At 41.0% G+C, this 72089-nt stretch overlaps 1 protein-coding gene across 2 annotated transcripts; it reads right to left on the reverse strand.

Moving 5' to 3' along the window:
• Window positions 1–33757: 33757 nt before the first annotated feature.
• Window positions 33758–60046, reverse strand: DCLK3 (doublecortin like kinase 3). 2 transcript variants are annotated; one of them, XM_068935804.1, is made up of 5 exons: window positions 59952–60046; window positions 43796–45681; window positions 37804–37936; window positions 36682–36849; window positions 33758–35796 (listed from the first exon to the last, which is right to left on the reverse strand). In XM_068935804.1, the coding sequence occupies exons 1-5, from the start codon at window positions 60004–60006 to the stop codon at window positions 35603–35605; spliced, it is 2436 nt and encodes an 811-aa protein (XP_068791905.1). In that variant the 5' UTR covers window positions 60007–60046; the 3' UTR covers window positions 33758–35602. The 2 variants fall into 2 exon arrangements, with proteins under 2 accessions (XP_068791905.1, XP_068791903.1); XM_068935802.1 differs by having other exon boundaries at window positions 33758–35799.
• Window positions 60047–72089: the final 12043 nt, after the last annotated feature.

The raw sequence follows: 72089 nt of genomic DNA on the forward strand, positions 1-72089 counted from the left end.
TCATTAAGATTAGCAGATACCTGTTTTTTGAACTGAGATTCATCTCATCAGCCATAAAAAAATTAAACACAAAGCTATAGCTCAAGGATGCTGGTGATCGATAGAATCAAACATCTTAGTCTAGCTAATCATAATCTGACAATCAGTCAGGAGCTGAATCAAATTAAAAACTAACACTGTCCTCATACCTGGGATAATGTGGCTTTTCACAGGTCAACCAATGTTACATCCTCCCTGTAGACAGACCGGAAGGCAAGAGCAGCATCATGTCACGTTTTACACGTTTACATCTTTTGCATGTTACTAGTCTTCATGGTCCATAGTTTAATGAGTCCTGGAACAGGCTGAGGCATATGCAATGGGGCATCAGACATACCTTTTATTGAAAGAGTATTCATCCTCCATTTCACATTATTACTAAAACACAACTGCTGCATGTTTCACTTTAGTCATTCATGAGTTAGAGCAGGAGATATATAAGCTATCATTTCTGTAATCTCTATGGAGAGCACTGGGTAAGCTTTGCTCCTAGTTGCCGGCATTAGCACACCCAGCACTGAAAGAGCCAGGAAATAGAACTGAACTGCTGCTGTTAACAGCAGCTACATGACAACTACTTAGACCAAGACACGGAGAGGAAATTGGATACAGATGAAGCTCCAGGGGATGTTAAATATGGATGGGGTATCATAGAAAAGAAAGGACAAGATGTGTCACAGTCTTAAAAAATGCACTAGGTTGAAAGATTCACTGCTACAAAAGAGGGCATAGTGCAGTACAATTAGAGACCTGCTCTATTACCTTGTGAAACATAGTTTGACAGTCCTTTGATAGATTTCAGGCAAGATCTATTCATTCTAAAAGAGTGAGACCAAAAAAGGGAGGAAAAAAAAAAGAATCTGAGTGCTTTTTTTAGTGCCTGCCGCTTCAGAATAATGACAGCTAATTATAGCAACTACTGCAGTTAGGGGTGACCTCTGCTCGCAGTGAATGGTACCTTGTTCCTTGAGCAATCCAGGGAAATGAATCAAATCATTCAGCATGGGTCCCCCCTCCCTCATAGCACAGCAGACCCACTCCTATAACTGGAAACACTGCAGCAGTACATCTCTGAGGCATTATAGATGACCTAGCTGAGCCTACGAAGCTAGAAAAAAACTTAAGAAAAGAAAAGAGATTGCCAACGTACCCATGATCTTACCGCATATATCCGTTACTTTAGGGATATATTCATGGTTGCTTTCCCTCTGATGGTTAAAGGAACATATGTATTCCTGATATGTTTTCCTCTCCATGAATAAATTCATGTCACAGACTGCCTGATTAGCTGGCTACTCACAGATATCAAAGGAGAAATGAAACTTGAAGTGGGGGAGAAGGAAAACAAGACGTCATTAGGAAAGGTAGGCAAAAAATATTTCTCTTGCATTGTTGCTAATTGGTCATGGGAAAAAGATTAAAGATTTTCTCCCTTCTCTGGACAGAGGAGGAGAATTGTTCATATCTTTCAGTGAACTAAGGAATTCTCCACAATACTCTTTTGGTATTCAGATAGTTCATAAGAACAAAATCCTTTCAGGCCTCAAAATAACATTTTGCTTGGACAAAAATACTAAAAGGAGTATTTAGACTATTTTTTCAATTCTTTCAAGTGCAATCTCAATTCTTTCAATTTCTTTCTTTCGGTTTGTGGGGTTTTTTTTTTTCCCAAATAGAAATTTTTCATCTATGTTGTAACTATCCTGCAGTCAGTTCTGGCCTCCGTTTTTTTTTTTTTTTCATAACAATCACCATTGAGCTCCAGGCTTTACTTTCTTCAAAGTAATTGAATCATATTGCAGACCTGTAGCTCATCTTGAATATAGCAACAGAACTGTGATAAAGCTAGAGCAATTTCAGTTCCATGATACTGTATGCCAAATTACTTTGCTTGCAGAGAAAATTCAAAGGCTACACAAATACAGACACTTTTTTACAGTATGCGAATTTTTTAAGTAGCTTTGTGCAATATTCTAGAACTATATTCTGTAATAAAACACTAAAAAATAATGATGCTCACATGCACTTCAAAAAGTAGTTTCAAAGCTTTGATGAAGCACTTCTCAGTCAAAAGACTGTACATGTAAGCAATGTAGAGAGTTAAAAACTCCACCAGTTCGACCAAAAACAGGAGCAAGAACACTTTTGCATTTTATTGTGCTGTACAACAAAGTAACATGTGCTCTTCTCTGAGAAGGCGAGAAAGTAATATGTTTAGAAAATATTAGTATTGCTATCACCCTGAAAGGTTAAGAGAAGGATTTACTTATCTGTAATGATTTATGGAACTGACTAGACACTGTACAAATTTGGCTAGGAAATGCATAGACAGAAAATCTTAGAAGGAAATCACTGTGTCAGGACATAGAGCAGATAGATCTTTTCTATGATGAAGCAAGTGTTCTAATTCATAAATCAAGTCTGTCAGAAATAAATAGGAACAGACTCAAAGTTGGTACCTTCTGTCTTTACCACGCACAAAGGTTCTCTCCCTTGAGCATAACAGAGAAGGGAGCATTATTTGTTGATCTACTCCAGCAAGGCATGTCGGAGTGATGCTTTCCATCTTTCATGCGGCGTTTGTGCCGTATATTATCAATATTGGCTGCTGATGCCAAGGTCTCGGTTGCCAGCTAGGTGCTCTTCTGTGACTTGGATTTTAAGCAGGAAATTGTCAATGTTCCTCCAGGCGATGGACACAGCAGTAAAACCTGTCATCTACTTTAATGGCCCAGATGTCAGAGAGCTGTTTTGTCACGGCAGACGAAGCTGTCTGTTAATCCTTCCCCCTGCACTGGGAGCAATGGGATTGCCATGCTTACCTGTCTAGCAAAGCTTCCCATATAAATTAGCCCAAGCAATTTCCCAAAGTGTAATAAATAAACATCAGCCTCCCACTGACATTCACTGGAGGGCATTGCAGATGAGATGCACCCACAGACATATTATTTTGATCCAGCGCTTCCCACCCTTGGGGGAATAGCAATACTTGAGATCATGCAAAAACTGACCAAAAAAAGTTCTCATGGTTATCTCATGGGATAACCATGGTTTGCGTGTCCTACTCTATACTTGTTGTAAGCTATGACATTGATACAGCTTAAATCTTGAACCAGTGCTAGTTCTTACCAAACCATTAAAAGAGAGCAACTGGTACCTGATACTGCAAGAAGGCCTCATCTCTCCTAGCTTTAATTACCTAAAATTTATTCAACTATTTTAAGTTAGTTGTTCAGAACCCCTTCCTTAACTGACAGGGTCACCTCCAGATATCAGTTCGTCTTACCTATTTTAGATATTTGTCCTAGAATGGTCTTCAAAAGTGCCTCCCTTTTACTTGGACACGTTTAAGGGGGAAAATGTTCACCCACAGCGTTCGAGGTGATTGCACATAAAAATGCAACTGGGGTTTTGATAAACAGGCACTTTTCATTTGCCTGAGACTGCTCACACTCTGCAAGTCTTCTTCAAACAAGAAGTGCAAACAGCTATGCTGAAGCTGTTGAAAGCAGAACAGGCACTCTGTTGGGTCAGATCGAAAGTCTAGCTAACATAATACCTGGTATCTAACAGCGGTCCCTAGAAAGTGCTCAGGGAGACATATAAAAAATAGCACATAGTTCAATATTTCCCTGATGCATCTAGCCAGAATCTAGCATATAAGCTTTATTCTCAGCACAACCTTATCTCTCCAAATATCTTTTTTGTCATCACTTTGATGGAGTCAAATCAGTGAAGCTCTAATCAAAGCCTAGGCAGATTTTTTGCATATCCATTTCAGCAGTAGTATAACTTCTTGTCTATACAGGCAGCCTTCACCAGATACGCAGTGCAGCTAAGCACTCAGGTAGGGATTAAATTGTGTGCAGGTGTTTCTAACCGTCTTTGGTTGTGGAATAGAATTTTATCCATCTCCACATGCTGACACTAAGCAGCAATTAAACACATTATCCGTACACCAAATTATGGGACAACATCATGACCTCTACGTATTCAGCATAATCAGCATTGTGAAAATGGGAAAGCAGCCCCGATGGAAAACATTCAAAAGTATGGCTATCCTGCAGAGGACCTTGATTTTGGGCAAATGTAGGCACAAAGGTGAAGATATTAACCGTGTTTGCTGCCAGTGTCTGAGATGGGCTCACCTCTTAGAGGGAATGAGAAAAAGAAATGAACCTAAATGAATCTCAGCTTCCAGTTGGGAAAATAACTGCAAATTATGAGAGCCAGGAGCAACAACAGAGAGGCAGGTTTGTGCCATCAAGGATGACCTGTAACCTTGTTTGAAAACCCTGTGCCTTCAGTGGGACTGTCACTCCTAGTAGAGTATGCCTTTAAAACCGTAACTTTGCAGGTTTAGGCAACTAGTTCCTGTTCTTCTGTATAAGATAAGACTCAGAAAATTGATAAGGCATGTTTTCCCTTGGTTCCTGTTAGCTTTGGAACAGGTCTTTCTGAGGAGTCAGGCAATCAGAAAATACTGAGACCATGTACAGATGTAGACACAGTTTTCCCTGAGGGTCACAGCGAACGTCGTCTTTGCTCAGCACACGAATGTGAAGGAAAACGGCAGACGGTTTGCTGGTCCTAGGGACAGCAACAAGCATCTGGAGCTGAACAAACAGAGCTATCAAGGACTGGCAATTTTACAGGCAAGAGACAGCTGACAGAAGAGAAACTAACTCCCCATAGAGATAGGGGTGCCCTTGGCCAAGGTGAAGGAAAGGTTTAACGGGCCTTGGTAAATCAGGGCATTGCCTGCATGCCGGAGTCACAAGCTTCCTCCAGTAGGGGTGACCCAGTCCACAGCCCTCTGACGATGCTCCCACGGAGGATCTACCAAGCTGTTGGCAGAAGCTGTCATCACACACACCGTACCCTTGTCAGTGCAGAGCTGTTACGGAAAGCAAGATTCATCATCCTTGCGCAAGGCACAAAGCCTGCATTCAGCGTTCGCAGTGAGCGAATGGGGGAGCGGGGCTTTTATGCCTCTTCCTCTCTTCTTGAGGAACTTTCAGTAAATATGCATTTAGCAGAGTCTATGAAAATGGACAAGCGCTCATGCTAGGAAGCAGAAGTGCTTTTGGTTGACAGCGTGCTGGGACGCTCTGCATTAGTCCTGTCACTAGTGTGTCACTTCCTTTTTTTCCAGCTAGCAGATAATGAGCCAATAGGCTTTTCAACTATTCTAGCAAACTTTCCTTTTCCCAGGCTCACCAACCACATTTTAGTCAACACTATACATCATTGCATCTCACTGGTCACTCTTTTATTCTAAAGAACACAGGCTAGTTGTGAGGGTGACTTAGCCCAGCTGAAAACCCGGCTCAGGCTTAAAACTGCTGTTAGAACACTATACATTTAATTGGCATTTCAGACCAAACTAAGTTGATTGATAGGGGAAAAGAAAGATTTGTCTGAACTATGATAGTGACTCTTTTCCACACTTCTAACGCTTCCCACAATACTTGTATCTAGAGACCTGGCTCAAACCGGCTCTTAAATTAACTTTCTTCATCCTAAATAATGTATCTTTCCCCATTTTGTAGAGACATGAAAAAGTCAAATGAGATTGGCTGATTTCCACTTCTGAAAGAGCTAAGAACAAAACTGTGGCTATTCCATTTCTCAGTCTCATGCTTGGGCCACGTGGTAATATGTCTGAATCAGAGTACAACATTTGGTTAACCATTTACACCAGGTTAAAAGAAATCCTTCCTTGAATGTAAGGAGCAAGCCGAAAGATTCCTTTGTTCCTCCCTATCTCACGTGAAAAGGTGAAGGAAAGACAGTAATTACCTTCTTTATTATCAGGAAAATAGTGCCAGTTCCCCAGGTTCTAACTGCAGTAGGGATAAGAAACTTCCTCAGTCTAAGATGTTCGCCTTTTGCTGTATTTCCATAACTTTACTCCTATCCATGCGTGTTACATATGCAAGGAGTAAAAAAAAAGAAAAGACTGTTAAAGATGAAAGAAACAATGAGACGAAAAGAAACAACTTCTTTTAATATAAATTATTTAAAGCTTTAAATTCAGTTCAAAATTTTCAGCTTAAATTGTTTCCCAGGTAAGTTGGTTCATCCATTTTTGACACTACCTCGTGCAGTAGCAGTGGCAGAACTTGCTAGCTTTCCGTCAGCTGAAGAAATTGGGAATCAAAATAACAGCTAGCAGTTTACATGTTATATGTAACCTCCTCCTATTGTGAAATGGAATAATGGTAAATATCATTTTCATGTATAGTTTGTAGGATAAAAATAGTCTTTTCCTTTTTCTACCTGCTCCCAAACTAATTAAACAATTATTTTTCCAATATGAAATTCCGTTCTGCTAGATTCAAACAAACATGCTACTGTGAAAGCACTCAGGTACCATCAAATTTCACTTTTTGGCAAGTAGATAGGGACCTTCTCCCTTCATTAGAGCTTTCACAAGAGGAAAATGCTATTGAATCAGGCTAGAAGATACTCAGAGTTCATTTTGCCCTGGTACCTTTATCAGCCCAGTGGCACACACAAAGTTCTACCTGCATGTTCTAATGTCCCAGTCAAGCCTATTAAACAGGTCCCTCAGCTTAGACACCAGTAGTTCTCCATTAGCACCTCCCCAGAAAGCAAGCACTCACAGTTGTGAAATAAGATAACAAACCCACTAACTACAAAAAAAAAATGCAATGAGCAAAATACACCCTGTTGTCTGCATCCATCTGTGGACAGCTCTAAGAGATGTTACCTCACCCATCTCAGAGCTCGCCCAGTTCTGGTGCTAAATAGTCAGGAAATCAGCATGTCTATCAGAAATTCAGTTACCTCACTCACAGCCAGATACCCCTCTGTCTTTATATTTGATTTCACTTTCTGCCATGCTGGGGCCAGCCACTAATTGTCTCCGTTTATTGTTGAACTTAAAAGTCAACAGTATGACTTTGCCTGCTTTAATAGGATAAATGCTGAAAGGATACAGATCCTTGAAATAATTCACATCAGTAAGTAACCTGAGAGTTGGTTTTAAAGATAAATTATGGGTGATCTTTTCCTTAGAGATAAATGCTTTAAAAGTGCCTATATTAAAATACATTGCATTCATACCCCAGCTCAGAACTTGCTCGCTCCCTTTGCTATTCTTCACAAAAAAATTAGACTAAAAGGAAAGAAAGTACAGCAATAGTTTAAATTAAACCTTTGAAACACATTGTTCTACTGATAAGTGATGCACATTTGTTGACAAAAATATGGCGGAACTTGAGCAGGAGGATGAAAAATCTCATTGAGGATGGCAAGCGTGTGGAAATAAAGCGGAAGGCAGCTACCTTGGACAGCTGCCCGGGAGCAGGAAAGCAGCACCCACGGCTTGAATGTTCCTGTCTTCTTACAGGAAATAAAAGCACCATGCACAACAACCTCCCTCCACATGGATGGCTGACCTGTGGTGCCCAGTCTCAAGGAGACGTGACCACAAGCCATGTGCATAAGCACTGACAGTCAACGTGCCAATGCTGAGTGAAACTACAGGGGGTGGTCAACCACGGTATCCGGCTGTTGCTTGTAGATCCTTAATTTCCTGAGATCTTCATGTGCCCCAGCTCCTAAGGATCCACAGTTCTCTAGCAAGTGTGGCCTTTCTTCATGTTATGCTAATAACAGGTATAGGGAATTCTGGGATTTAACCATTTATGTCAGTTGTTGCAAGTCAAGTCACTGACTTCTCACATCTGACCTCAAACCATCCTTTGCTTAAGAATATGACAGTGACTTTTACCTGCTTCCCACATAGGGAATCCCGGACCAGAGGTTTGGGAAGTGTTAGACCAGGGGGAGAAGAGGAGTTTCCACTATAAGAAAATGTAAAAAATTATTAACATTAAGGTTTTTCTTTAAAAAAAACACCTCCAAGTGAAATGCCCCACAATGCCTAGGAGAAGCTGTTCTTTGGAGGTCTCACAACTTCATTTTCTCCTTGAGCCTGGGCTGTCTGGATCAAGCTGCAATTCCCATCATTCACCACAGTCCCTCTTGTTAGTCTAGAGGGATTGGAGATCACAACAATTGCACAGCAGCTTTGAGAGACAGAGAAAAACTGTGGTGCCATAGAGGAGTTTGGAGTAATGACAGCTCTAAAATAGCAGAAGAATGACATTCCAAAAATGTTTTGAGTTTAGGCTGAAGCATTTCAGTTTTCAAACAAAAAATTCCTGTTTTTTAACTTTCGGTTGTTCCATTTTCTGATAAAATAAAAGGCCCTGCATAGCAAATGTGGAACATTTCACACTGGCAGAGAGAAATACATCCCAGAAATCAATTGGTCATGTTCTTCCAATAACTGCTGTTCTAGGAAAAAAAAAAAAAAAAGCAAAAACCTTGAGATGGCAGGGCAGGGCTATCTTGCAGAAGCTGATCCTATTGCATCAGGAAACTACAATTGCTGTTGGAGGTAGAGTATTATAAATTTCATGCTTAAGAAGGAGCAAGATTTTTGCTGAGCCTGATCCCTTTCAAGCTATACAACCCAGGAGAAAAGGGAGAAGTTGGGTTTAAATGAGTTTGTAGAAATATTTTGTTTCTCACAATACCGGGCACACAATGCACAGTGATAGCAATGCTATGCACAGCATCTATCTGAGAACCATACCCTGAATTGTAAGCACTTTCCGTCTCTACAGACATTCAGCTTCGTATGGTGAAGCTTTCTAACTGAATTTCTCCCTTGGTGGAGGTAATTTTTATTCTATAGTTCTGCGATTCTCCTGACATCATTGCAAAGCACTGTCGTGTTTGAGTAATCTCCTGGTGCTCCCACAGCTAATCCTAGGGAACACTAATCCCATCTATGAAGCATTTCCAAGGGGGTTTATAAGACGGTGCTGGTGCCCTTTCGTTGGAGCTTTATTGATAGTGCTGTTGTGCTCTGCCATTCAAGTGGCTTTGTACCTCATTGCACTGGAACCAGCGGGTTTACTTCAGGAGTACCACACGTGCGATTTAAGAAAGAGCTGCAAGCTGTGAACCTTAATTCTCACTGATACACTGAGTACAACCACCTCGCTCAATGTTTACATGACAGATCAGTCATAAATCTGGCATTAAAACGCAGGAGTCCTAATACCTGGCCCCCAGTCACCTGTGGCACTGCTGTTCATTCTTAGTGCAGAAAACATCCATTAAAAAGAGATGATACTGTTCTCTATAGCTTTAATAAAGCAGAAATACTAAGGTTAAATTTACTATTACATTTCCATTTATAAATTGTTAAAAATACTTACAGATCTTCTGAAGAGATGCTACATCAGTAACATATCTGTTATGCTGAACAGTTATAAGGCCAGTTTACAAGGAACCTATTGAGTTATTAAATTTTGTGACAATTGACAAACTCCTATTAAATCATCATTTATTGACAATCTATAAACAGGACTTTCTATGAAATGTTGACAGCAATCCATTGGACACATGGTTTGTCTGGGAGAGCTCTGGAAAATTAGATTGTGCAAAATAAGGAATAATAGTTTAAAATTTTTGATAAAAATTTTCTATTTTCAGCAAAAATAATGTTTCTGTCTGAGACTTGAATACATAAAAGTGAATTTTTTTCAAGGAATATTTCACTGAAATTGTAGCTAGGTTAAATGATTTAAAGGCCCTTCTGGCCTTCTCATCTGTGAATCAGAACTGATAATAAATAAGAAACTCATTGGAAAGCAAGAGAAAAATTTTCAAATGAATGAAATTGTGCAGCAGATTAGAAAACACTATTCTCAATTAAGGTTTTGAACAGTGATGCCGTCATCTCAGATTTTTCCAAGTGGCTAGGATGCTAACATTTCAAAACATTTCTAACTGTTAATGCACACAGTAAAATTAAAAATGAACTGTCAGGAAATATACAGGACAGAGGACACCGGAGGGAGCGTTCTGTTTGAACCGAGTGGTTGCACTGCCCCTCTGCTCAGATTCCTGTGAAGACACAGAAGCCAGCAGATAAAACAAGGACTAAAAAGGACTCAGATTTAACAGAGTAGAGATGATTTTCTTGTTGTGCTCAGATATTCCCAGCAGAGCATACGATCCTCCTTTGAAGTACCACACAGGTTTTAAGCCACAGGTAGCATTATTAGGTACACCTTGCACCTCAAGAGTTTTGGAAGCAGCATGTTACACAGTGAGATTTAGCCAATAAAGATAAAAGTGGAAGAGGATTGCAGCACACTCGGTAGCCAGAGTAAGAAAGAGGAAAGTTAGGGTAAACCAGGGCTCCCGGGGAAAGCACCTTGCTCCCTGGTGCCTCTAAGGTGGGCTGTTTGTATCATCTTTGCAAGAGGAACGACAGCCTGAATCAACATCAAAAGTGCACCTATAATTCTTATTTCAGGCCTTCCTATGGCCCCTTCTCCATTTTCTCCTGTCACACCAGTGTCCTTCTCTGATCTCCATTACTTTCCTCTTCTTGTTCAACTTGTTTTTCTCTCCTTCTCTCCTCCTTTGTGCCTGATCAGTCCCCTTTTACTTCCCCAGACAGGCTGTAGGCTCATGGGAGGACTGCCAGCCCCTTCCCTCTCACTGCTTTCAGGGTGGTGCTGCCACCGTCGCTGCCTTCCACTGGCCAAACTTTCACTCCTAGGACTGGAGAGCACGCTAGGGAGAAACCACAGCAGCTAACCACACTCTCTAATGGTCACATCTTGGAATAGCCCTTTGATATGACCCTGTCTTTATATTACTTTAGTCCGTTCAGACTAGTGCCTAGCAGCACCAGTAGTGGTCAAGGCAAAACCAGAGCTGGACAAGCACTCATAAGGAAGCAACGACCGGAGATATTTTCTAAACAAACAGCCACAAAAGCACATCAGCTTCTTAAGCAAACATTTAGGAAGACTTTGCTGCTCTGCAGCCCATGTGGTAAATATAACTACCGCTTAATGCATGCACAGACAGCTCGCTGAGAACAGCACCTCTTTTGTTGGGCATGAACTAGGTCCATCCAGAGTTTTCCTTTGTAATGTTTTGTGTTCACTCAAATAATGAAAAAGGTTATGGCTTTCATAACAATTATCTCAAACAGAGACATTAATGAATCATTCATCAAATGAAAGGGAACAAGTGTTATATAAAATGCTTTAGAAAACTTGCCTTTGTTCCAGTAACTTAGCAGCTGGCAGCTGCCTCATCTTCATACACACACAGGGTTTAAAATAAGAGAAAAATTGGGCTTAAAGCTACCGTGGCCAAAGGCTAGAGAGTAGAATTTTTGAAAGAGTCTATGTGATTTATGCACTCACATCCTACTAAAGAGCGCAGGTTTTTGACTTTCAGGGATTATTTTCCTTTTGCAAAACCATTACGTAGAAACCCAGTTCCCCTGTTGGTGCCACAGCCCAAAGCAAAGCACTATCAGCTCCACAAAGCCAACAGTTATTATCAAATTTCACCGGTCCTGGGAGCTCCTGCACCTAGACTGGCATCCCACAAGGGTGGATCTTCTCAGAGACAAACCAGTGTGACCGGAACAAGTGCACCGCTCCACCCCACGCCCAGTGCTGCTTCTCTGCGATGAGCGTGGGGGGGGTTTCTTCTGCGTGCTCCTATCAAACAGTGAGCTGAAGTGCTCCTGCTGCCAGACGGTCAAACCTGTCCACTTGAACAGTCATATCCACTTGCCTAATACATGTACTTTATTATCCTTAGCTGCTTAAACTGAAGACAGATGACTCTGCCGCTAGGCAGGTTTGGGGTTTTTTCCATTTCTCTCCTTAGTGAGATGACTAGTACGTTATTGAACAAACAGACAAGCCAGACCCTGGGAAAGGCCACAATTCGTTATGAGTAAGAGGAAACAACTTATACCCTACATGCGCATAATTGTGCCTGACTTCCATTAACACAAGGCAAACAGGCAGCTTCCAGCTGGGTACCTCAAGGGAGCATGACAAAAATAGCTCCAGGCTAAACCAAGTCTAACTAGCCCGGAATGAGGATCAGCACAACAATAAACAGGAAAACGCAAAGGATATTAGAAAGAAACACAAAAGACTGCCGGTGAGTGCTTGGCCCCCCAGACAAATAGGATATTTTGCTCCATTCCTTGTGAGGTCACCCACAAATTAGTCTGGAAAAACAAGGCAGGAAATGTTTCCAAGCACCTTCATTGCATCTTTTGTGAAGGTCTGATGCTAAAGCAATACAGCTGCTTCTGGCTGACACTCACATGTTTTTTACATCATTCCTTTCCCGCTGTTAGTTGTCAGCCTTACTGAGACTAACCCAGTAGTCATTATCTCAGGAAGATCAGCTGCTCAGATGCCTATTAACTTTAGGAAGGCAAGAGAGTCAGCGCAGGTGACGCTACAGCCAAACTTCCACTCCGATCAGATGAAAGCAATTGTAACCTGCATTTGCAGAGAAGAATTGTTTTGTGACGATCCTGGAGAAGATAAGCAAGAGCAGTGATTCACCAGCACATTTCTACTTTGAACTGAGAGGACCATCTCAAAACACAAAGAAACTCGGACACGATCCATCACAGAGAACCAAGAGCCCAAATTCAAGCTAAATACTCTGTTGCAGCTCCCAGGATAAACAGTTGCACCTACTTAAGCCAGTTTAATTTAAGTTTGCTCAACAGATATTTCAAACAAATGTAAGCACTCAGTGTACATCTTCACATCACAATCTAGGTTTGTACCAATATACTAAAACCATCTTCAAATACAAAGGGCACCTACAGCACATGGGCAATATGACCTGCTTGCCTTACTTACAGCTGCTGCTTCAGTGGCATCTATATGGGAGGAAAGTGGGGAACCGAAGACATAGTGGCATGTGCTTAAAACAGGACACTGAACACCTCCTGCTGCAAGTGAATGCGGCCACCTGCAACAGGCAGGGTCCCTTCACCTCCATGCAGCCTCGGAGAGGGTGAGATTCAGCTATGCATCTGCAACATCTCCATTGCTGTAGGACCGCGCCATCTTGCATTAAATTGTCCTGAGGTACAGCCATCTTCAGTTTGTACCACGATACTTTTAAGGAGTAGATCACATGTTCTGGCAGAGGCCTGCCCCTGGATATCCTCACGTCTTTTGTAGTTGTATGCCTCTGTGCAAGATGATGGAGGCCCAACCACAGTAGCTAGAGATAGACTTCTTGGAAGAAACGTTAGAAGATATAAGAATCTCCCGTCCTGCAAGGTTAATGGCAGGATGTTGAATTATAATGATGAACCTATGAAAACCATGAATCCAAATACAGGTTTCTCAGAATATAGATATATGGTAATGCATAATCTGAAATGAGGCAACTACACAGTTAAAACCTAGAAGATGCACCTACTCAGTTTCTTCTTTCCTCATTTCATCCCCTGACAGAGTTTAATATTTTAGTACTTGATCTGATGTGTCTGCAAATAACTGTCGCAAATCTTAGCAATTCACATCTAATTGGAGGAATAGCAATGCAAAGCAATATTATTGCTGTAAGCCTTCCGTGTGGGACAGTAAAGAATCTGCCCAGAAAAGCGAGAAATTGCATTAGTCCCTCCCTTTGCTGACAGCAAGAATTTTTTGAAATGAAAAATGTTTCCTTTCGCTATACCATACCCCTGAAATTATCGCAGTCTATTAATATAAGATAGCAGAAAATGGCACCATTCAGGAATGCATACTTGTTAAAGAAAGCATCGTAAACATGCAATTAAAGTTAGAATGTGCTTAAGTTGCATTGATTTCAGAATAGATTTTGGTGCTTTTCTGAATGGAGGCCTAAATACGCTATAAGCATCGCAGTGCACTTCCGGTCCTGGGGGAGATCTGAGTGGCCTGCAGTAGCGCAGTCCATCCACAGGGCAGCAGTTGGTTTCTCGCTAACCCTATGCACGCTCTTTGGACACTGCAGCGATGATTTGACGGGTTAGCTTCCTCGGCATGAGTTGTCATGCTCTGTTTCACGTTAAACCACAGGCTTTTGAGCAAGCCTAGTTTGCACAGCCGTGACATCGGGAAAGAGTATAGCAGGCCAAATAGCACCGTGGTTAATGAGCATGGTGCTTCAATGCTCTCCACCACGGGAAAGGGCTCCAAGTGGCAGTGACGCATGACAAGAAAAGTTAGGATTCGCCTTTGATACACATTCATTAACTAGCTTCTCCATGCAAGGTGCTAATATCTCACAGGAGCCTGCTTCCTCCCAGGCACGCTACATCCAACCAGGCACGTCACAAGGACGTTAAGGCAGAAAATGCTACTGGTGTTTTGTGCTCCCAGGCACTGCTGTCATTTATGGGAGGTCAAGGGAACTCAGCATCAAAGGCCTGGGCTTTTGTTGGCATTATTCAAAGCTCATCTGCCTTTTCCTTGGTTTCGTTCAGATAAGGCCAACGTGAAATATAGGCTCTGCTTCTGCAATGGTCAGAGCAACCTCGTTACTGCTGAGCTCCCGGGGTACCATGGGTCCCCCCAGCCTACTGGCTCCCGGGCCACAGGGTAGTACTGAGCAATATCTGAGACGCCACATTAATTGGTGAGACTGGTTTAAAGACTAGAGGTCAATAAAATAAGGGATTCAGACCGTCATTAGCAGTACTCATACTTGTAACTGAAGTGAGCAAGGCCCTTCCAAATAACAACAGATAAGATAGGTCTGACTTAGACAGCGGGAAAACATCATTTGCTCCTGAGGATTTAGCAGAGAAAGGGACTGAAAAAACTTTTCATATCTTTTCTGTACTTCCTTGTGAACAATGTTGCTTTCAAATGCGTAGGAGCATCCCTGAAATACAATAAAAGCTCTGAGCGTCAGTTTAGCCACTACAGAGAAAATTCTTAACATCGGGAAACCCAGCTAAGAGATTACTGCATGTCTCTCACTGACAACAAAAGCAGTAGAGGGGAAAAAAGCTGTCTTGCAAGGATATCTTAAGAAATGCAAAATGGTATTTTGCCAATGACAATTGATTAGAGACATTGCTCTGCCCTCCAAACCACTTTGGCAACCTCCCCAAAAGAGATGTGATATTTTTTCTACTTTATTGATTCTCAAGTCACATAACAGGCCATTCACATAATTCACTAAGCTACATCTCTGCACTCCTTGCCAGAAGCAAGCAGGAAAACAGGGACTTGCCCTTGCACCATTTTTGTGCCTATTGATTTTATCATTAGGTAAGCAAATTGGTTACCTCACTTCAGATCCAGTGCTAAATTACAGTCACTAAGGTTTGTCATCACCTTAATAGGGTATTGACTGCAATGAAAAGAATATGTTGAAAATCCCTGTATCTCTGAACAAGTAATCGTGAAAGAGCATTCCCAGATGGCTCAGGCAGCTCAAATATATTCTATAGCAAGCAACACATTGCAATAAATTGTAATTTATAGCAAGGTCAGAGTTCAAGCCGTTGTACATGCCGCAAGCACCCATTTTAAGAAATTAAGTAGGCTACCCATCAAATAGAGATTTTCCTCATAGTTTAGTTTCTCTGACACACAGCTGTCAGAGGACACCACCGTGACCTTCCTGCAGACAGAAGCACTCACAATGCAATCACGATGGATGGACTCCCTAGGAGGCAGAGATCTGGCAGATTTAAGAGAGCTTCCCACAGCACGGACGTGGATCTGGTCCAGCAGGTCAGACTCCCGGGTCTTAGCTCTGGCTCTGCCGCTGACTTTACCAAGGACTTTGGCCTCTGTTCACCTGTGCCCCTGTGAGGAAAGGAGATCATATTGCTCTCACTTACCTGCGTAATACCAGCCCTGATACTGGGAAAAATTGTTTGAAGAACTGACTGGATCCCACCAGACACAGGAGTATCCTGACCCTTCGTCTGCTCACAGGGTGCATGCTTTGAATCTGAACTACAGCCAACAAATAGTCTGCTGCAGCCACAGATCCACTTTTCACCTTAGGGCACGGATATAATGGCAGTGTTTCCTTTCCAGGTAGGTCAGCTTAAAATCCTCTAAGGGCCTCAGAGGGATATATTGAGTCAGCCTACGGCATATCCTGACTTCAAGCCCAACGAGAGTGCATTATCACCTCAAAATGCCCCAGCGCATGTTAAAGGGACAAAGGCACAAGGCAAGTTTGTTTAGATTATGAAAGTAGGAAGATGGAGGGAGACGAGGTCACTGTTGTTGTCGAGGAAGATAACAGACACCTGAAGACAAGGACTCTATTTAGCAGCAGCCCGTGCAAATACATACCCTACTTCATCTAGGCCAGTAAACAGAGAAAAAGTAGATATAGTTCTCCTCTATGGCCTTATCCGAGTCCACAGAAGTCACAGAAAACGTTCATTGATTTCCATTGGCTTTTAGATTAGGCCCTTAATTGCTATTAACTGAGCCTGGGGGTTGAAAAGCGACTTAGCGACGAAAAGGATTCATTTTCTCCAGGCAAATACCTAAACTGCTCAGTCAATCTGCATAGTGCTGTTCTTGGGTTTGGCTAGGGTTTGGGGCGGAAGTGCAGGTCCTCTCTCAGTTAATCTAGACAAACCACTTTGTCTGCTTTTTAGTTCTATGCCATATCTCACACATACTAGTATTCCTTCAGCATTTTCACATACATTTGTTAAGGTATTTTGCTAGAAAGAAGATAAAGTTAGCCAGTAAGTTGCTCATATTTCCCCCAAAGTATCATTAGCAGTTGATATAATGCCCCTGCATGCCCCAGCCTGCAGCAATTTGATTTGAACGTGTCCTAGGAGGCTTTATGGGTTGACGATGTAATGTGGACGCCAAGCAGAAGGAAAGCAAAAAATAAGGTAGACAAGGAAATGGAAGAGGTCTGATGGCAATGCTCTGCACGGCTATATCGTTTAGACTATGTTGTTAAGGCAGAAAAGATGGCCACTTTGTCATTCACTAGGGTCTCATCCCTCATTTTATATAAGCGAGAAGTGGAGCTGCACTTCATCCACCATGATGAAATACAGTGGTGGAGGAAGAAGCACAAGAAGCTCCAGTGATGGAAGAGGCCATAGGTCCAAGCAGCACAATGAGCGCGGGGAGGTTCTTCATCCCTGCACCTTCCCTCCAACCTCCGAACCAACAGTACGGGAAACCATCATTAGAAAGAGACTTTTCATACTTAACCCCCACGTACTGCCAGAATCATTCATTTCAGCATAGATATATGCTTGGTATACAGCTCCCTGGGCCACAGTGGCTGAATGATTTTAGTTAGTTTTCTTTGTAAAGATATTAAGGAAGCTTATCATCATCTCAGACATTGAATTCAATGAAAGATTCCCTCAAAGCAGACACAAATATCCAAGCAGCTCCAGGTAAAATAGATAACTCTGACTGACCCACACCACAATAATTAAGTAGTGTGATACATATTTATTCATGGAACACACAGTCCATAAGGAACAGCCTGATGTTTATTGAACTGACATCTAAAGACCTTTACTAACAATGGGTCTGCTTAATAGGTATCCTTTATGAGCTGTCAAGATTAGAAACATTAGACTTCCATGTAAAGACCCATGAATACACTCGGAAAACAATCCTGCGTGTCCAGCTGACACAGATCAGATGTACTCCTTCCCTGCCATTTGAATTTGAAAGGAAATTGGGTTTTTATGATCTTCATTTTGTGTATTTCCATAGTCCCTGAAGCTGAAAAGCTCTGTGCTTGCTCTGGCAGGACTTCCGGCACATCACAGCATAAGGCGTCCCCTGCACTCCATTTAAAAATGAAAATGCAAATACACACGCAAACACACACACACACCTGCACAGGCAGTCTGCAAACACTAACACCTCTCTTCAAAATATACCAGAGAAGAGAAATTGTATAGACAGCAGTGCTGCTGCCCGGGAACTAAATTTGTCTCCAGCATTCAATAGTAACTGTGTGATTAAGCACGCAGCACCGTAAGGAAGCCACCTAACTAGCACGTCCTCTGCTGCACCAGAATCAATGCAAGGCAGGTTAACCTGCTGCTGGGGCACTCCCATGGGGAATCGATCCTGGCCAGGACTTGAACATAGGCTCCCCGTGTCCAAAAGCAGTCATTTTCTGCAGCCTGAAACAAGAGCGGAGTTTCCGTTAGCTGCAGCTCCTCTCCTGGTGGGCCTTCGGCTGAGGCTGCAAAAGCACCGTGAAGAGCTCACCACAGTTTTCACTAGAGAAGCTCTTTGCTGCAAGGGTCTCTGGAAAAAACACAATCTACCTTATTTTCAGAAGTACTTTAGAAAGCCGAGTACCAGTTTCAAAAAGTGGTACAGTTTGGCACATCTAAGCCATTCAGGGGCCTTAAAAATAAACCAGCAATAGTTTTTTTTTTCTTCTAATTCTAGAGAGAAGCAGAAATTACACTGGTGTGGGATATTTGCACAGCCTCCCCTTGGTAAAGTGGCCTGCATAACAAGGGATGGTGTGAGAGGGACACAAGTCTAAAATGATTGTGAATGAAAGACCCAAAACATCTGCACTAGGAGGGAGTCTGCCCAAAAACTCACCTTGCCATAAGGAAGTTAACAATGACAAAGTTTGTTTAAGACAACTATCAGCTGGATTAAACAGTAACTGGGTCGGGGGGGATTCACGAGAGACTTCTGAGAAAAGAGTCAGCTTGAAAAGAAACATAAAAGCTGCATGAAAATTCACAACTATAGGGAGAGAAGAGGTAACAAGGCAGCAGTCAAAACCTGGTCTAACGCTGTCAGAGGTCACCTCTGGCACCACCACGACCTCCATTTGGCTGCATTTGATTTAAACCACGTGAGCTGAGCAGGTTTTCCCCATAGCACACCATTTTTCTGACCACTGGGGAGACCATAAGAGGAAGATCGGGCTTACAGATCGTGACTCACCTGGTAGTGACAGTCCCCATCATCCGGAAAGTTAGAGCACCATTTCAATGCTTCACAGAGTGTTTTGAGATAAAAGATGCTGTATAAAAATATTTCACATTTAACACTTTGGCAGGTGTGACATTCCATGTAGTAGAGGATAATCAGAGATATACACAGGATAACACATTACAGCTTTATCTTATGAATCAACCACAGCAGAGCTTAAGTGCTTATCCAGCCAGTCAGATAGAGGAAAAACAGAAACCATCCGGGGGATTTTTAAAATGTTATATTTGATTCCCTTTTAAAAAAAAGTAATAAAACAAAATGGGTTTAAGAGCTGCAAGAAATCAGATTAGATGTTTAAATTTGGGTGCCTTTTCAAGTGGGAACTGATAAACTCAGAGCTCAACATTTAAAGCTTGCATAAACCTTAGGGGTTTCAGTAGCTTCAAGCAGAACCCAGTTGCCATTTATGCTCCATTCAAGGCAAGGCAGATGCAGGCCCAAACCCAAATGTGCCGAGATAATAGTCTGCTATAAGCCAGGCATTTTCCGAACTTGTGCAGTCGGCTGATTCTCTAATACAGACTGTTTGCCAGCCTTTCTTCCCACAACATGGATTAAAAGGCCAAATCCTGAAGTTTTCATTCTTGTTAATTTGCAAGCACTGTTGATTTCAACCGTCATATAATTATGTGTTGAGATTTCTTCCTTTAATCTCTTTCTTATACCTACTAGTTTTCCAGGTGATTTACAAAGCTTACATAAAAACAACCCAGGAAGAGAGAAATTTGTACACAGGCCAGTGGAGAAAGAGGAAACAAGCATCAACTAAGATTTGAAACGTGATAACTGCAGATATAACCAGGGTCCAAATAAAGGACTGCAGCAAAATGTGTTTGTTCCAAAGTTTCTTTATTAGACTAAGGAAAACTGTATGATCCCTAATGGTCCTCAGTCTTCAGCACACTTCGGTGTGGTGGTAAAATAAATCTCTCTGCTTCCCTCCAAAATATATTCCTAGTAAGTAACTCAGTGCTATACATGGTCTATAAAGTAGGCTACTGAGTCCACCTTTCAGTGGTCTACAACGGAGCTTCTCTGCTCACAGATGACGTACGCACACAGATATTCAACAAAATCCAGTTTTCAGTACAATACCAAGGCCCTGCCCCTTGCCTCAGGAGCCTGAGCCCTCTTACAAGGACACATCTGACACCTGGCCACTACTAGCTAAGTTTCAGGCACTTGCAGTGACCTACTTTTAAGTAAAATCCCCACAGCAAATCTGGGAAGTTAATCCTGGTCATTCTCATGGAGAATTCGGGCCAGGTAGCAAATGCCTGTAGCTGGAATATAAATATTTTCTTCATGGTTCCATGAAGTTCTGACCACGTCCTCCCCTAGCCTTGCAAAGCAAATTGCATTTAACATGTATTTTTTTTTCCCTAACCTCTGCATCTGAATAGCTCCCAAAAGTCTTTCAAGAGCGTCAGCAGGAACATCATTTCTCATTAAAAGAGTGCTCTAGATAGGAAATTTCTTTTAAAGCAAATTACTTATCAGCAACCCAAATCAGCCCTTTAATTTCCAAGTCAGTGAATGAATAGGGTCGCAAAGCCTTTCACTACCCAAAAATCTCCTTTCGCTGCTAGCTTTACACTGATGTAACTGTCACTCATGCTCATAAAGGCTCGTGTCTCCAGAGGCAGCCTTTAGTCCCCTCACAGGATTTCTTAGGAGCTAACCAAACACCCATTTAGAAACACCTAGACCTAAATCTTGTTCCTTTTACCAAGAAATAGTCAGTTGTGCCAATAGGACATACAAGGTGCTCTAGGACTCACACTGGAGAAGAGCAACAGGCGGTATGCTAGCTAAGAGCCAACCTCTAGCCCAAGCAGCGCATTGAACCCTTCCCCTGGCTTCAGATGTTTGTAGGACTTGGTCCTTCAGACATTGCCAGCACAGGAAGGGCTCCAACTTGCCACTGAGAAACAAAAATCTTTTAAAAACAACATCCATTCTATTCATGATGTTCATAGGAATTTTCTTTCCCCTTCCTTATGTCTTATTTTTGCTGCGAGCATTTTCATAAGAACAAGGACAGCCTATGAGGAATCCACCAAGCCTTACAGCTCATTGCCCACTTCCAGTCACAAATCTCTGCCTCTGACTTCATCGTCATTTCCATGGCAGTCCTGTGCAATGTCTCTTCCCACAACAAATGCAGCTGCTTCAGGGTCTTGGGTCCTGCTTTCAGGCACACGCGATTTTTCACAGAACATGAGGAAGAGACATCCGGAAAAGAAGTAGCATATGCAGAATTGTTTACGACTCAAACTGATTTCATAGATGCTGAGGAGCCAGCAGCACTGTCCTTTTGGTAGGTCACGTTTCTGAGTATAAGACAATTAGTTAAATTTAAATATTTCAGCTGCAAATGAACAATATATTCACTCTCAAAAACTGGAAATGTCTTGATCTACTAGATCACATAACCTGTTTTTTGTCCAAGCAGGATGGCTTTAATTCCATTTGATATCAAAATCTAAAAATTCTGATGATGCATGCTGCTAAAAGGTGATTGCATGTGGAGAAAGATCACAGAGATACACAAAATATATCCCATCTTCGTCTGGTGCCATTTTAATTACCCAGATCACTAAAAACATCTGTAAATGGGCTTCCCCATAGCTTGACTTTTTACTACCAGGTTCAGCTTCTCTGAAATTTGGAAGAAGACAGGGAGACCTCTTGTGAAAGACTAATGCATTGCAAGCAAACATATCATGCAACTTTCTTTTCGACATTTTCCTTTCTTCTCTCTTTTCATTCTAATATGCTCTTTAGTTAATGCGCCCATTTTCTCCTCCTCACTGATTTCATCTCAGGCACCACTAAAGAAGAATACGTTCAGGGTCCCGTAGGTACAGGAGAAGCACAGAGCTTCCACATTTTTGGGAAATCAAGAAGGGTTTGGACCTTGACCGAGAGCTTTTACCATAAGTTAATTTAGTGCTCAAACGGCAGAGGGAAACACTCTCGGAAGAACTGTCCCTCCCTGCCCTGCTGCCTTCTGTAGGATGGCCCTATACTAGAGTCAGTCTAATCCAAGAGAAAGAATGAACTATTGTCCATCATAAAGATTCCCATTGATTTCAACAGGCAGGAAATCAGATCCATATATATTTTCACAGTGTTTTACAGGCATCTGAAAATTTATCTTATTTTTTCTCTTCGTCTCTTAATGAAGCAAGTATGGAAGAATATAGACAAGGCAGACACGGGAGGAAAACAAAACTGTTGTAACAAAGCAATGGACATTGAATAAAACCAAATACTTACATGTGAACTTCATTTCTCTAAAATGAAGCAGCCCTTCTGCATCCTATGGAACTTCATCTCCATTAGTTTGTTTGTTAGAACTGGGTGCATTACACACAAACAGTAAAAACGGTCGGCTCAGTGAGCAAGCATATCTGTAAATCTAGCTCCCTTCAGGGATTTATGAATATATGCTTTCGGTAAATATGACATCACAGCAAAATTAGGTGACTCGTCTTCATACTGGTACTCAGACAGCTCATATACCCTAACCTAAATTTAATAAAAGCTTCATTGTCGTCACAGACTTACTCATCAGAAAGCTTTTTGTGTAGTGCAAGGCTAATTTAGCAAGCCTTGCAAACCAGTGGCACGCACTGAGCTCAGTGCTGGTGCACGGGCTCAAACTCCAGCTTCTCAGCAACTTCAGGAGGCTTGGGCTAAGAAGCAGCATCACTTATACTACGCTTTGCGTATTTAATGATGATTCAAGCTCAGATTTCATTAGCACTTCTCAGGACCTAGTTGCTCAAAACAGCAGAAAGGAGGTTTCACTAGAGATAAGTTTGCCACAAGAGGCCATGTAATCAGTTGTTCTCCGTTCTTGGTCCTCCCATCTTTGTTGCAGGATCCCCATGTGCAGCTACCTTCACTCATGACCAGGTTGCCTCATGCCCCTGTGGCTTCTATCCTGTGCCAGGGAAAGAAAACCTAGAAACAATTCAGATTCGTTCGATTCCCTCACCACACCAGGACAGCAGATCATAGCATATTTAGGAATAATTTCCCGTGGAAGAACCAGGAAATCACTGAGAAGTGGTTCTCCGCATAATCTGTGTTAAGCAGGCACCTAGACCGAGTTCCCGTGGGCTGTCACTGTTCCTCGCTCACCCCCGCAGTCGCTGTAGGGCAGGTATATCCCGTAAGTGCCTCCGCTCTGCCTGGATGCTGCATGAATCACAGCAGCAGCAGGTGTGCTTTAACAGGACCAGGAGGGTGGCTTAAATCTAGGACTTAAGAGATCAATTCTCAAAGCTGGGGCTTTTTAGCCAGCAGAATAGCTGGCATGGCCGGAAGAATTGCCTTCTGCAGGAGCAAGAGGTAGCTGCAATTACTTTATTAGCTGATGTGAGAAAACTATAAATAGCCGAGGTTCCCCTAGTGCAGCCTGAAAATAAAGGAAGAAATAGATTTACTTTCAGACACTGGCTACTCTTTCGATTAAGAGCAGTGGTGAGCCATTAAAGGACGAGTTTGTTTACAGTCAGTCCAGTGTCTTGTTCTAGTGTCTGTTCATTTTTAATGTAACCAGCTGCGACAGAAGTAGTCATGGTCAACGTTTTTTAAATTGGGCCAGCTACTCCCTGGCTGTAATTTGGGAAGGCCTGTGCTGTAACAGCACCTGCACAGTGCCAGGAAGGAAGGCTAGTGACCATGTAGTGACCACGTCTCCTACGGCAGGGAGAAAACTGCTCACCAGCACAGCAAAGGCCTTTCCTCTGCTAAGAGCCTAGTCTTCTCACATTGATGCGGGAGGCTTCCCGGAGGAGCCAAACACATGCACCAGAGCAGCAGAGAGCAGTACGAATCAAGCATCCGTTTCTAGCAGAAGGAAGACACTGGGAAGAAAAGCGAGGTGAGGGCTGGAAGGAAGGAGGGCTGGAGGAAGGCAGCTAAGTTCCCACGGGGTCATTTGCCTCCAGACAACACTGAAGGTCCTGTCCAGGGAGGAAAACCCCCCTTCAGATGTGTCCTGCCTATCCCAACAGTTTCAGCTGCTCAGAAACCCGAGCTGGGACCCAGCTCTGAACCTCCCCAGTGCTCCCTGAGGAAGTCGGCTCGCTGCCTCTGCAGCTGGCAGTATAGTCCTTAGCACAGCTAAGGCTATTCAGCTCTGACTCAGAGGAAAGAAAACAACCCACAGAGTTTAGTAAGGCGCAGAACAAAATAACATATTTTATCTCCAAGAATCTCCATCCATCCTCAATCTATTTATCACTCAGAGACACGACTTACAAGACCGTCCCCTACTCACCTCTATCTGATTTCATCTCGGTATCTGATTGTGCCAGATGGCATATTGCTAAAAACTGTTCTGCTCATCTTGGCAGTGGACACAAATCTTTGTATTTATTTCTGAAAAAAGACAAACTGAATCAGAGGTGAGAGCAAAAAAGTAGGTAAAAGTGGTCAAGCCTTCTAAGTGTGAAAAACAAGGTGCCATTTAGTGCCTGTAAAGCAAAACCCCTTCTGCTGTGTTTGCACCATTGAAATCCTGCAAAGAAAAAATGTGGCATAGGGCCTACTCCCCCAGCAGGGAAACCTCTGGGGATTTCCATGGGAGAAGAAAGAGAGACCTTTGCAGCCCTGCTCATGGTGCTAGTCCTGCTCCTACAGAGCTGGTCACAGGGTCTCACTCAGTGCTGGCACACGTGGCTCCAAGTGCCCAGTCATCCCCACCAGAATAGGCGCTCAGGACGCCTCCACTTGGAGGAACCCCGGCGCTTGGAGCCAGCGCAAAGGGACTTACCAGGGAAGAAATTGGAGGGAGGACAACTCTTCAGTGTTTTTCCCTAGGGAAACTGAGACAAATTGCAAGCTATCATATCCCTTGCCCTCTTCCAGCTTCCCCACACATTCAGGAGCTGTGGCGTGTGCCCCAAAAGCTACTCTGGTGCATGCAGCAGCCACATCCGCACTCACGCAGAAGTAGGGGCACCACGACAACCGTCGTCTGGACCATGCTCCCTGCCAAGAGCGTGTCAGGAAGATTCACATTTTAAAATTGCTCCTTTTCTCTCTGGAAAGACTAGGATAAAGTCTCTATATTTAAACTGCTTTTTCTGGCTTGGTTTCAAAGTCAGGGGACTTCTGCACATCCTGAAGAAAAACAGCTGTTTCTGTCAAAGTTTATTGGCAAATTAATGCTCCAGCCAAACGAAAACCTTTATACAAAACTAAAGTCAATGCAGGGTAAGAACACCCTGGAGAGACTGAGTCCTTGTTATTTTTGTGCCAAGAGCACCACCTGGTGGGTTTCACCCAAGTGTGGTCTTCTTCAGAAACAGCAATAAAATTAAAATTCTTGAAAAAAAATTAAAAGTTTGGGCTTGTGAGGAGAAATTTATGGATAAGCAGGGTAAAATCACCACGTATTTGTTGTTTGAAGCCCAGCCAGCAAACAAGCAATGACTAAAAGCCTGTATTACGGACAGCTGTTCGGTCTTCCTGTGAGAAAAGTGAGGGATCATGCTGCAGTTTGTGTTACGATTGGCTAAACATGAAGGAAACATGGCAGAAAAGGCTGCAAGGGAGCAAGCCCCCTCCCCACTAGTGACGAACACCCCGCCTCCTCTTTCAGCCCTCTCACCTCCGAAGGTGGCGAGCACCTCCTGCTTAAGAGAGCTTCCTTCTGCTCCATGAGTGACGGGTTCAAGCCTGGCCATGCACCTGGTAAGCCGAGCAAGGTGCAGGGGACCCCTGAGCAGCGATGAACACCCAGGCACATTCGCCAATAGTTCTTTGCGTACGGCTCCTGGGCTTTGGCTGGAGTTTTGCACTCATCAGCTGCACGTTAAACAGAGAAGACAGTCCTGAGCGCAGTTGGGTTTCTGTGTATATTCTCAAGTTGACCGAAGCAGGAATATATGAAATAATTCAGTCCTAGCAAGGGAGATAGCCTCATGGGAAATAACTTACACAAGTGTTATTGACTGTTAATAGAAATCTTCAGGAAGAAAAATAAAATGCATGCTTCTATTAAGATCAAAAAAGAGCACGTCCATCTTACAAGTAATTCCCATTAGCTATGCCACGAAACCCATGTGGAAAGGATGAGAAAGCTTCAGTGTTTCTTTAGTGTACTCCTCCGAGCTGTTTTTATAACAGCTGCATTGTTCTGAGGGGAAATTGAAACCAGCACAAGAAAGCCTCTCTTCTGACTGCCATGGGAGAACATATCAAGCAGGCAAGTGAATTCATCACTTCAGCTACCTGAAGTAACAAGTAGAAAGACCTCCTGACAATACAAGCACTAAAGAGGAAAAGCTCAGGCAGGGCTAATTCGGGCCTGAGCAGCCTGCCCCAAGCACCCCACGGGCTCAGAAGAGCCCGCGCCGCCTGGCCCCATAGCGTGAGCCAACATGCACTGGTCACCTTCACTTCATCACTCCGCACTCACCCGTTGGCAAAAACTTCTGCAGTACTTCACCTCTCTTTTCCGCCTCTTTCATTTCTCTTTACTTTGCTGTCCTTTTCGTTTCCAGTTTCTTCATAAGGTTATAGATAGCAGCTTATATTGCCTGTAGACAAAGCAGCTGGCAAGTTACCCTGTCCTAGGTGTGACAAATACTACACATGTATGACAAATACATCTATCATGTACTTGTGCTGCTTATCTTGTGGATGTCACTTCACCTAAATACAGCCGCATCACAAGGGTTTGGGGGGTTTTTTTTGGTTTCTCTTGTCTAAAATATTGAAAATGCTTTAGTAAAAGCAGAATTACCTAAAAGGCTCTTAGCTTCAAGAGACACTTCAAGACACTGCAGTGCTGCAAGCCTATATCACTTCAGTTAATGGAAAAACCCTCTCGAGTGTTTTGTATTGCAAGCAGTACAGTTACTGGGACAAGTCAGTATCACTGGAAAAAAATGAGGTAAGTACAAATGCATAAAGCCATTAAAATCACCGTTCGAAACGTGTGTGTGTGCACGCATGTGTGTCTGCAAAAAAAAAAAAAAAAAAAAGCAGTGTTAAGCTTTAATTTCCTAAAATTACAAGGGCCTAATTTGATAGAGAGCCACTAAAAAGATAAGCACAACCTTATTTGATACTTAAATATTACCTGAGCTATGTTTTTTCCAGGTTTTAGTAGCCATGTGATCAAAAACATCATCTTATAAATTTCATTAGCTTACCAAAAAAAAAATAGACAAGAACCCCAAATTATCTGTCTCTTGCTTAAAGCCCTTTGGGAATTTACAAAAATGTTTTTATTTTAAAATACCATTCATATGATGGTAAGAAACAGTGAAACTAAAAGTACTATTTGCTTTTAAAATACAGAAACATCATTGGATTTTTCATTGACATAAATGTTCTTGATGTCAGAATATGTAAAGCCACATTTTCAACAGGTTAATACAGTTTTTCAAGCTATAGCCTTTCTTAAATTTACTTTTTTCCATATTGTCATTTTTCCTCTCTGAAACGCATTTGGTGTTATAACACTTGTCAACTTGAATCTGCAGCCACATCTGTTTTTTGAAGTCAAGTTTGCAGATTCTAGCAAAGGATGCAGAGAAAAAAAAAAAGGTTTCTCTGTAGCAACTGCAAAAATATTACTTGCTGCTCACTTTCACTGTGAATTTCTAGTTAAATTTTGAAGAAAGATATTGAATTTGTTTTAGTTTCCAAGCTGCTGCTTACACCCTACCTGCACATTCCCTAGCACAACAGAGTCCAGCCATGCAGGTCTCTGGATGCCCCACAACAGGTATTTTAAATAGTAATGATAGCAAGGTCTTTGTAGACCTCCTTTTCCTTAAAGCTGATAGTACCTATCTAAGTTAAGTCCTTTAAGGTCTTCACATCAAGTGTCATTAAATCCTAATTCTCAACAGTGTGTCTCCAGTAGAGATGTCCCAATCTGTAAGTGTTCACATCTGCTTGCAGGGCTACAGCCAGGCAGAAAGGGATGGGCCTGGTGCAAAGAGGGGGCATGACCCAACCTGGATGGCGCTGGTAGCATACACACAGTCGTGAGCCGAGGAATATACAGTCAAGTTAGAGAAAACATACAGTTAAGCATAGCTATCAATCCCGCTGAAGGCTTGACCAGCTCAAGAGAAAGACCATGAACCCACAGGGGAACAGGACCGGCAATGTCAAAACTTTCACCCACCTCCCAAGTATTTTCTAGCTCAAGGCATAAGCCAGCACTCTCCTGAGAGGTGACTGCCGAGGGAGCAGGTGTATAAAGGCTGCTGCAAAAGAGGGAATAATCCGTTCTCCAGAGATGTTCTGGACAGGAGAAGAAGAAATGGGCTAAGATTGTGACAAGAGCAACTCATTTTAGAAATTATGAAACGCTTTCTGGCAGCAAGAAGAGCAAAGTACTGTAACAAATTGCCCAAGCAGCTTATGGGATGATCTTCTTGAAGCTTTTAAAGAACAGCCTAGGTAGTGTCTGCCAGGACTGCTACAGGTATCTTACCTCAGAACAAGGTGATGAAGTAGTGATCTCCTGAAATGCCTTCTCATTCCCTAGGGAGTCACAGAAAATAAGGCATGTCCAGGGGAGGCTGGGTCAGATACAAGCTCTTGGGTACTCTGATAAGCCTGGGGTTTCCCTTGGCGATGTTTGCCAAGTCAGGCAAGTGCTTGTGACTCCACTTGCCTCCCTTCACACTCCATGGTAGACAGCCTGGGTTTATGGCACACGAGATCACGGAGGGGCGTCATGTGAGAGACCAAAGTACAGCCCAAGCTATGGGACCTGCAAAGGAGTGAGCTGAGTCGTGCATCTCACACTCAGTGCACAAAGTCTCATGGATGTATTCAGCAAAGAAGTCCCCTGATCTAAGCTCTCCACAGTATCTGAGCTGGCTAGGAAGAAAGTAATTTTATCCATTCCTTATATCTGCTGTATACGTAATGCTTAGAGTATGCATTCATATGTTCAGGTGGTCATAACTAAAAACTGCAGCTTGTCATTCAATCTCCAGTTACCACCTGTGTAAACCCATGCGTCCCAGCCAGAGCATGCTTTATCTTTTGAGTACCATCTACTGGTACTTTAAATATTAACTACCATTCATCACTATAGTAAAAAATGTTTATGTTAGTGCATGTCAGCCTCCAGCAACTTACATGATGGCCTCCTGTAAGGCGTAAAAGGTAGTCGTCATTCTCTAGCAAAATAAAAGCCCAGATGAGAAACTCTAAACCTTTACTTACGCAGAGAGGAGCCTCTCCCAATTCCTTGGTGCTATCCCTTTGTTCTTCATACTTCCTTCCAGCCTATGGAAATGAAGGAAATTCCCCAAAGAAGCAAAGTGGCAGAAGTTAAGGGAGGATTGCTGAACTGGGACATACCATCTTGTGGCAATAATTGGTTCATGGAGGCTTATGAATGTCAGTTCACCTAGCTAGAGAAAAGTCTCAGACATCTCTGCCCCAAAGCTGCTAAGGATCCAGCTCCATAAACGGTTCTTGTGCTGAGCCATACTTCAACTTGAGAAACTTTCACTCCTCACTACTATGAGTGATTTTCTCTTTGCATTTCTCCTGTACAAACAAACCCAGTTGAGATTTGCTTTTTAATTCCATGTTACTTCAAGCTTCTTTAAAGATACTTTGTAGCAATGACACCATAGCTCCTGTCTCCTGGCTGCTTTTAAAACAATACGAACAGCAGCCCTTACCTTTCTCTGGCTCAGGATTTCCTTTTGCACTCCTCTTTTCCCATCTGCATGATTCCCCTATCTAACCTAACCTTTCTTTAAACTGAACTTACTTGAGGGAACCTACCCTATTAGGCATTTAAGTCAATTAGGCTGATTGACAGCAGGATTATGTCTACCATATCGTTAATTATGAATACTCAGCTGGAATAAATACCTGCCTCATAAAGGCTCAGTGAAGATTAATTAGTTCATGTTTGTGAAGAGTTCTGAACAAGTGAAGTGCAGTGCAAGCACTAAGTACTTTTATTACTGTTCCTAGTAACATAGGTTCAAAGCTGGACACAGCAAAGACAAGGCACAAAGATTTCAAGGACAGAAGGTCACCCTGTACCGAGGGCCACTTGGGGCCACAGGAGAGAAAGGACAAGCTGCTGTCAGGCAGGGTTTTGCTCTAACAAAGCTAGTCAGGAACTCTTGACCCTCTGTGGGATGGCAAGAGCACCCTGACCTCCAGACCTCCTCACTAGCCCTTCTTCTCCCTATGCTCAAGCCAGCGTAGAATCAGCTCAGCCGATGAGACGTGCGTCTGTCCTGGTTGCCAGCGTTAGAGGGGAGGAGGAACACCGCAAGACCTCCTTGCCAGGCTCCATGGAGGAACCCTGGTTGCAGTCTTCCTCTCACCTTACAGCTCCCAGCACCACACACCTCGGTATCAGCTCACAGAAAGGCCACCCCCCTGCACCTGATTCTTGAGGTTACAGAGCAGGATCAGAGGGCACAAGAGCTGTGCATGCTGCAAACTCTTGAGATACCGTAGAGGAGTGAGAGATGAGCCAATTCCCATGGGAGTGAGAGCAAAGGGATTTGAATCCTGGATCCCACCTGTCCCACACTGCATGCTCCAGCAGCTAGGCCTCTGGCTAGGACTTGGGGAAAGCTAGGTTTGCATCCTGCCTCCATGCACCTTAAGCAAGTCACTCTCTCTGCCTATCTAGTGTGTATTTACCTTCTGATTTCTGACTATTGAGGGTCCAGGGAGGTTCTCATTTTTGTGCTTTCTGCTACTAGCATGCATTCATGACCAACTGCTGGCCCCTTACAGAGAACACGACCCTCTCACAGACAGAGGCTGTCCTCCTGCCTGCCCTGGCAGGTCTCCAAGGAAGGCATTCAGGTTGCTGTGCTTTTACAGAAGGCCTATCGCAAAGCCATCTGCGAAAGCATTAAGGCACTAATGCCTAATTAATAAACAGGAGCTAAACTTCATTAAGCCCCCTGAGGATCCCCAGAAGTACTACTGTCATTACTGCTAGCTAACACTAGCTTCACGTTAACAGGAAAATATCCACACACCTCAGCAATGCAAAGGATTTCTTTCCAAACACACAAGCATATACAAAATAAGCAGAGTCAACTTGTAAAACTGTATACATGTGGACATATAGGGATAAATACAGTACCAGTTTTGCAAGTTGTTTTTCACCAGGAAAAAATAAAAATAAAAATGTTTAGGTCATACCTAAAAACTGGTAACATTATCGAGTTTAATACTAATATACCAATGAAAATAAAGAATGCTTTGATCAGCCCATACAGAAATGTTCTATTCAAATTTGCAAGTGGGTAAGTGTACGTGAATTGAAAAGCTTCTAGTCTAGGACTCACTAAGTTAGTTTAAACAGGCAAATATATACATATCTCTATATATATGCATACGTGTGTGTGTCTGTGTGTGTGTATATATATATATGTATATTTCTCTGGAAATTTGAACCATTGTACCCTACTAATAAGGAGGCTTACACTTACAAACACAGATGTCCTGTCCTTGTCATTCCTCTACTAGTCAATTTAATATTGAAAACAAATTTAAAGCCAGGCTCCTCATGATTTACCTTGCTGGAATGAAGCTGATGTATTCTTTTGTCTATTGTCTTCCCAGAATCCCCCATACGGGGTCAGTCCAAGGGTCCCTCCAAAGTAAGGGCTTCTGGTAAGGGCTGATTAGTTATTGGTACAAATTGTACCAGCCCCATCAATGATTCATTAAAACAACAATCTAATGGTACTATTTTTAATAACACTTTTAAAATAATGTATTCTTTTTTAGGCTGCATGGAAAAGTAGCACCACAGACATACAGCATTATCCCAGAAGCACCTCCAAGAAGTAGCACTACAGAACAGCAATCACAAAACAAAGCATTTGTGTCATCGACACACACACACACACATTGGAAAAGCCACAGAGGATTGCTTATCGCTCAGTCAAGCAACAGTATGTGAAACTAATTGAGCAAGATTTTCCATTGGTGCCAACCAGCTCAAACTGATAGACACGTCCCCAGAAATAGGAACATATTTTTTAATTTCAAAAATACTCATTTTGGAAGATGCTTGAGAGGGACTCTTTGGTGATGATAAGCACATAGGCTTAATACCATATAGATCTCCATTTATGTTTTCCTTTAAAACTGGATTAACAACCAGCAGAAAATAAAGTATTTAAGTGAAGGGTGGGATTTTCTAAACTTTCAGAAGCCTAAATATTATCATTATTTCACAGAAGGTAAAAGTCTAAACCCCTTGTTGATAGCATTCAAGATCCTACCCTCAAAGCAAGTAAAGTCACCACTACAGAAATATGGGAACATTTTCAGTGACCACCATATCCAGTGGTCTGTTTTGACAGACAAATTCGATTCATTTTCCTGGCCATTAACGGCTTTGCTCAAGTTTTTCTCGTATTTTCTGTATCCCTTCTACAGAAGAGCTATGTATCTAGACACAGGTTTTAGAGTACTCTCATTTTACTACCTTCCCAGTCATTTGCCATTAATTTATGTAGAGCTTCATCTGCCAGGAGAGATTTATTATTTTTATATTTTAGCGCTCAGCTCTGACTACCAGTCCTTTGCACATTAAGTGCGAGTCATGGAAATTTATTTTTACAGGCTTTCATAAAATCCTTGCATGGCTGACTAATTGCTCAGTTCTTTACATGGTGCAGCAGTTTCAGTTTTACTTTTTTTAAGGGATTCTTGTCCTGTCCTGTTGTTAGGGACAATTATCCAGGGGGGAGAATGCTCTCAGTTGCTGTAGTTTCTGCTTAGAATCAATTATCCCCAGACACACAGAAATAACTGGAGAACAATCACGGGAATGTTACACACCAACAAAGGAAAAAATGTTTTTTATTTCTCTCATTAAAGCTTTGTTAGATTTGTCTACAGCATTGATTTACTTCAAGAAAATAAAACATTCGGAAAAAGTTTTTCTTTAGCTCTTACTCCTCTTGGTTTTCCCACATTTTTTTTCTTTTTTTTTTTTCTTTTTATATTCTTCTTGCCTTCTGGTGAAGGGCTACTTTATACGGTCTCTCTCTTCTTTTTTTGTTTAGAGTACAAATAGTGCCACACCAGGATATGCGTTGGCCTTTACCTCAACAGCCTAAGTACTTGCATTTTCAATCATACGACATTACGCTTCCCTTTGAAATACTGGTCAATAATAAATCTTTCACCTGTCAGTCATCATATGAACGTTATTTTTGCAAGTACCCGTTTCCAGCAAAGCTGGAAAAAAATATATCTGACCTGTTCAGTTCTGTCCTTCCATTGGGCCCAGAGAAGTTTTCCTCTGAGCCTGATAAATAAGTTTACATGTTGATGCATTTCATTTTCATTAAAACTGTCAACATTGCCTGCTATGTAGCTGCAAATGCTGGATCTTTGTAAAAATAATTACATTTATTACAAGCAAATCCTCTACCTTCTGTACCATGAAAAAGGCTGTAGACAAGTTCTTAAAGGGAACAAGGTAACTCTTAACTCAGAATCTCCAAACCAGAAAATTCATTCCTGATAAAGTATGGTTTTGTCACTTCAAACTTCAATTCTAAACTACTGTATTAAAAATTTTAAGAGAATTACAATAAATAATTGTGCAAGTCAGAATCTATTTTTCCAATTTCCTATCCAATATAGACTTAAATTAGGAGATAAGTTATCAGTCATACACAACAGCCACATAATGCATTTAGAATATGAGGTTACCCATGGCCTTAACTCAGGAAAGCACTTAAATCCATTCTTGTTTTCAGGAAAAGGAGAAGTTTTCCTGACTCAAGGCCTCTAAGCAGACGTATGATACATCAAATAAATACTACTTGGGCATACAGTAAAGATTTGACATTTTGTTTTATAAATAGTTGAATTCCACAGCAAGTCTTAATCCAATATGTGTTAAAAATGCACCAGGAAGCTGAAAGTGCAATTCTCCATTTAGAGCTAAGTTGTCTCTACTTGACACATCATTCTTGCTGCGAAATAATCACAAGTTGAAACAGAAACATGATGGCAGTACTCACACTTTTTGGTAATTCAAAAAGGTTACATAATTTTATCATTCAGTAAAAATAATATTCTGGTTCATATAGTTATGAAAATGCAGTTCTGATTCCGAAATGCTTCTGACCTCCCTCACTATGAAATATATATGCAGAACAGTAGCTCTGCCACTGTAGAATACTCTCATTTCATTTCTATGAACCATGAATTCAACACTAATACTACTGATATTTTTAATGTTAATATTATTTGCTAACATATGAAACTCATGGACAAAGCATTATAAAACGGACAACAAATATGCTTTTCGGGTTTGATTAGTTAACCAAAAATCCCAAGATCCAGAAGCTGTTCTAAGTCATGACCATTTTCAGGACTGAATTTTTCCCCATAGGATTTCTTTAAAACTCCATCCAATCCAATTACAAGTAACATAAGCAATGAAGCATCTGACACTTCCCCCAGGGGACCTTTCCATAGAATAGCAAGAAGCTGTTTTTTCTGAGTTTAACTTCAATGTAATTTCATCCCATTGCCCATTCTCATGGAAGCAATGAGACAAAGTTCTCAGGGGAGGCAACAGAAAAAAGGAAGTTGGTAAGCTACACCAAAAAAAGTGTATAAAAGCAATTCAGCTGCCAAGTGTGTTGATGGAAGGAGAACAATAAAGATGAGAGCTAACATGAGAAAGTCGCAAAAGCAGCTTCCTAGTTTTCTCTCCATCAGCATGGACGAGTCACAGACGCATATAGATGGCTCCCGAGAAGAAATTCAGCATGAAAAAAGTATGGGTAATAATTCCATACCTGTACCTTCATAAAAAGAAGTAAAGTTATCTTAGAAATTGCCTAGCTTTCTACTTCCAAGAGTAGGAAGAAAGGTACTTTGCAAGGTACTATTACAGTCCTGAAAATACATCAGCCATCTTTCCATCTCTTCTCACAGACATATAAAATTACCATACTACACAGAAACTACCGTAGTTTAACAGATACATGGTGCAGTCTATTGCCCTGTCTCTGAGAACATCTAACAAAAGATGCTGCCAAGGGAGATGATAAAATATCTAATTTCGTCTATAATGATTTTTCTTCTCTCACAGTTTAATAAATAGTATCTTACCTTTTACTTAACATATCTTACAGCTAAGGGATATATTTCTTTACTGTTTTATCCCCACACCTTCTCCATTGCTTATACGAATTGGTGAAAAAAAAATCCAGAGGATTAGTTCAGGATGTGTATGCAGACAGCCATTTTGACAACACTAGACACAAAACTCCTAGAAGGTATTCTACAGAAAGATAGAGAAAGCACCTCACTGTCATCACTAATGCTGGCCACAGAAGCAAACATTTGTCACCTAAAAATGATGCATATTTTGTAATGTAAAAGCCCTAATCAGTCTGTAACAAAAAATAAAGGATACCCTCCAGAAAAGATCCAGTTCCCACTGATGTCAACAGCAAGACTTCCAAGTAACATCAGAGGGAGGTGGATCAGAATTTCATTCCTGTCCTCCTCCAGAGTTCAGGGAAAAAAAAAAAAAAAAAAAAAAAAAAAGGCCTTGCAATGGCCAGCAACAACTGTATACTAAAGACTCAATTCTTTTAGAAAAGAAATCAAAAGTCATTAGTTATTCCAAAAAAAAGAGTCTAGATTAGCTCGAAGAGACTTCAGGTGTCCTCATCTGCAGCTTCCTTTCGGCGCTGGGTCCGGAAATGACGCTCAATATTTTTTGTCACTTCCCTCTGCAAATTTCTGTTGTTAGTTTTTCCAGCTGTTCTGATCCAAGGATGCTGAAGCACTTGTCGTGCTGTGTAGCGCTTTTGGGGATCCACTATCAACAGCCTAGTTATGAGGTCTTTTGCTGCTATTATGAAAGACAGAAAAGGAGGGAGGAGAAAAGTGACATGATGATGCAGACAGGTATACCTACACAAAACATCCTTCTCATCTTTCCTATTAATTTTACCATAAGGAGTTTTGTGGCTATCCCAGGAGATATTCTAGCAACTGGATTTAGAACTTCAGGCAGGAGATGTCACATCTCCACCATGTCCTTTATTGATACCTTTCTGCCCTACAGAGAGATTAAAAAAAAAAAAAAAAAAAAAAAGGGAAGGAAATTTAATCTTGAAAGCATGCTCTAGGCATCAGACTAGGTGCTCTCATTCACAGGAATCAGTGTTGAGTACCTGGCCCCTCAAAGAGCATAGAAGTTTTAGAATTCCATTGAGAAAGAGGTTGGGCGGTGGGGGGCTGTTTGTTTTTTTTTAGTTTTACAGGGAGAGCGCGGTTTGGGGGTTTTCAGTTTTGAAAAATGCGCAAAGACACTGTATTAGCCTGTGGGAGGAAAGGGACTACTAAATGCAGACCCCATTGATTTCAGTGGAAACATCCGCACAGAGTTCTGTAGAGCAAGGACTTCCTTCTCAGATTATGAACCTAATATATGATTGCAATGCCTGTTTCATGGAGGCAATTCATACAAGAAAAGTAAGGAAAATCCTTTGCCTTGCCTCAGAAAGTGAGTAATCAGTTAAACCAATCATACCTGGCACTCATATTCACAGCCATTGATACTACCAGAGGACTAACTTTAGATTCGCAGCAAATACAGATTCACACAAAGCAGACCTTGAAGACAACCCCGAAGTTCCCTGTTCTGTCCTAAAGTGGGATTTATGTGTCCAAAGCATTCCAGGGAAGAGGTCTGTCATTTCTCAGATATGGTATAAGTGATGAATCTTACCTGCAGAAATATTGTCCCAGTATGGGGAAAGGAACTCATAATGACCCAGCTGTATGATCTGAAACAGCTCTTCTTGATCACGTTCCTGACTGCGAAAAGGGGGAAAACCGCAGAGGAGAATGTAAAGGATCACACCAGCTGCCCACATATCAACTTCGAGCCCGTAACCTTAGGAGAAAAAGACAAACCACAGGCTAACTATCTTTTACCAGAAGTCCTGTTCCAAAACAGAGAGAAAATTCACAACTGGTAGGCAAGTGTTTCTGTTTCATTCCATTCTCCAAGAAACACAGAAGGTTTGCTCAGCTTCTTGAAAAAAGGAGGTCAGCCAAAGAATGAGTGGCTGGTACACCATGTTTTCAACCTGAGCTGTACTGTTTGCTAATAACTACAGTTTCTCACAAAGTCCTTCTCTTCCTTAACATGTTCTACAAACATTGTTTGTCTCATAAGGCCAGTGTCAATTGGAGCCAAATTGAAAAAACACAGACCAAAACAGCCTTTCTCAGATTCCCTTCCAAAAAGCACTACGAAAGTGCCAAGTTTCCATTGAAACAGAATATAACTGGAGATGTGCAACCTAGCTCCACAGAACAAGAAGCAGAAATAGCTTTGCTTGAGTCATCAACAGAACTGAGGCTTTTCCAGGTCTGAATCTTTTTGGATGTGAAATCTCCAAACCTTCTTCTGGTTTGAAGCACCTCTGGGGTTGTTACATGATTATGGCATACACGTTCACAATCTTTTTGCATCGTTAGGGGCCTTGGGTAGTTGTTTGGGTTGCAAACATGAAATGGAGGTGACTATTGTCAGGTTGTAACATACACTCCTGCTCCTTGACCCCATTTCAGCAATTATCATCTATGGTATTTTATGTCTTGCCTGCTTGAAACATATCACATTTACATTACCATAGACTTTAAAACTGCAGATATGACTGGTATCATGCTTATGTTTTTTGAAAGCTAAAAGGTTTTCTTTCTTTTCACAGATTATACTGCTGGCCAATCTCCTACCCTGTAAAGACATATTGATAGGTTGAAGCATTCTGGAATATTTCCATGATTAGAAAGGTCAGAGTAATCGTATGATTTACTAAAAATCATAAACATATACACTCACCCTTCTCAGCAAGTATTTCAGGGGCAACATATGTTGGCGTTCCACACACAGTAAATATGGGTTTCGTAACCTGCTTTGCAAGGCCAAAATCCGCTAGTTTCAGTGTAGTAGATTTATCTGCGTTATGCTGAACCTATACCCAACAAAAAATGTACATATTTAGTCGAGATACATTTGATGACAGCAAAACATAAAGGGAGCAGTTAATAATAAGCAGGAAGAAGTAAGTCCGGATAGGAATGCTTTCAAGTAAATCAAAACAAAATGGAAACAGCATTTTGATAAAAAGTGTTTAGAAAGTTGTATGCACTTACTGAGTTGGTGTATATATTCAAGAGGAGAAGCAATAATGGAAAAAGGAAACTTTGTTCTAAAAACTCTGGCACACTAACTTTCAAGAAATGAAAAGGTAGGAGGATGAAAAGTAAAGGAGAGTGAATTCAATGTTAATTTTCTTCCCTTGCGAAAACAAATTCTTCTTTCCCTTTGGGAAAGCAAAGAGGAAAGCTGTAAACTTCTTTATGCTTACGTGTGATATTCCCAGGTAAGTTATTGACCTCACAATGTTACCCAAAAAACATACCTCCCTCACAAAGGTCTTAAAAAAAAAAAAAATCTTCATTTACTTGCAAATTACTCTGCTACTCTACCTGCTGCCCTGAAAACAAATATGAGTCACAGTCATTACCTATTAAGAGTTGGAGAAATAAATCCAAGTGGAACATTCTCCTAAATGTGTGTCTTCTGCAGTTTCCATCTCCTACATCCACCTGGAAAGCAGTTAAAACACTTCTTCCCATTCTAATTTTGTTTGTATCAAGTCTTTAATTTGTAATGTGGTTAATTAAATATTATTTTAAGAAACAAAATATTCAAAGGTCAATGCATGAATAAGGTAGCAAGGTAATAAAATACGTCAATATTCGTAACACTGGTGACTGATAGTCAAACATTCTTTAAGAAGTAAAAAAATGTCATGTTGCTTTAAATGGGAAATTATCTCTTTAACTAAGGGGAAAAGGCCTGCAGTGAACACGTCTACAGGAAACTCGAGGAAATCTGGACTCACAGGTTTTGAAGGGACAAGTTGGAATATGGTATGGCAGACATACACCATGCTTTTACACTTCACGCTTTGCCATCAGACAGTGCTTGAGAGTGCCAAAAATTCAAGATGGTCTCTGTTATAAGATAGCTAAGGGCACAGATGGGACAAAATTTGCTCTCCTACGTTACAGCCAAATAATCCCCACTTGTCGTCTTTATTGAAATTATAAACACTCTTCTAGTTCCCATCAAGTAAAAAGTTTTGAGGTTTTGTTGTTTTCCTAAAAAAAGTAGTTTTTACTGTGAAACTGAAAATAAAGTTTACTACAGGCAGGCAGCAAAAACTTGTGCAGGAGAAAGGTAAAATGTAATAGCCATCTTCTTTTTATTTTTTTAAAGTAGACAACTTCACGATGCTTTGTCATGATGTGCTGTGAACGTATTAGAGGAGAAAAACAAAAAATAAATTATATAAAGGTAACAGTTACTTTCTAGAGCAGCATCTATAGGCAGAATTTATATTCTAAGCATATGGGTAATAGTAGTAGTATACTAAAAAAATTACAATGGAAAAACTCATTTTTTCAATTTCAACTAATAACCTGCATGCTATCATTCTAAGACAAATAACAGTGAAAGGCTCACATAAACATTTAGAAACCAGGGTGGGTCACTGGTCCTAATCCCAATTCCACAGTCAGCAGGGAACATCTGGTTGTCGTGCTTTGTGAAATACACTGTTGCACTTCTTATCAGGACATCAAACTCTAATCTCTCAACAGAGCACAAGGTGGCAATACTGCACTGTCTGTTCTTTCAGGACAAAACCAGCGAGCTTTCATTTCACATAGCAACCAAGCAGGTAAGAACTTGGATATATTTTCACAGCTTTGCGACAATTGTTTCAAAGAAAGCGTGTAATCTGTCAGCATGCCTGAAAACCTCAGCTCAAAGCTCCTCAGCATCTTAAGTAATACTATGCTCAGAACAACTCAAACTCAGCTCAGGTGGAGTGAGCTCAGATGAAGGATCCCAATAGCTGGATATCCGAATACTGTTTTGGATTTCTAACTAGCCCAGTCATACATCTGGAAGATTTTAATATAGCCATCTCTAACAGAAAGCCAAGTCCATCTTCAAGGAAGGGGCAAAATGATCCTTTTTCTTTCTTCTGCCTGCTGATGACTGTCACCTTTTCATGTTCCTGTATGTCGTCTCATCTACACTGTGAAATTCAACAGGATGTTAAAGATGGTGATTTACAGCATTAATATTCCTCTGTACAAACATATGTAAGGTAGCACAGATTCTTCACATAGACATCAGGACAGCAAGCTGGTTCGCAGGACTTTTTGTATATTAGAAAGAGATACTCAGAGCTAAAGAGAAAGCACTGCTTATTATTTGAGTTTCAGACTTTACTAGCTAGCTAGAAGAATACCTCTCTGAAAAATCTTACAGAAAATTCCGTGTAGGCTTATCATATTGAAAGCTCCTGACATGCAACTAGTTAAACAAGATTTTAACTCAAATGCACTTGGAAACTTCTGACAGTGCATTGTGTATTTGGAGATAGTATCACAAAACTGAAGTTACACGACAGAAGGGCTAAACTTGAAGTTCTCAGATATATATGCAAACTTAGAGAAAAAGAAAAAAAAGAAGAAAAATGCTAATGCATGAAAAGCTATAACACTTATAATATTATTTATAAAGTCCCATGTTAAACACAGAACTACCATACTGGCATGTTTTGGAAGCATACAAGCAGGCAAATTTACAATCACAGATAGAAGAAGGGGCAAGGATGTGACTTCGGGTCTTTTACAGCCATAAATTGGAAAAACAGCCACTTCACTTTGAAACCAATATCTAAGCCACAACTCAAGAAGTGCCACTTCTAGTAGTGGAATTGAGAAGTCCCTTAGCTAAGAATCTCATTGGCAAATTCTGTTTCTCCTTCGCTCCTCAAGACAGCATTAAAGCAGTGACTGGCTTCTTCTGTGCGGCCAAATACACCATATTGCTCATCTTTGGTAGCAAAGGTTTATTGCTGAACATCTCGTTTTAAATCAGGTGACTGTGTTAGCTGACAGGAAGGAGTAAGAGCAGCTGTCTTCATACCAGCTGTCAAACAGATTTTGTTTCTGTAACGCAGTCACCACCCTTCTGCCTCACAGTTATGCTGCAAGGAGCATGGAAGTCGCTGGCAGCCAAAGCAGGGGGGGGGGGGGGGGGGACAAAAAGAAGTAAGCGTGGATTGTTTCAGAAGTTTATAACTAGAGGATAGTTCTACAAGAGGAACAAGAAGGAACTAATTAAACCAGGTTTCCAACTCTGTCCTGCGTGAATAATCTTCCATTTCACTAGACACCAAAGTGTATTTCCACCTTTCCTTCTGTGGGAGGCAGAAATAGGGTTTCCCTTCTTTCCCCAGCTGCTTATTTTCATGAAACTTGTAGAAATATTTCTTCCTCAGATTGCTATTCTGTCAGCTCTCATGGAAATTAGCCAGTAGGCTCAAAAGTCATTAGAAACAGGATTAGACTTTCACACATAGCAGGTTTATAGCAGACAGACACATTGCCTCAGTAAAAAAAACTAAGGCTCTTTTCTGTTCTCCATTTGCTAGAAAGGTTTAAGAAATATGGAAAAATTACAGGCAAGAAAGAGAAAGGACAGGATTCACCTGATCAAAAGCAGACATCCAAAATAGGACAAATGAGTCAACAGCCTAGTGAAAAGAAATAGGCATATACATTATGTACATAGAGAGCCTAGGGGGGCTAGCTCAGACTTCAAGTATCTACAGAGTAGCAATCTGAAGTGAAGAGAAAGGTATCCCACAAGCAAGAACAGAAAAGGTGATGCTTCAGGATGCCAGCACTTACAGCACTGTGGTTCCTCTCCAGAAGACTACCTCCAGAAGACTGACCTGCCAGCGCTGGATGAGACCATAAATTTTTCTTCAACACTTGTTACTGTTCAGCTCTGGCTGACACTTTAAGATTAGCAGCAGCAGTCCTTCCCACTCCATTACTGCTTCAGTGACTCTGAAGTTGCTCAGATGACTTGTATTCACTAAGATACTTATTGGATAGCGCATGAAATCCTTGGTAAAGCACCATTCCCAAACACTGTGGTTAAATATACCCCTCTGAGAAGAATTCCTTACAGAGGGGACCTGTGATGCCGGACAGAGTTGGTGCAATTCCCATTGCTCTGCACTACATGGCAGGGGCGAGTTCTGTTCCACTAGAACATCTACAAACACACAAAATACTTTCAACAGCTTACAACTTCATTTGACTTGTTGCACTAACTACTTTCCTTAACTTTTCAATGGGAAGCTTTATGTAAACTACATTTAAGGTAGCTGTTCAGCCAACTAGCAGCAAGGGGAAACTCCAACAGATAAAAGTCCTTTTGCATTCAGTTTGGGCGACCCCGCTCTGATATGGCGAAACCCCTACAGGCCAGGAGCAAGTCTGTCTTTGCAAAATATTTTCTGACACGTATGTTTAGCCAGAACGGGCAACATGATTGTTTCAATGCTACAAAACTTTGCCGCTGCCCAGCAAACTCTGTTTAGCAGTGCATCGAATTAAATGTGAAAACAATCAGAGCAGATCTGTATCATGCCCCTCTTTCTGCCTATCTGCGTCATTGTGATGATTACAAATTATAAAGGGAAATGAAGCATCTAGTCTCAGGCGTTTCACACGCACTAGTTTAGTTTCAGTAAAGAGGAAGGAAGTTCTTCCAGCGTCTGGAAGAGCACCCTTCAGTTCTGAGTGAAGTCTTGCTTTCATATTAAAACAATGAGCATGAAGGCAGGGCCTAGAAACATAATTTTTTCCACAAACCAGCCACTCGCACTCCCCATCTTTTCTTTACACACAACCCACATACCAATAATCGTCTTCAGACTATGCAGCTTACATATCAGGACATAGTATACATGCTGTTGGTGAATTAAAAGGTTCAGGAGCAAACCTTTCATGCCCATCCTTGTCCAATCTCTGCTTATCCTACCAGACAAAAAAGATACTGTAGCCTGTAATTCCCAGTGATAACTTCCCAACATTAATTGCATTAAAGAACTGAATGGCACATAAGACCAAATTGCCTGTAACCCATTTCTGGCTAACTGTGATCTTTCACCAGCAGATCAAATTAGATTTACAAATACATGGCCTCTGTCTGGTCAGAATTTTGGAACTTTAGTGCAAAAGCATAAGATATATGATTGGCAAGGGATCTCATGTGAGTAACTCAACTGACTTTAGTGCTGGACGCAAAGAACGTAGCCTCAGAAATGTGTTGCAAAAAAGAATTTTGCTTTGTCGCATGGGGGTTTAGTGCTCAGTGCTATAATTCACTGAAATACTCATCTTGCAGTTTCAGATTATTTCAGCTAACTGCATCATACTTCTGCTCTTGAGAGACAAAATTACCACAAGACAGAAACTGCTACGGGAGAGGACTAGCATGCTGGTCTGCAGAATGTGACTGCAGTAGACAGAGAGACCGTCACACTCATAAGTCGAATTGGCAATTTTAATATATCTCAGTCTGCAAGGGAGATGCCTTATGATTCAGGGCATGCTTCATGCAAAGCGTTCAAGTTTGGGTACCTAAAAATCAGATGCTAAATAACAAATCTGATTTCCAGAAAAATGCAAAAATTCACTATGCCTGAAAGCCAGGTCACTTTAGTTTGAATTTCTATCTGCAGGCAATGCTATCTGCCATGTACAGCAGATATATGCAAAGCAAACTATAAGGCTACTGTCACTTCAAAATTGTACTCTTTTTCCCAAATTTAACTGCTACAGTAACTCTTATCTGCACGGTGTTTCCTTAGGAAATATCCAAAGATCCACAACAAAAAGGAAAATAAATCCAACTCTTGCACATACGCATTGTTAGTGCCAATACTTACCAAAAGATTCTCTGGTTTGAGGTCTCTGTGAACAATGTTTTTGCTGTGAATATAAACCAATGCCTCGCACAGGTCAGTGATCATGACAGCAGCATCGTGTTCTGTGAACTTCACACTTTCTATGATTGCATCAAATAAGTCCCCACCTGGGACATACTCCAAGATTAGGTAAATCTCAGCCTCTGTCTCATACACTTCAATTAAGCTTACTATATTGGGATGAGAAAGTCTCCTGATGATCAGAATCTCACTTTCCATCATGTCTTCTTTCCCCTTCAGCTTGGACTTATCAACAATTTTCATGGCATAGATCTCATTGGAGATGCAGTGGCGACATTCCTTCACCACTGCAAAGTTCCCATCTCCAATGGTCCTGCCAATCTCGTAGTGGTTTTCCACATCAGTTCTGCTTTTAATAGCGTGCCTCCGGCTTGTGTTTTCTAATCCCTGAGCCTTGTTTTCCTCTTTATTCATTCTGCGCTCTCCTGCTTTTTCTGGTCGTCTCACATCATTCCCTCTGTGTAGGGCACCCCCCTCTCTTCTGGCACCCTCCTCTTTAGCCCTTTGCCCCTCTCTGCCCTCCCTATGTGTTTTCAGTGGTCTCTCTGCATCTCTTGGAGTGTCCTTCATTAGCCAACCACTTTGGTCAGTTACACAGCTACTTCCATTCTCTTCCTTCACTTCATGAGTTACCTGCCATGCTTCTACAGCATTCTTCTTGATTTTTACTGCTTCCTTCTCATGGCTTTCATGCCTCTCTAGACCCCTTTCCTTCTCAGCGCTTCTTTTTTGCTTTTCCAGCTCTTCATTAACATTCCTATGTAAGTGCTTCCACGTCTTCCTACAGCCATTATCCTTCAGTCCAACTTCTTCAGCCTCCAGAGAAATTTCTGAAAATTTTCGGCAATTCTTGACTTTTGCATTTCTTTCTACATGGTACCTCTGACATGTGCCTGTGTTGAGGTCTCTGTTCTCAAATGAGGTCTCAGTCTGCCTTTCCCTTTGTAACTTCTTTCTGGCCTGCCTTTCCTGTTCACACTTCTCACATCTCATTACTTCCTCTGAACTCTCTTCTATTCTTTTCTCAGGACTTTTCTCTTGGTTACAGGACCTCTCACCTTCTCGGGCTTTTCTAGAAGGCTTCAACACTTGCTCGCTATCCCAGCTTTCTCTAGCCCACTTTTTTTTGGTTCTCATCTTTTCCTCTTGCTTTGTCTTGGCTCGACTTTTTCCTTCATGTCTAGCTATCAGCTTGGGAGACGTGGCATCACTGCAGTTCTTGGCAACTTCTGTCTCATCAAAGCCACTGTCCACTTTTGAAGTCTTGTCATACAGCCGGCTCTTCAGTTTTTGGGACTGCTCCTCATTCTGCTGAATTGCACTGACAGCATAAGGATTATCAGGGTAAAGTTCTTGTATTACCAGTTCCAGATTCTTCAAAGTGAGCTGCTCTCTCCCCATAGCTATGAAGGCATCACCTTCCCTGAAAAAGTCAGAAACGCTTCGGATTTCCCTACCTCTCAGATTGTAAAGCTTTCTCACACGGTCATTCTTCCAGCGTGGAAATCCCAGAGCTTCTGAAATGTCAGCCATCAGTTGTTCAAAAGTCTGGACTGATCTCCTGTTCAGAAGCAAGGTTATCTTTCTGAGTGTGTGTCCGCTGGGTTTCACCACAGTAACAATCCTTGGCTTCGCAGGGCTATGGTCTGAATGTATCGTATGAAAACCATTTCGGGGATTAAAAAATGGTGAGCTATGACTATTTGCACTCAGACATGGTTTTCCAAAGTTTCCTCGACAAACCGGAGGAGAAGACCCTTGCAGTTTCCTCTCCTTTACTTTTGAACTTGCATTGTGCGACATATGGTCAAACAAGCCTTGGTGTCCTAGAACAAACAAACAGCAGGCATATTATTCATTATCCATCATCAGATGTCTTTGAGTAATAGTTTTCCATGTATCAGTGTACATGGTCTCAAAGTGAGGATACATGCCTGCAATGTTTATAAAGCATTTAAATTGCCACTAAGGAGTAACTCTATGTAAATGCACCTATATAAGTTTATCAAAAAATACATACGTCAACAAATACACGCTTTGTGACAGAGAGACGCTATTCAGAAAAACATACTGGAAACAAATAGATCTTCCTCCTACAGCTCATCAGCTTCCAGTGATCCTCAGATATAGGGTTAGTCATGCCAGGATTGTATCCAGGGGGTTTAACAGCCTATAATGGATTCACCTTCTGTTAACCCAGCCAATTCTGTTTTGAACCCAATTGCAATTTTCACCTCCACAAACCCTGAGGCAACAAGTTCCACAATTAAATTGCATGATGTGAAAGAAATTAATTACTTTTGTTTTAAAACTGCTATCAGATGGCTATTTGTGTGCAGCCTTGTATTCTTAAGCAATTATCTAGCCATTCAGTTTCCCTGGGCCATTTATTTACTTTATAGACCTCTGTAACAAATTAAGTAAAGTTAAAACAGGGGGGGGAAAAAAAAAAAAAAGAGGGAAATTCCTTAAAGAAAAGGACCACTTTTGCTAAATAGTAATTTTGCTTATTACTAATTTTATAGTAATATTTGTAGTACATTTAGTAATAACATAATTTTTTTCTTAAAGAGTCTCTTAATTCTGTTTAATAGTCAGAGTCATGGTTTTCTGACATTGTGGTTTGACTTTTTTATTGTAAAACATATGTAAAAGCAAGAAGTCCTGAAACCTCCTCAGGGACATTTTCAATGCCAGCAGAATTTCTTCTTGAAACACCAATCAACAAAGAAAATGGCACTGTTCTTCACACACAATTCCAGAAAAGAAGAACTGAAAACCTAATGCATTGTTATGGCCAAACCAAGTTATAACACAATTCACTGTCTATATACAAAACAATGAGCTAAGAATAATAATGCTATCTTAAATACTCCAATTACTTGCACTTATTAAGATTAGGACTCGATTACAATGGAAGTCTTTTCAGCCACAAGAAATCAACTTTCCTAATGAGATCACAGTGAGCTTCCAACTCCGTTTAATGGTTTTACAGTTTAGTTGGGAACAAAGATTCAATCCATTTGAACTAACAGGATAAAGCCAAAAAAAAGTAGCCAAAATGATTACTGGACCATTACAAGGAAATTCCTATACACAAATGGTTTATCTTCCAGAGAACTCAACCCATTTTTACACAATGTTATGATTTAATAGCCACAGCGTGAAAATCCACTCGCATGAACACTCTTCTTGGTGCTAGGGTTAAGACACGCACGTTCTAGAGCTCTTGCAGGCTTACACCTATCACATTTAGTATTTCAGCAGTTGAAAAATCAATCTTCAGTATTTCAGGCTAGATATTTTTATCTGTCCCTTTCATCAAAGCGTAACAGAGTGGAAAAAAAATATGCCTTCACACCTAGAATAACAAACCAGAGGGAAAACTACTTTCTCCCAACAAAGGCTGCAGCATTCATTACCCCTTCCTCAAAAACAGCCTATCCAAAAGGCAGCACAGAGTCTTGAGTGGGGAAACCATGAGATGGGAAGACACTGTTAAAAACCTCCACTCCACTAATGGCTTGGTTTGGTACTACGACGACGGACATTTCTGAAACGTAAGCCTCACCAGCTAAGCGCTGTGTGCCTCTCAGCACTTCCCTTAATGCTTGTCTTTTCTCTTTCTGCCAAATGAGAGATGTTTTTTTCTCCAAATAAATATTACAAAGAAGCCCAGCTGTCAGCATGCTGATTGAAGACGTAAGCATTATATAAGAGCTCTGTGTGACTAATGCTTGGTTGTTGTACTGGAGCAAGATATTTCTGTCTTCATTCTACTTTTTAAAGATGATCTCTTGTTATTGAAAGATGACTACATATGTGCTAGTGATTTTTCAGCATCAGGTATTTACATTTTATGCAGAATAGCAGCCTACTTTGAATGAGGGGGGAAAAAAATCAGATGTAATAATAGTTCTCTGAAACGTAAATGAATTCCAGAAAATGCTGGTTACCAGGAACTGCTGAAGCTCTGAATTTGATCAAAATTTCCAGATTCTTGTGTACAGTCATCAAAGCATTACCTTGTTTATGGGAACAGCACACAACATTTTTACACCTTATAATCTTTGTCCAACATAAAAAACAATGCTGCCCTAATAATGACTTTTCCCAGGGATTATGTTTCTCACAGCTATGCTGCTGTTATCACACCTTTCTGCAAACAGTCACTCATTTTAAGTGCCTGGCTGCACTGTTGATTGTTTCAATTAACTGAGCATGGATAACGTTTCCTTTCTTTACTAAATCAGTTAAGCTTTAAACAGAAAACTTGTTTAATTTTTCTCTGTAACTAATGGCCTGTGAGCAGTTGTGATCTCATTAATAAAAACAGACCAGGGATGTGTTTTTGTACCTTTTAAACTGGCTTAATTCCTAGTCAAAAATAGTTTGACACAAATCATAAATTTAAGAATAACCATTTGAAGAATAAGAATGAATCTTGCACCTTTTTCTAACATTAAAAAGGAAGTTATATAAATGCTTAAATAAATGCATATGGATATCTCCTAATCTTTTCTGAGAAAAGGAGGAAGTGCCAAATTTTGGCAAAGTGGTCAAAATGACTAATCTATATAAATACCATATAAATTAATTTCTTAATCTCATTCGCCTGTGACAACTATACATTTTAGTTATTTTCCTGTTAGAATATATTCTAACTGACACATTTTCGTTAAAATATGAAGTAAGTCCCAATATTTCCTGAAAGTTCATATACCTAAAGCAATAAAAAACATTTCTAAAAAGCCAAAGATCAGGGGCTATACAGAAACAATCCTACAGCTAGAATTTATATTACTTCAAAATCTTATTTCTATATTTTATATAAAAGTGGAAGAGGTAAGAAGAAGGAGATGAAAATCAGAAACACATTTCAATGAATTCAAATACTGACAAATGATATACTGGTGAAAAATGATTAAAAGAAAAAAATGCAGTTTCTAATGTCTTATTGAGAGCTAACAGTTGAAAAATCTACGTGTTTCTTGTAAAGACGAATACGGATGAATGCATGCAAGCCTATTTTTACCCATATACGCTTCCGTTTATATGTGTTTTTGTATCACCAAATGTCAGTATACAGGATGATGCAAAAGCTGAACACGGCAGAAAACTGGGGGAGAGCATCAAGGCAGAGGCGGCTGCTGAGGGCTATTGCTATGGAGGGGAAGCAGTAGGGCAGCCCGACTGGCAAAAGGCACCACGCATCCCACTTAAGCTGGGCACAGCAGCGCTGGAAAAACTGTTACTTGCAGAGAGATACAGAGCTCTGGATAAGGAAGAACATGAAGGCATTGAGGGGGCAAATTGATCACACCCACTCCCTAGAGAAGCAGGAAGGATGAGACACAAGAGGGATTTGCAGGCCCAAGCAGGTAGTGCGTGTGGGAAGTTCAGCCATCTGCTGGCCAGAGCACAAGTGCTCCCTGGAGAGAAAACAGCTGCTGCAGCAAGCGCAGTTTCTGGGATACATTTTTAACAGCCAATTCACAAACCATTCACAATAGTCACAGACAATCCTACTGAAAACAAAATAAAATTTCCTCCAGCAGAGCTTTCCTTGGAGGGTTTTGATTCCCGCTCCGGAAGCAGAATAAAATAAAGGAAATTCAGGGCATGTTAGCTCTGAATAAGGTGTGCATGCAGGGCTCCAACCAATCTGTATGTTAACAAATGGCTACAACCCTACAATACCAGCGGTCACATACTATCATTGCAATTAACAACTGGGCTGCGGTCACATACTATCATTGCAATTAACAACTGGGCTGGCATTTGCCCTTCAAAACTTATCCCTTCCCTTAGACTAGTCTAAGTTTTTGTGTATTAATTAAAGCGTTTCCACTCATCTTGCATTCCTTCTTGGCTCTCCCTCTTGAGATCACAGTTTCAGTAATTAACTGAATGGTTTACCCAGAAGCTAATTCTGGTATCAAGTCACACGTTGCAGTGGAATTAAATTTTTACAAGGAGTATTACAACACAATTTAAAATAGAAGGAAACACGGAAATAGGATCTAGTTACAGATCACTTTCTGTGAATAAGATGGTTTTATTTAAGCCCTGCAATTCAGAGGGCCTTGGATCAATATGAAAGCTGCCACTTAAAAAATCAGTTGTGAAAACTCCCCAAAACATTGGTAGAGTTATTCATACAAGTAAAGTTGCACATGACAGAAATGGTGTAACTGGGAGCGTTTTTGATGTATCAGTCTCAAGATAGCATAAACAAAATACTGTTTCAAATGGGAAGTGAAAGAGCAGCACTAACAGTTTTTGTTTTTTTTTTTTTTCCTGAAGCCTCAGCAATTCCTGTTGAGGGCATGTAAAACAAAGATGACAGAAAAAAGAATCTTAACTGGAATCCAAAACATTTTATTTATGTCCAAGTATCCATAAGTATCTCAAAGTAACTGAAGGAGAAGAGTCTCCCTGGACTGCCTTTAGCTCAGAGCAGCCAGGTACGCAATTCACGCCGGTTACTAGTGCACACTGGAAGTCAGCTGCAGGATACGATGCAAGTCCTCTAGAAGTTTACAATCTTAATCTCCTCTTCTTGCAGTAAATTATTAAATGTTGCAACTTTCAGGGCTAACGCACACTCTAAGTGCCCAAGACTGAAGGAGAAGTAGTAGTATGACAAGTCTGATGAAATGTACTAAATGAGTTGCACGGAAACAATATATGATGACAGGCATCCTTTTACAGCAAGTAAATTTTACATGGGCATCATTTACAGCCCTACTGTTGGAAACACAGGCCTGTCAGTCCAGCTTGGAAAGGCTCCATCCAAACATACAGGATATCAGGTGAAAAGGTTGCTTTTAAAATCTATATATTTATTATAGGTATGGTCTGCCATAACATCCACTATGATGGTTGCTGACACTTCATCTTAGAGGAACTATTCCTTAGTAGCTTATAATATTTTCAAGTTTCAACTGTTTGAGCTAGGATCTAGTATACCAGTAGCTGCTTAAAGTTGATTTTTCTCTTTTTAACTATTTCAGGTGAAATTGTTTACCCTCTCTATGAAAAATGCTACAGAAAAAGATAATGTTTTGCCAGGTTCAAAAACATTGGTGAATTTTTCTCTAAATAACTGTAGCAGAGAGTGCGGAAACACCCCCTCTTTCCTTCCCTCACGCTCACTCTCGCCTCCTTGCCATGCTTTACAACCATTTAGGGCAGAGATCTTGTTTGAGTTAGGATGGACCTTTACTTCAGCAGCACCAGGAAGTAGTCGCTCCATGCCAATTTTACCCAAATAAAATTCTACATAGAAAAAGGAAGTCTAATTTAACAAGATCTCAATAAAAGACAGTGCCAAACTCAGCAGAAAAATCCCTGCCAGTTCCAGCCTGAATGAGCTCAAAAGGCTCACACAGATCAGAGGCACAGTGTACGTGTCCTTGAGGAGCAGCTTAAGCTTCAAAAATTTCCCTTTTAACAGCTACTGAGGCATATTGATAAGAAAAGGCTGGACAGTTGGATCAAAAGCTTGGAATAAAGTACAGTGGCTGGAGCCTCTCACAGGGAGGCTGAAAGCCAGTAAGGGAAACGGAGGAGAGCGGAACTAGCTTGTCAGAAGGGAGGCTGGAAGAAAACATGGAGCACAAGGATTTGGCTAACAAAAGAAACTACAACTATAGACAAATACACGTACAGGCAGATAAATTGGAGTAGGGAGAAGGGCAGTCACTCAGTGCTCCAGTGTGTTGTGAAAGATAGGCTGGCCCCAGGAAAGAGACCAGGATAAGGAATTACTTAAAGATAGGAGATGAGGAGCCCTGGCAAAGGGACTAAGGCAAACGAGGTAGAATGGAGGAAGAGTTGGGGCAGGGACCTGGAAATTGCTGGGTGAGAACAGGAGAGCGGGGAACAGGAAAGGGAACTGGGGGAACATGAATCTTCTGGTACCACTGTCCAGAAGCCAAACTGGCTGTAGCAAGGCAAGTGACTAGAACTGAAACAGGAATGACTGGAGATTTGAACTGGGTAGATAAAGGAAAAAGAGAGGGCCAAGAAGTCACAAGTGGGGAGGAAAAAGGACTGGGAAAGGCTGCAGGAGATGGGGCAAGTAGAGCCATATTTAGGTATTGGCTGACAGCAATTCCTATGAACTTTGCTGACAAAGAGGAAGCAGAGCTAGACTGGAGAAGGGAACCAGTAAAAAGAAGGAAGGGTCAGGAAGTCAGGTTGGACCCTGAGCTTATGCAAAAGGTCAGGACTGGGAGCCAGTAACAGAACTGTCCTCATATCCCTGGTCTGCTCTCTTGCAGTTCTTCATAAAGGACATGTACATCCTCCTGTTGTCACTTTCCACATCAGTTCACCTTGATTATGTTTTTTAAAGAATAAGAAACTGCATGCTCGCAAAGAGACGGCTGTAATTAAAAGAACATAACTAAGTTCATTACTAAGAGAAGATAGAACTAACATCGTCAAAACAACTTTAATTCACCACCTCCTTGCATAAAAGATAGTTTACAAGTGCATAAGGTTTCCCCTTTGGCCCCTTCAGGCCACAGTGCATCGTCTGTAACAGAAAAACCAGAATCAGGACCATGCAGTGAAAAAGTGTGTTGTCTACGGAGACCGTATCTCTCTAACTATGGCAGTTGAAAAGCGTGTTGTGAAAGAATACAGGAAGAGGAAGAATGCTTTCTCAGGGTAATGGACTACAGCCTTAGAGAACTGGATTTTATTCCAGACAGCCCCACAGAGTTTCTAAGTAACTGACTTTAAACCTACATTTTTTTTCAGTAAGGATTACATTCTGGTGCCAAAAATAATATCCTGGGACCTGATCTGCAAGAGTATTCAATGGTCACAGTTGCAACAGAATTTGCTGCAGCTGTACCTCAGGCATATAAAGTATTATAACACAACACATATATAACACTAAGACTTCCCAAAATGGAGGGCCTGGGTGTCTCAGGTTGCACTCTTCTCCAAATTAAAGGACTTCTGACCTTAAATTTTTGCACCTTGACTCCTACTCAGAAAAACACAGTTAATGCACTCTTTTTAGAGCTATCATAAAGATGATAATCCATGTTTCTATTCTTGTAATGATAAGCATGATAGAAAAGCCTCGGAGGAAATTAATAACATCATGTTCACAGCAGTTCAAAAAGCATGCAGTGAAATGCATGAACCACCAGGGTAAACAGTGAGTTGATGCTCATTAGGTAAGCTTTGTCCATCCTATGCACTGATGGAGTCAAGAGACTCCAGGGAAAACAACAGCATCTGATAGTGCAATTAATGGTTATATCATAATGCACCAAAGCAGGGCAGAGGGGAAGACAGCACCACTAATCAATAGTTGTAAAGGCTTGACTTTGTAAGCCGAATAATGTTAGATTTTAAGTACCTGTCCTGATAGAAACACATTGGTCAAATGATACGTGCTCAGGCTGTATTAGATGGTGAGGCAAATATAAACGATATGATGCAATAAAACAGTACTGTAAATCATCTGGTCACCATGACCATGGTTTCCTGAACTAATGCGATAAGCACAATCTAAGTATTTTTAGACAACCAAAGTATATTTTAGCAGACCACATCAGGAATTACGGTATTTGCAGGAATTCTTAATTAGCTACTTGCATTCTTGCATTAGCTACTGCTGCAAAATGAAAATAAAATCACGTTCAATAACATAAATACTGTTTATCAGCTAGAATCTTTCACAAAGAATTTTAATACTGTCACAATAAAAAAAGAATGAGCTTAATTTCTTTAACATCATTTCTTCTACCCTAATGGGCAGCTCCTATCATATTTATACCAACACATCCACCTCCAATTTGCACTAGTGTAATGGAGATCAACTGCTGACCCAGTCTAACCCAATTTCTAGAAAACTGAAATCACACAGCAGCTCAAACAATACTCTAAGTTCACTGAAGAAAAACTAATTTGGACTTGTCTACAAAAAGGACAAAAAGCAGAAATAAATATAATACATTAATAATACATCTTTTTATTTATCTGTCTTATAAATATACAGTTTTAGTTCTAAAACTATTTAGTCCTACCAAATAAGTAGGATGGAATTCCAGGTTCATTGTCTTTCACAGTTTCACATCAGACATGCTTAATTTTGCATGGAATATTATTTTTCCTTTAACTGTCAGCCCTGCAAATTCAACTGTGTGTCAAGTTGGGTTCCTTCTTTCCCACACATCATCAACAGGACTAAAGTTTCTCCCGGGCAAATTACATCTCGTTCTACTGAGCGAGCTCCAAAACGTCAGCAGTGAGGAAAGAAAACATCATTAGTAACTAGTCCTAGAAGATCAGAGTAAGGGAGACACACACAGCTTTGTATCCACTGCCTGCCCTCACAAGCCCCTGGCATGCAAGGAGATCACTACAGCATATCTGCTGACAGCATGTAAAAAAAATAAAAGTTTTTGATATGAAGAATAAAATAAACATCCATTATGTTGTGCAAACTGGAAACCAGAGATTTCTAAATCTTTCAGCCCCAGAAAGGTCCATTCTCATTCTTCCCCAGCTGTTCATGCATTTACTCTAGTCCCTTTCCCCCCCTCCCCTGTTCCAGACTCTCATTTTCACTGCCAGTTTTGGTGTACGGATCCCTCAGTTTATGGGAGATGCTAGAGGGTAAAAAGTACAGTGTGGCCACAAAGCAGACAGATGCTGTAGCTAAGGATTTCCTCAGGTGGGAAGGGCTGTCTGCAGGGACAGCCTGGGTGAAAAACCTCGCAGCCAGCTGGACTTCAGCCGACGATGGGAGACCAAGCAATCCCCATACTGGATTCCTTGCTAGAGATAGGTGAACCCTGGATTTTTCCATTCTGAGGATGGATGCTGCCTCCTTGTCACCCACACCCCCAGTGCCAACCTGCAGTGATATGCATGTAGGAGGCTCAGCACGCAGGAACACGCGACTGTATTTACCATATTTGAGAGCTACGAGGGATAAGTGACATTTAGCAGCCATTCTTCCTTTTCTCTCCTCAAAGGAAATAAATTCAGCTTTTTCCTTTCCTCTTTTTTCTCCCTTTTGCTAAATGTTCAGAGCCTCCTTGCAGTCTGCCCTGGCCTTTTCCCATCTGGCTCCCCCCGGAGACGGAGCAGTTGGGGCCAGACTGCTGCAGGGCAGCCTGGTTTGCTTTCTGACAGTTTTACACTCCCTTTCCTCATCTGTCCATACTGGTTGGGCAAAAACTACCTCTCTATCAGCTCATCTGCGCCCCCTGCAGGCTCAAAGGAAGCCCAGTGTACAGTTTAAGATTTTCTAAATTAAGCCATTTGTAATTAAAAAATAAAATATTTACAGCAAACACAGATGGCTGTTGCCATGTGTTAGTGTTAAACTGAGCTGAATCACCCCCAGAGCACCAGATGAAGGTAAAGATTTCGTGTAGTCTGGTAATGAGTCACAAGTGCCATCCTTTTTACTTTTTTTTTTTTTTTTTTTAAATAAAGAGAAGAGGCCCCACTTCCATCATTATTTTTTTCTTTCTGACATTCTAAGGGTAGCAAATGAAAAAAATGAGCATAACGAAATCCTTTTAAAGAAGTATACAGATGCGTAATCTGTAAAGATGAAGTGCACTGCACGTGAAATGAAGCACTGCATTTGGAGATGTGAGGCTCAGTTTTTAAGTTATTACCCTGCATAAAACCAAAAAAGAACATTATGAAACTGCTCATTTATTTCATTGCTTTCAAAGGTGACAACCTGTGCATGTTACTGATAACAGTCATGCCTGCTTTTTGTAGTGTGACAGGTTTAGGGTCTGCCCCAGTAACTTGGGAAGTGATGCTTGCAATCCAGGACCTTCCATCAAGAGCGTCTTTCAGGAAAAGGGGCAGAACTGGCAGAAGGAAACAAAAACATCTTACACTACTGCCACATTTGCCATGATTCATCTGTTAAAGCTCTCTGCATGTTTCTCTAGGTTCGGTGTACAAGGATTTGCACTTTCACATTGATGTTCTGGACTCCTGAAATACCATACCTTTCAAATTACTTATTCATGCTTCATCACAAAGTAAGTTTTCATTGCTTTTTAATCTTGTTAGCCAGCGCTGCCTCAGTGGAAGGCGTAGGATTCTGCTTGTTTTTGTGCTGGATTTTACTTGGATTGCTTCCTAAAGCTCCATTTGATGACTAATCAGTTGCAACTGAGCAAAACCAATGAAAATTAGAGGGCTTGCAGAGGTGTCACTGAGGGTTTAATTAGGCTTCTAGAACCTTTATTACTAATAACATTGTTGCATAACTGAAGAGAAGACCCAGCTAGAGGCTGATTCTCTGTTTAGTTTGCCAAGGGGCAATTATCCAAACATTTTACTTGGAAATTGAGCACATTGAAGAGATGTTAACTCACATGTAAGAGAAGAATTTCCAATCCCATTATTACAGAATCACTTTTTAAGAAGGGAATCATATATTAAAGTCAACATTGCAAAACCACTTACAAAAGAAATTTTTTTTCAGGTAAAACTCTAAGCCAGTGCTAATTATATTTAAAAGCACGATGAGAAGCAGGAAGATCAGGACTTTCACACCACCAGACATTTCTTAGCATTTCTGTTAAGTACATTATTTGGAGGTGATATGAACACTAAAAAGGTAGAATATATGTGCAGGCTAGCAATACTGATTGAGTGGGAGATGGCATTTTCAGATGATTACTGAAAGCTTCTAAGAATACTTAGCATAGGTAATTGTTTTGCATTCTTGTAATAATTAGACCGAGAGAATTACCCTAATAACAGAGGGAAACTGGTAAACATGTCTGATTTTCATCTGCAGTGAAGGCAAATTACCAAAACCTCAAATTCACATTAGAACTAACTGAGGCAGTAGCTCCCCCTGCCCTTTTTCAGTCTGTTTCCAGGACCTAGTGGACATTTTCCTAAAGGAAAGACCACCTACCCCGAAAACAAGAAAATCCTGGAAAACGGTGTACTGCTAAGAAGTGTCACATTCACCTCTTTCCATTTCTGCATTTTCAGCTCTGATCTAAGTTACATTGAAGCTACTTAAAAGATTCACATTACCTTCAGTGAGAGCTGGATCAGATCTAAATGAGACTGCTGAAGTCTCCATAATGTTCTGGTGCTCATTACATTCACAAGAAAATCTACATAACACTGATTTCAAATGTTGTTAAATATTTAGGAATCATCATGTCTAAGCAAAAGAAGGAACACAGTGACAAAACTCCACTCCATCAGCCCTAGAATTGTTGGAAAGGGAGGAAGGACCACCAGATCTCCGCAAACCTACAGCTGTAGAAAACAGCATAAAGCAAGGCGATCTTAGAAATTGGTAAATGAATCCCACACAACCTCCCTTAGTCACCACATGTGGAAAGTCCCACAGATACCAAAATAGAGAAGCTGGGTAGAACATGACTAGAAAGAGCCGCAGTGCAGTCAGATACAAAGTCTACTGTGAGACTACCAGATAAAGATATATTCAAAACTCAGGTTAGCATGCCCAAGTTAATTAACTTGAGTTAAGACAACAATGAAGACAAGGTAACATTAGAGCAGCTCAATTTCAGAGTCTTGAACAATTGCCAATAACTGCAATTAAAACTAAATTATCTTATCTTTAAGCCCAATTAACCAATTCAGGTTAATGAACCACGTATGAAGATTTACCAGAGGCTAACCCTCAGCTGACATGTCCTACAAGAGCTTTTACAGGGAGAGTGATGCCTTATTTGTAGACTCACACCCATTACAATATGAGAAAGGATCTAAGTCTGCAGGATCAGTTCTATTCCAAGAACTGCAGCACAGCTTCCTCAAATATAAAATGCAGTCACCTCTGGAGAAGCACAAGACAGAGTTGCTGTTAAAGACGTAATGGCTGCACTCCTACTACATAAACTGGTTGTATTATGTTTTGTAAGCTTTAGGTCACTTGACAGCTGTTTTGTGACTGTGCTCTGCTTCTCAGTATCTCAAGGAGTCAAAACTACACCCAGAGCACACAGGAAACAAACACAGCATTAAGAGGAAAAAGGAGGGCTAAAGAAAAAGAATACAAGAAGGAGCAGGGGGAGACAAACTTGTTTGATAACCATGTCATTAGAGAACACATCAGAAAGTTTACTCCTACATCTGAAAAGTTAATTAAGTTTTGTTGCTGTTGTTTTTACTAACATAACCTTTCTTTTTTCTCTTGTCCCTTTCTTAGTTGACAGGAAGTATCTCCTTGGAAATCATAAAGTAAAAGTGTTTATAATTTTTGTTGTTTGCTCCCTGCTCTTCTAATTCATAAATGCTTCTCCCTGGCTCCCACTTACTTAGCTCCAGAGACCTTTCACGTTGCTTCTTTTCTTTTATTTTCTTCCCTACCCGTTTCTTTGTTCTTTTGCTTTTAGTTATTTGATGAATAATTTAATTGATTTTTTTTCAGACTGATACTACATGAAACACACAACTCCAAAAACTTTGTAGAAGAAAGCAGATCAAAAAGCTACAATATAGTAAAAGTATAATTAATGGAAAAACTTGAATAGGGTTTTTCTAAATATGTGCATATGCACATATTTGTATTATGAAGTTAGTAGCAAAAAATGCGCACGATAAACTACTAGATAAACCCCTCACACAATACAGGTTGAAACCTAAAGGCTCAGAGGAGTTTGGTTACACAGTTGTGAGGTCCTGTTTAAAAGAAATATTTCAGTACACAGTGTAGCGAAAGCTTCAGAATACAGGGTTAGCATAGCCTCTTAGAAATTGAGAACTGTCCCATTAGGTCAAACCAGCAGCCCATCTAGTCCTACCGACATTGACTACTGAGGAAGGGAAGAAAAATCAGGCCACATAGTGAAAAGTTATTCCATAATTTTCCTATACATATTCGTTCTGTTATTAAATAGGAGCAAGCATAACTGATTTAACTACAGAAGTCAGAGGACACAAGGGCAGAAGCAGCCTTTTGTGCCCCAGAAGGCACAGCTGGGTGGTTTGACTCCCGCTTGTCAAGGCACGTACATCTGACACTCAGGGCACGACAGCCTTCCCCACCCTTTAAGCCCAACCAAGCCTATAGCCCACATAGTTGCAGTTGCGGTAGTCTCCAAACCAAACACCAGCTGAGGGAAAATTCACAATCCCTAAATGTGTTTTAACAACACAGTAGTGCAACAGCTACAAGTCTTTAGAGCAAATACTCTTTATTTTTGCAGAGCACTGATGCTGTCTTACCAGCATTTAATTCAAGTGAACTATACTCACACCGAGTATTAAGAAGACTGCAAATGACTTCTCATCTTTGATTTGTATTACAATACAAACGGCCCTGCCCGTGCCTTTCAGAATAGTAAGCAATGATTTAACCTTCAGACTTTAAAGCTTGCTTTTGTATCCCGTGCAGCTGCTTCGCTGGTCTCTCAGCCCGGGAAAAGGAAGGTTAGTCTCACCTCCAACATCTCCATGTGAAGCAGCGAAGAATTATTCTCGTTTTAGTAGTATTTTGCTCCATTTCCCAAAGGCTGTACAATAAAGCTCCCTCATTAGCTTTTCTTATGACATAAAGCAGAGCGACTTCTCCTTATTCCAAGAAAAGTAACTGAACATTGCACAACCCAGGTATCGAGCAGCGCAGCATAAACATCCCAACTTCGCATCTTTGGGGAACGCCTTTTTAAAAGATTCTTCTTTTCTTTGAAGCTGTTGCCCGAATTCAGCCACAGCTGGGTTTTCCCCAGCTCACCCTAGCGAGGAAATCACTCTTTCCTAAGTCACTCTCATTCTCATTTCAGGCTCATATGCCACAAAAACCCTCCCCGGTCCGCCGCGGAGAGCACCGCCGGGCTTGCCCAGGGCAAGCAGCGCTCACCCCCTGCCCACGCACCCTACAGCGGTTAGCTCCAGTATTATATACACGCAGTACTAACACGTGCGATAACATATAACCACCAGGGAGGAAGTTTTCCTCCGGCTATGTGTCCCCGCGCCCCCAGAGCCGAGGTCCGGCTGCCTCCAGCTCGCCCGGCCGAAATCACCGCCAAACTCGCACGAAAGGCTGCTTGCCGCCGCCGCGGAGGATGGGGCGAGGGGATGGCGCACTCACCCGCGCAGTGGCCGTAGGGGCAGCAGGAGCCCGGGGCCGGCGCGGCGGCCGGCATGGCGCCGCGGGTGCGCTGCGCCGCGCCGCTCCGCACCGCGCTGTGTGAGGTGGGGTCGGGTGGCGCCGCGCCGCCTCCTCCCCCTTCGCCGTGAGGGGAGGGGAGCGGCCGGGAGGCGGCGCCGCGGTAACGGCCACGCCAACGGTCGCGCCAACGGTCGCGCCCGCCCGCTCCCCTCAGCCGCGCCGCGCCGCCGTCCCCGCGCCCCTCGGCCGCTCGCCCTGCTCGCTGCCCTCTCCCCCCAGATCCCCTCCGCCGTCCCGGAGGTTGCCTGCATGCGCGCCGTTACCGCTCAGGTGGAAGGGACGGAGGACACAACAAGCGCTAGCCCACTAATTGGTCCAAACGCGCTTTTTTTTTTTTTTCTTGTCCGCCTAAATGCCAAGTCATGGATGGAGTAGACTTAGTAAGTCATTAGCTTGGTTCGGATTTAAAAACAAGCGCTTAACAGTGTAAATAAAGCACGTATTCAGTGCAGGAACAAGTGGTTGCCCAGCAGACCTCATAAAACCTGAGAATCGCAGTTGCAGTATTTAATGAAGTTGCGGGGAGACTCGTCTCCGGCACAGCGCTATTCGATTTTTGTCCGTGATGTAAAAGCGAATCTAACGTCATTGCTGGCACAGTGGCCGTTGGCAGACTGACAAACAGACGATGGAGGGCAAGGCCTCCGTAAAGGGCAGTCACTTGGCAACCTGGGCTCGTTCACCCACAGCACCTTTGGCTGCTGACAAATGCAAAAACACAGGTTGAAGAACAAGGGAGGCAGCGGGCCCCTCTCCCGTACCCACCTCAGAAAAGTTTCAGCTCAGAAGAGGCTGGAGAGCACCACGGGAAACGGGCGACTCGGAGGTCGCTCCCCGTGCAGCGCTCTTCCAAGAGAGCAACGGGATCGGGAGATAAAGCGGAGGACAGCGAGCAGGAGCGAGGAGGCGATTTCACGTCTCCATACTGCGGCATCCCGACTGCTCCTGGAATACTGTCTACTCATCTGATACGCATATTTGTAAAGGCGTGCTGGAAAAATCGGTGAGAGTGAAGTAACGAGCCACAAAACTGATTTACGGATTACATGAAAAGACCTCAGCCCATGTATCGTATGAAGAAGAAGGAGATGCAATTTGATAACAGCGTGTACGTGTCTCCATATGGCAAAATACCAAGAACTAAAAGTCCCTTTAATCTTGTAGAGGAAAAGAGTAAAGAGAATCAATGTCTGGAAGCTGAAGTCCGACAAATTCAAGTTGGAAATGTTATCAATGAGAGTGAATAATCACTGCACAAATTACAAAGGGAAGCTCTGGTTCCTTCGTCTCTTGAAACCTTCAAATAAAACGAGACGTGGAAAATATACTTTACCCCAATGTAAGTTATTGGGCTCGCCACAGGGATAACTAGATAAAATGTAATGGCCAGAAACATATAGTAGGTCAGACGGAACAACTTAGTGATCTCTCATTCTGGCTTCAAATTCTATGAACAGAACCAATCAGAACATTTAAACACATATCCTTTACGCTCTGATTTTTTTCATTCACTGAAAGGTTTGTCCTGCTGCCTCATTTAACTATCTTCTCTTCTATGATTTTACTTCCAGGGTATTTCACTGTTTTGGAGCAATACAATGCGACACAAACACATTTGTAAGTGTAGATTTTGATAAATATTTTTCAGTGTGCTTTTTAAGAGTTACATGTAAAGATATGAATAGAAAGCCTAATGCTTTGGATTTATTTCCATAGAGCATTTCTGTTTTGCTAGACTATCTGATCAATAAAACCATGCAAAATAAAAGTGTAGACAAAACCTGTCACATAAGCTAATCAAAACCTAGGTTGTCAAAACCAGCAACACATTATAATACCAAGTTAGCAAATTTTAGCAGCACAATTCCACTTCTGTTTGTAATTTTCCAGATAGTTTAAAACCTCAAATACTAATAACACCATTTTTTTCTTATTCTCCCCTTATCCCTAATCCAGAGTTTGTTCATCCTATAGTCACCGTAATTTTTTTGCTCCCCAGCTAAGCCCAAGTATCACAAAGTTATTTCCAAATAGTGCATCTTCAGGATTAGAACTACCTGGAAAAGCAGAAGTGCAGGTTTTCAGTCATTTTTACATGCGCAGCTTATGCAGCAGAAAAGGCTCCCTCTTCTATCAGACTCATTGTTGCTGTGAAATCTTGGCTCCACAATGGAAGTCATCTTCTGCTAGAGCAGCATTTCTCCATCGTTCAGGTGGTTCTTTAAACAATGCTATAACTAACTAATTTCTGTCATTCTTGGCATCTCGATAACTAACTGATTGCTTCTGGATGAAGCAGGTGTGAAGACGCTGGAAAGCTCCTGGGAATCCTCGTATATTGCCGTCAGTATTCTACTCTAATATCAAAATTATTTCCCTGGCAAGACAAAATTAATCAAAATTCCATCTTTTCACTTCTACAAACAAAATTTAACAGTCAACATGGAAATACGTTTAAAAAGTGATCATCGGTCTTTTTAACTTACGCCTTATTAAAAGCATACCTACTCTCAGAGAAGCAGAGGCAGTGAGTACAACACTGGCTTAAGATTTCAGGGGCTATGTTCTGCTCCTGGCCCCGAGACTCTTCTGTCAAGTTATTTCACATTTCTGTGTGAGACCTGTAAAATGCAGACAATGATACCAGTTAAAGGGATCTGCTGTCTATAGATGCAAAATCTTTAGAAGAGCTAAGTGTCAATCCTAATTATTTGGTATTACTTCCTGCAGGTTGTTTCCAACGTAACAGTCATACATTTACAAGTCATGACTTTTTGGTAGTACTCACATTTCTTAGGGTAGAATGAAAAGCAGATATAGAATGCATACAGCCTTATGAAGACATCGCATTCTGTGATATCCTACTTCCCTCCTGAAATTTGTTGCTTCTCTCTTCAACAGTCAGTGACGCTGATTTTCTTTTACTTCACTTTTCAACCAGTCAGTGATCACAACCATTCCATTCCTCTACTAAACATGTGAAACTTCCTTACCATTTCCTAATAAGCATAAACAGGCCCACAAGATTTACTTCTCAACAACAGCCTTTTAGCCTTTGAGAATGGTTAACATTTTTGTTCATGGACTGAAATTACTGCCTAATACTAATAGCAGAAAGTTGTCAAACAAATGTTTCTATGTGTTTGTTGCAGACCCAGGTCATACACAGTATTTAGATACACCTATAACTGGGAATAGGAGATTTAAAATAAAGACAATACTCCCTCAGAAATGGACAATCAGTCTCTTTTAGGAAGAAATTCTGTTTTCTTTCAATCTTGTCCTAAACTCAGCAACTTACTTCCTTCTTAGCTATCACCTATTTTTTCCCTTCCTCTTCCCTTGCCTTGAGACACAGGCTTTTGCTGGCACCTGCTCTGTTTCAAGGACTGCGTTTAAATTAAAGGAGATGGGTAAAACAAAAAATGATTGTGCTTAGATACTGCATTTTGTGGGCTTCTCTGACCACATTGCTAGGAAAAATTAATGAAAACAAAACCTACATTTTTTCAAAGTGTGTCTATTAAGTTGTACCCTAGAAACGATCATTCTTTTTGATAATCACAACACGTAGTTTTGAAAATGATAAATCATCTGTACACACTTATATCAGGTGAGGAAAAAGTAGCAAGAGTAGAGGAACAACTGATATATATATTTACCACTACTTGTTTTATATAATTTATTTAAAATACATTACAACTACCTGTGGATAAAGAAAAATGCTTCTTTAAGGTTAATCTGTTTATTCATAATGTCTGATGAGAGCGGTCTTCCTCATATCCAGAAATCTAATCCAGATTATTAAACAAATCTGCACAGAAGTGGCAGTTTCATGACATAGCTTCAGTAGTAAAATTGTTAGCTTATCATTTGTACGTGAAAGTCATCTGTCAGTGGTTTTCCAGCTTGCTGACAGCCCCTGAAGAGACAAATCAGGTTGGATATTTTGAAACCCAGCGCTACAACATAATCTGTCCTTTGTCTGTAAGGGAAAGTTTGCCTGTCCTTTTCAGATGAAGCTCAGCACCACTGCAACAGGGTATTCCAAATGCCAAATAGCCAATGGCTGCTTTGGGCATTTTAAACTTTGTCACACTACATAGCTCACAGTAGCTCTAACCAACACAGAGCCGGAAATAGAGACATCTGTAACAGGCATCCTAAAAGTGCTGCTACTGGCAGAACTAACAGGGATGAATTCATATTGGCACAAATATCTATATTGTAAATAAGACAACAGTTAATATGGTATTGCCTAGAAAAAGAACCCCAAAGCATTTAATATAAAAATAAAGACAAAAAACTGACCTTTACTGAGGACTAAAAATAAGACTAAAACGTATCTTGACTGAGTTCTCTCCAAACTACGTGTTTCTATCTCATGCTCTATGGCTTGCACATACAAAATGCAGTGGGTAGAAGATGAAGGAATTAATCTGAATGATTAGTGACTATAGCTAACAGTCAGCTGCTGTTAGAAATCCAGGGTCTAATTTTTCAGATCGCCTCAATAAGAAGTCAAAAATCCTTAGTAACATGCTGAAAATGGTAGATATTACTCAAATCACAATAAACACATGCCAGAGTAGATGTGAACAATGCACTTTTTATCCTCCCCTCCCCCCAAAATCAAAGAATTTACTTACATGCTACCTCTTAGATATATATAGGATAAATGTAACGAAATGAATAATTCCGTAAAGAAACCAAGTGGTAATGCCTGAATGGAACCAAGAAAATGCATCATTTTGCCAGAACAGTCATATTACAGTCATTTACACAACAGTGCCGAACATATTACGTGATCAAGAAAGAAATTGGGATCCTCAGCCACAGTTAGCAGACCAGCAGATACTCAAAGCAAAAAAAATAAGCTTTAGAAACAGATTGTTGCCTCAACAGGAATAATGATAATGACATCATTCTACACGTCTTTCCAGAATAAATATCTTTGAAAGTGCATATCAAGGAAAAAAGCACTATAGTTTCACCAAAGTTATGTTATCTTCCCATAACAAATTGCCTTATTTCAGTTTCAAAGTCATTGAGATACTTAATCAATGTCAAATTCGGTGCAATGGAAAGGGGCTCTTGATCATAGATGGCAACATTTTGATGAGGCAGGAGAATTCTCCCTAAATTTGATTTTTATAAACGGTTCATGTATTATTTTGAGAGACACTCACCGGGGTCAAATGAATAGAAATTGTGACTGCCTGACATCCTCTGACCTGCTGGATTATGTGCTTTACCGTGCTCAACTGATATACTGGATTATGACTCTTGCCTTCTGAGAAAACTCACAGAAACACAATATTCCTCACAAAGACATCTCTCAAGGGAGACATTTTATATACTAAGAAAGCCTTTCATTTAAGGCTCTTGGCGCTCACCAACATTCAATGAAATCTCATACAATAATGTAAGGCACGTTGGAATTTCATTGATGTCTATGTGACCTGATCAAAGGCTAGAGCTAAAGAAAAACAGTTAAGATACCTAAACATTATCTTAGCTATTTCTTAAATGAATATCAGAAGTGAAAAAACTGAGGCACAAAGAGACTCAGTGAGGGCCACATAGCAAGTCACAGGCAGAAATGGAAACAGAACCCAACCTTGACTATCTGTCCCTCAGTTTTTACCATTATTACTGAGAATTTCTGATGCTGGATGCATTTCTCGAAAGTACCCTAGATTTTCAAAGGTATTTAGACACCTACATATACACACAGGCTCCTTGTGCATTTTTAAGGAACCCAATTCCCTAATTGATAATGTAGCTTTAAAATTTTGCTCACTTAACTTGCTCAAAAGTTTCAGTCATTCTCCCTGCTATGCTACCTGCTATATATCTGTTATTTCTTATCCTCATATACAGTGAAGAGGAGCCTGAAGAAAGTTGCTTACAGGAGACAATGTTTTTCATTGCCACTAATGGCTCAGGCAATAGAGAATTTAGCTGCAAACAGCATAAGACAGTGTTTGTAGAGACACATTTTAAAATGACACAGTTTAGAGTGTGTGGAAGCAGCCAGCTTGTAGTTACTAATCATGTCTATATTCTTACTGTAGAAATGGAATATGACCAGGAAAATAGGAGATGGATGGGAGAAACAGATCGGTAAACCAGAAATTACAATGCCAGCCTGACATCACAGTCTTTCACCTCAAGGTCATTTAATCTAACGCGGATCAGTACTGATGAAGACATCTGACTTCTGAGAGCTGCCAGAGCAAAGCAGCTGCTACTAACAAAACCAGAGAGGGAACACATTACTGATTTTCTGGCCCTTGATGTGCAATATGTGTTTCTTTCCCCACATTCAACAGCTGGACTTGAGAAATTCCCTTCCTCACTTCCCTATTGAATGAAAAAGCTGGAACAAGGAAGACATTTCCGTTTCCAGGAGTAGCTCGGCTGAACTCAAATTGCCCAACATCGAGTGCATTTTTGGGAAATTTGGCCGCAGCCTGACATGTTTTCACAGATGCATGACAGGCCACCAAGATACTGCAGTCTGCCTTCTGTGTAACACAGATGCAGGTCTTTCCTAAATTAATTCTTTCTCGTATTAAAGTATATCTTTTAAAATACAGACTGTCTAATCACAATGTCCCAGCTTGTGGTTGGCGGGAAAAGCAAGAACCTGAAAACTGAAGATTTGATCTGAGAAAACTACCCAAATAATATAAAATGTGTGCTTTTTCATCATCTTACGAAAGGTGTCATTTTCTGGGCTTTCATTAAGAACATGTGAATACAGTCAGGTGTGGGAGGCCCAGTCTAATTGATAATGCTTCAGATTCTTAGAAAAGATCCGTATTTTCCTCCTCACTGTTGAGTACATTCACTGCACCTAAAATACAGAGGGCAAACATAGCACCATCACCATTGCATTCTGCTTCTTTGCAGTATCCTCTTTTCCCTTTTCTTTGCTTTTTTCCTCAGGACAGAATTTCTTGCTACTGTGTGTTTTTGCAGTGCCGACCACAGAGGGGTTTTTGGTGGCCTTCTCAGCCTGTCCGTAATAAGCACAAACAGTGCAGAAGAAACTCAGGCACGGAGAGATTCAGCGCTTAGCCACTCTTCCCCAAAGACAGCTCATGGTATAAGTGAATATAAGTAGTACTCTCATGGACACAGATATCAATGGGATTTCTTGGCAATCATTTCAAGCAGGGCAAACCATCTGGGAAGACAGGCTATGGGGACCACCCTGCACTTACTGTATCCCAGTGAGAGCTGAGAAGGGCCAGAACTCTGCACAGAAATACTAAGCCGCAGTAAGCGGTGGTAGTCTGTTGTGTTTTGTAGCTAGTAGGGAGGTGAGCTCAGGGCACACAATTTTCCTTTAGTTGTGCTACCCAAACGCCCGAAAGAAGGGCCTTGCAATCCACTTATTCAGTCCATTATCATGATAGCACAGTAACACTGAGAGGCGACAATTTAGACTGGCATGTCTTTACACCTGGAATTGTATAAACATGCTGTTACCGACAGTTTTAACAGTCTGATGAGCTGGGACCCAATTTACTTGATCACGGTTTGTCAGTTCTAATAGGAAAAGAGGACAAAGTTAAACCATACAGAGTGAGACCGTTTCTAATAGACTGCAACCTACACAAGGAGAAATTAACATTTTTTTTTTGGTATCATTTATGGATATATGGATATGGATCATTTATGATTGAAGTCAATAACAAATAAAGGAGAGTCCTACAAGAGAGAAACACGTACTAAAGAGGAGAACATAGTAGAAAAAGATATGTATTGCACTTTGACAAGGCCAAGAGAGAAGCCAAGACTGTGGACAGTAAACACAATGGACTGTTCATGCATTTATGCTAAAGATAATGTAAACACAAATATACTTAACAAAAACGTAATTCTCATGAGAGGTCATAGCAGCATGACAATTCATAAATATTTGAAAAAAAAGCACACGATGAAGCAGAATCCTTGAAATTTAATTATGTTTTGGTTTTTTCCTTTTTTTCTTGCCCCAACAAAGATTTTAACAACTTTGCACAAAAGTGAGTAAATGCCACTCAGTTACATCCCAAGGCACAGTGTATTTCAAGTGTACGTTTGTTAAGTATTTATAATATTCCCTTAAACCTTTGCGCTTTATAATGGCATACTAAGAACACAACATTTTATTTGCAAACTTGTTAAGTTGCAGCGGAGCCCAGTGAAAAGATTCCAATGAGGAGCCAGGAGACTGAGCTCTATTCTCAGCTCAGACACTGATCGGCTCTGGAGCCAGGCACAAGTCACTTCACTTCATGGCGCCTGTTGTTCTTCCCGTCTTTGCCTAATTAGCTATTATGATATCTGGGGGGAAAGGGATTATCTTCCACTATGTGTAGGTACAAAAAATAGTACCATCGGGCTCTGCTTTCAGCTAGGACCTCTTCGTTATTTCTGAAACATAAATAATAATATTACATTACAAAGCACCCACAAGTATTTAGAGGAAGATGGCATCTAAAAACAGTTACCAGCTGTTGCTTTTCTACAAGCTTAGGATGACTGGTGCCATTCTGTAACTTTTGGGAGTCCTGGTTAGAATTAGCTATACTGGAGTATGATGGACAAGCCACCTAACCAGCAAGAGTTTTCCAAAACAGGAGGACCAATTCCAGCAGCATTTTTTTAAACGAATCTCACAATCTAACAATGGTTTTTTGAAACCTCGGCTACAGTAATAGAGGATTTCTATTATCAGATAAAGAATACACTCAGCCTTCCTGGTTGAGAAAGAGTGTCTTGAAAATATTGAAAATATGAGCTTTAGAGGTCCCAGAATGAGCAGATACTGGTATTATCTCTTTCAAGCCTGACTTCATAAGCAAATAAGACTTTTCTGGTCCTATTTGAAAGTTTCCATCTCCTTACCCAAAAGTTTTGAAACCTGGCTAATTTCCAGCAAACTTGAAAAGAGGGTAGACATTTGAATTTTCTATAGTCCTACATATGTACTTCCTATTTCTATACATATATCTTCCTTTTCATTTTGTGAAAAAGTGGCGTACACCAAGCCAAAGTATTTTCCCTCATGAAGGAAAAGCAGCTAGGAAGTAGCTGCTCTTCATATGTGCCAGTCATTGACAACCAATTGGCCATTAAACATATGGGTAGTTTCACATTAGCCTGTTTTTCTTTCCCACATCATCAGCATACAGTGGAGAGCTGACATCATTCAGGTTGAAGGAAAGCTTAAGTGGGAGAGAGAAAAGACTGGAAGCAAAAGACGTGCATTTGTAGGAAAGAAGGATTGCTTAGTTCTAGTGCTCACAGGACAGTTAGCTTACATCTCACCGATTTTAAGATAGCAGCCACACCACGATACAGAGAGTCTATGAATTTTAGAAGAACATACATAGTAAAATGCACATGGCATTAACTTTGACCCCTCAGAGAAACATTAAAAAAAAAAAAAACTGCCACCTCCTTTTTCTTCATAGTGCTCTCCTTTGCTTCTTGTGTCAGTATGCAGTATTGTATCATTTACAAAGTTCTGAGCTCTTTGTTTATTAATTTCACTACTTTTCTGAATTGTCTTGCAAAATGAGAGTACAAAAGATGCACATAACTGGACAAGGTGAAAAGTTATGACGAAGTGAGTGGCTTTCCACTGGCCCTAATGAACTTTGCTTGAGCCCAGAGAACATATAGGACACGGAAGCACTGAAAGTGCTTCTACATAATGCTGTAAAGTTATCTGTACCCAAGCAAAGGAGAAAGATATAAAAGACAAGAGCAGGCAGCTGAGTGCTTTATTAAACTTTTGATGGAGATGGTGTTTTGGCACACAGCCACACAGCTGTACACCAAGTTTTTCTGGTTTTACCCCTCTCCTTGTGGTGCAATGAAAGAAATTGGGGAAAAATCTGAGGGACCTCGCTCAGTATGGCTACTCAGCCAAGAGGACAGTGCTTAATACCACCTTTCCTCTGCCATATATCCTTTGGATACAGTAATGAATTCATCAAGAGGGAAGCAATCTCCCTTCCCTGCTCCTATCCACACGTTAATTGGTATTGGCATGATGCCCCGTTCCCCTTCCCAGCTCAATCAGATCAGAGCTGCCTCTATCTCAGAGACATCTTGTTGGAACAGAACTTGGCATAAGATATTCTGGATACGGCATTTTCTGTCATTTCTTCACTGGCACAGATCTGTGGCCACAGTTTATTCTCCAGTGCTCTATCCAGTGCTGTTTGTGAGATCTTGTTTTCACCTGAGGCTCAGAGAAGTCTATTACAAAGACAAATTAGCCATTCTGCAAGAGATGAAGAAATCCTTTCTACTGGCCTCCACTCAAATTTCATACCTAAACACTCTGACTACAGCTTTTAAACCATTTTGAACAGAACACCTAAGACTAGACCAAGTTTTCTTCTGCTAAAAGAGATGATATTTATTTATAGTGAGGAATAATGCATTGACACGAGCACGTTTTCAATCTCCTCAGACAAGACATGGATGAAGTATTAAGATAATAGCATTTATCCTCATGGCTACAGCCTTTTGTTTATATTTTTCTCATTTGCCAGTGTTCCTCACAGTCTCTATCTAAACCAAGGAAAACTAGATTTGACATTTCAGTGGTGAAAAGGTGAGAAAATAGAAACAGGTAGCAATTTCCTTCCCTCTGAAAAAATTCAATCTCTTCAAAACTAGTTTAAATCCGTTGCAGGTATCTTCACAAGTGTGTGTGGCATCTTACTTTATACGAAGGCACTACAAGGCAGTGTGGGCCAGCTGCCTGTGTCAGTTTGTCTTGTCAAGCTGCAATTCGCCTGCAAAACGTGCAAAGTCACCCAAAAATCTAAGTTCACTTCAAATTTTCCCCTGCAACAAAGCAATACTTTTCCTTTCCATTAAATGATCTATAAATCTCTCTCAAATAGAGAAGCAGGAGAGAAACAGTTCACCAAACTAAACAAACAATTTCTAATCCCTCTACACTTGTTAGGAATGGGCCTGCAGTGGAATATTTGCTTGCAGCCTGGGAGCCTGGGGACTGTATTTTGCTACCCAGGCAACTTATCCACATCATCAGTAGAGATGCTGCAGATAGTCTCTGAGAACTAAGCTGAATGAAAAATCCTGCAACTCACCAGGTATTTGTCTTTTATTTATTTAAACAAAATACGAATACGGTCTCTGAAGGTTTTTGTAAAGAAAGGCGTGAAGAGACGTTTAGAATGAAAACATCATTGAACACAATTGCTAGCCAGTACCTCATCCTCCCGTGGCTGTACTGAAGCTAACTGTAAGATCGTCAAACACAATCAAAGGATGCATTTCCTTATGTGAAGCTGGTGCTAAAATGTGGCATATCTTAGACCTTTGCATGAAACTAAAGATTTACTTCAAAACACTAACTTTGTATCAGAGAGTAATTAGAATAATATGTTTTTTGAGTTTTTTTCATCAAAGATAACAGAGTTGGTCAGTCTCAACTAAAGACAGATATAAAAATTACTAGTCTAATTGCTGAAGCCACATTAGATGCATTTATGTGTCTTTATACTTAACTTTGCTCATTTTGGGGACAAACCTAGAAACTACTCCCTAAAGAGATAACTCTTCTTCCCCTATATAATTTCTACCTTTATCAAATAATTGATTGAGGCTATCTGGAGTTTCACATATTTTTAAATATGGAGTGTTCACACTGCACACTGTGTCACTAATTCCAAAGAGTCACAGCTGAGGAACTGAATCCAGCCAGTACAGAACTGCCCTCAACATTATGTTTTGAAAATAATCTAGGTTAGCTGTTCCTTGGCCCTTTCCACTGGAAGATTTAAGGAGGCTGCATCCATCATTTCACTCCCTTTGGGGCTTCATGCTCTGTGGGGTGAGCTGCACTTGACAACCAAGACTTTACCAAAAAATTGCCTCTCCAGTAAGTTGGCAAGGGAAAGAGCAGCATCAGGAAAACAAACTCCTGCTTAATGTTAAAAAAAAAAAAAGTTTTTAAGGCGGGAAGGACGATTCATTTATTTCAGACATTTTAAAAAACAAATATTATAATCA

The sequence above is a fragment of the Struthio camelus genome, chromosome 2, assembly GCF_040807025.1.
Source record: "Struthio camelus isolate bStrCam1 chromosome 2, bStrCam1.hap1, whole genome shotgun sequence".
Lineage (NCBI taxonomy): Eukaryota > Metazoa > Chordata > Aves > Struthioniformes > Struthionidae > Struthio > Struthio camelus.

Bases quoted from the DNA above. Each gene is read 5' to 3' on its own strand.
- DCLK3 (XM_068935802.1), bottom strand. From the start codon at position 60,006: ATGCCGGCCGCCGCGCCGGCCCCGGGCTCCTGCTGCCCCTACGGCCAC. The intron at 45,682-59,951 runs GTGAGTGCGCCA...TGTTTGTTCTAG, and splicing joins CCCCTACGGCCACTGCGCGG to GACACCAAGGCTTGTTTGAC. The intron at 37,937-43,795 runs GTAAGTATTGGC...TGTTGGGTATAG, and splicing joins TCAAACCAGAGAATCTTTTG to GTTCAGCATAACGCAGATAA.